Source organism: Cryptomeria japonica, chromosome 1, assembly GCF_030272615.1.
Source record: "Cryptomeria japonica chromosome 1, Sugi_1.0, whole genome shotgun sequence".
NCBI classification, from domain to species: Eukaryota; Viridiplantae; Streptophyta; class Pinopsida; order Cupressales; family Cupressaceae; genus Cryptomeria; species Cryptomeria japonica.
In genome coordinates, this window is record NC_081405.1 from 608,494,413 (window position 1) to 608,566,501 (window position 72,089).

Genomic DNA, 72,089 nt, shown 5'->3' on the forward strand with positions numbered 1-72,089 from the left:
CAATGTTACTTGCCAAAAAAAAGGCAATCCAACACCAAGTGGAATGGGACGTGTTGCTAGGGATGATAATATCAACGATTGCTAAAAAATCAATGGCCTTAGAGAAAACTACTAGTAAAAAGGTAGAATTTAGAGGAGCACTATGCGGAATATACATGGGGATGAATATTGCTACCTAGAGAACTCATCTAGAAGGTGACTCAATGCTAGTAATTAATGCTATTCAAAAGAATCAAACACCTAATTGGATGCTAGCGGGATGGTTATATTTGACCAAGGAATTTAGAGGTGAATTTAAAGAATTTAAAATTAGTCATATTTTTAGAGCGGAATGATTTGGTAGATAGGTGTAGCCAAGCGAGCAACTAAATTAGAAGGATAAAGTTAAAGGAAAATTTATAATCTTGGCCAAGGTAGTGGGATAAAGTAGACATATTTGGATGGTTGATAGGATTGGTTGTATTGGCATCAATCTAAGAAGGCAATGATGACAAGAATTTTCAATCACATTAATGATTCTGACAACAAGTGTCTCAATATATGAGATATGACATTTTAAGATCGATATCTTCATACTTACGTGTTATGACTTAATAGTGGAGGACGATTGAATATTTCAAAAACTAAGATCATTAATTGCTCATTGAGTCTGCTACATCCTTTGACAAAAGTGGTGGCAATAGATAATAATAATAAATAAATAAAATAAATGTGGGAAGGTGACAAATAGGCTAGCAAATAGAGATGGAAAAATAGTGGGTTAGGCATTATATATAGGTTGAGATTTTGGCTTAGGTGGTGCTCCCTAGACAACTCAACAAAGGGGCATACGTTTAAAATAATTATTTGTAAAAGTATGGATGAAACAGTATTGAGTTTGATTCTAGTAATTTTCTATGAGATATGATAGCAAGGATAGGACAATCATAAGATGGGTAATTAATTTTAGGTGATGTGAAAGGGTGGCCAAGGAGGAAATAATTCCTACATAAATTAAAATCAATTATTAAATATCAATCCCAATTCCTCAGGGGCAGTGTACTTCAAATAAATCAAATAGAATTAATGGACTTTAGAAAATATTAAAAATCTAAATTCTAATTTAGAAAAATCTCAAGATTTTTAGAAATAAGTTGAGTAAATTAGGAGGGCGAAGTATAGTTGTTGGGTCAACCATTGCAAATAAGAGAAATGGAGACCCCTATAAGACAAACTTCAACAAAAATAAAAATGGATTTTCTAGTCGAGATCAAGTAAAAATTGCTAAAAGTCCTTAGCCATCATGATCACCCATTAGTTCTTCATGCGGTGAGGGTCATTTTGGGTGATGAGTTTTTATAGTATATCATAAATATCGAGTCAAAACATATATATCTTCCATGTTTCTTGCAATTTCTATGGACCCGAGTGTTAGTAAAGAAAAGGAAAGACTATAATGTGAGAGGGTCTTTAAATGTTAGGTTCTAGAAGGTATTGAAGATGTATTGATGAATATATACACCCAAAAATGCATTCAAATGACAAAGACTTCTATGAAATGCATCTCAATTTCCCTAATTCCCCTTAGTCCTAATTTAATATGAGGAGACGTATCAAGATAATTGACATGTGACGAGAAAATAATTAGAGATTCTATTGAACTGGATGTAGGATAGAGACAGATGAAGATCCTAAGTGGATAAAATCATATGTCCGACTAGAGGGGCTTGAATGGGAAATGCAAGTAGATGATATTCTTTGTGGCAATGTGATTAATGTGACAAGTGGATGACTTCAAGGTTTTGTTAGAGGTCAGATAATATTTGTTATAGGCTGTTAGGTTTTTGTTTAAGATGTGATGGTTTCATATGTGAATATCTAGACAGAGTTAGGGTGATAATAGATCTAATTTTGTATTGTGGGAAACTCTTTTAGTTTTTTGAAGACTTATGTTATATGGACTTTTCTAACATTTTTGAATTACTATAATGGGAGCTAGCCCATCCAACAATTTATCTACCAAAAAAGTAATACATGCCCTTGAATTAGAATAATCATATCATGAATATTCTATAATGTTAGATACACTTTCTAGAAGTTTTTTTTATATTATATTAACCCTTTATAAAAAATTAATGGTTTTGTTGGAATATTACATTAAGGTTGCCTAATTTTTCCATTCTTTAAATGTCCTACACAACATTATACATTGTAATTTTTCTCTTGTATATATTGGACCTCATATAATATGATATTTATCACGAATTTACCCTAAGTTATAGAGAATTCCTTGTGTCTCATTTGGTATTAAAGTACCATAACAGTCTCTGTGTACATGATCTCTATAGTAGTTCATGGAGATTAATGTTGAATATTGTATGGATATCTGATAATGTACAAATGTGGCATTGAAGGATGATACCAACATTGCAGGAGGATTAAATTTTTTTTCCCTTATTTTTTTCTATTTTCTACTTCTTATCTCTTTTCAATTCATATAGTAAGAATTAATCTATAAGCCACCAAATTTTAAAAAAATAAAAAGATAGAATCATTGAAAATAAATGTCAAGAGAATGTGTTTCAAGAATTTGCATGTCACTTAAATGTTATAGGTTATCTTATCATATATTATTTAGTGCATTATAATTTTTTTACTAGAAAATAGAAGAAATTTTATATTTATAGAAGTGTAAAGGCTAGAATATAGTTTATAAATTTACATCATGAGAAAAATCATTCCTTGATTGTTGTTTGGTATTAAATATATCTAAAAAACAAATTGGCATGGGAAGAGTGAGTAAGGCTCACAAAACTTATGAAACAAGAAAGGGGGATTAAGAGATATAGCCCTATTCATCAATAATCTCCTCATGTTCCATTTTCCATGAGGATGAGGCACTAATCCTTATTACTCTTTCTTATCCATAATTCAATCTATTAGGACATTTCTTATTTCTCTTTTTCTAAATCTTGTTTTTCTACTATCATTACCTCCATAACTATTTCTTACATAAGATTTGTATTGACCATTAATAGGTCATCAATTTCACTCTCAAGGTATTTTTTCCATTCCCTATTTCTTTCACATCCTATGTAGTTGTGTCGGGCCTCTAACCTATTAACCTTGTCATTCAGGTCCTCGAATTATATGGCTAACGCATGCTAGTCTTTGAACTCTCTAGTAGAACACAAGAATTACACTCTTTTGTTTCATCACCCCCATAATTCTTAAATTTATTGATTCCTTAAAGTTCTTCATTAAATTTATTCCCTACCAAAGAGAAACAAGAGAAAAAAGCTTTAGGAACTAGGTTGATGATTTTATCTTTGGTTTCTTCACTATGCTCAACTTATTTGCATTTAACGTTGAATCTTTCGATAGATCTTCAGTTATACCTTTAATTGGGTCTTTACCTATAACCTCAAGAATATTAGTAATAGTGAAAATATTAGCCAAACTAGAAAACTTTTATTCTCTCAAGGAAGTGGTTGTTTACTCCTTGGCAAGCTTACTATAAAAAATATCAATAGTAGGGGAAAAAGAAACAATAGGGCTTCTTTCAAGAGACCTAATCAATCTTTTAAATTTACCCCACATAATCTTAGGGTCTGATCTATTGAGAGTAAAACTAGGTTTTTTTTCTCTCTCTAGGAGTCAATTTAGGACCAATCTCAAACGCAAGTAATCATGTGCCATAGCATAGGGTAAATTTTTAATTCTTAGGAGAACATATGATGAAAAATTTCATAGCAAAAAACCATGAGAGGAATATGGAGAAAGATATTTAAGGAAATTTTTCCTGTTTGATATGATAGGAGGAGGACTTTGGTCATGGTCCTTAAGAGAATTATGGGGTATAGTCGTATTGTGTTTGGGAGTATTATCTAGGCAATAATTATACATGGCACAAATCAATCCCGTAACAATGGGTAAACCCATCAAAATTAAATTTGTCAATGGATAGAAAAAATAAAAAAATAGATATTTAATAGGTTTATGATTCATTAAGTGATTAGGAAGGGGAAAATAGTACCAGTGGATAGTAGAAAATCAACTCTTCAACATGAAGTATTTTATCAGGTGATAGTTGATGGCTCACATGGTGGAAAAAATCTTCTCTACTAATTCTATTATAATATCATTTTGACCTCTCACCATCCCCTAGGAATGGTGTAATATTCTCCTCATAGGTCTTCTTTTGACTAATATGGGGAGACTTTTCACCATCCCACTTCAAACTAGTTACTTGTAAAACTAGCTCTTTTGAGATCTCTATTTTAACACGACCTTCTACCACTATCACATTATTCTATCTCCTCATAAACTAGGACAAGAGGTCTTCATCACTATCTATCATGATTCTAAAAGATGAGGTCATTCCTCCTTTATCAAATATGTCGCACACTTAGGTATTATTTTCTAGGGATACATATAATATGGGTTCAACACACATACATTGGCCCCCATGAATGAAATTTTCTCATAGCTAATACTGGACAACTCAAAGCTTCCATGACACAAATAGAAAAAATAGAAAATGACACAATTTATAAATCTTTCTGAAAAAAGATTAATATGCAATCTCATGGCCACCAAAAAAATTATTTTTCCTTTCTATATTAGATTTGTAAAGTGTAATTCATTTTCCTTTTTGGGTATGTGCGGGATCATGAGGGGCCAAAAAGTGACAATATTCTGACTAAAGTCCTAATTGATTGGATGATTGAAAAATATCTATAACTTTCAAATGATATCACATTTTTTGAATCTAAAATATGTGTCACATTTTGTGCTTCGTATACTATAGAATTAAAAAAAGAAAAATTGAATTTCATAAATTTTTTACCAAGTTATGATAGTCAGACATATGAGTTTTTATATTTTTAAAAAGGTAAAGTAAAAAATCATAATTAATTATTTATTTAAAAAAATACAGAAAAAAGTGTCACATCTATACACGAGTCTTCTACTTATATCTAAAATCTTATAAAAAAATATTAGGATTTGATTATGGTTAGGGTGGTCAGACAAACACCTGCTTCTTATCTTTTTCTTGAAATTTTAGTACTATTGCATTGAAATTTCAAGTTTTCATAAAATAGATTTTGTTTTTTCAAAAAACAATTAGTATCTTAGAAACTACTTTAAATTTTCTACAGATTCTATTCTTACAAATTTTTGAAATAATGTTTTTAAATTATTCAATTTTTTATGTCAAGTAGCCTAAGTCTATTTTTTTGATTTTCATTGCCACTTAAGGGCCTATTTGGCCCACTATGGTCCTACACATATCCTTTTTGATCTCTCACATTCTCATTCTTCCTTAAGTAGTAATAATTGTAGGAGGTCATTTTCAATGTTTTATCTCACTTATTCCCAATTTGGAGAGAAATAGTATGTATGAAGATCTCCTACAAATGAACTATAGTATCAATTCATTCATCAATATTCCACCCCTCTTTGTAATTTTTGTAACAAACATCAATTCACAAAGTCATTTTGTTCTTCATATTACACCTCTACTTCATAAATCTTATGATATTCGACACACACCACATGAATTATAATATCAAAATTTAAATTTCTCTGCATAGTTAATAAATCCATCTTGTCTATCATTGCAAAAACCATTTTTAATATGATATTGGATGTCTCCTTCATTAATCAATATTTCCAATATTTTAATTTTAATCTCTATTTTTCTAAAGCATACACAAATTTATCACCTTCCCTAAAGGAATGTATGACCTCTCAATTAGGTATTGAATTGAGGAGTTTTTTACTATTTTTAATATAGTTTTTAATCCACCAAGAAGTAGAAGTAGTTGACTTGATGAAGGGTGATCTCACGATACTAGGTTACATAGTTTGGCATTGATAAATACTAAGAGGAGGGGGTGAATTAGTATACCCAAAAACTTAACCAAACTCTTAAGCAGTTTAAGTGCAGTCCGGTATAGTAGACTAAATAATAAACCGGTTAAAACACAAACAAGCCAAATAAAAAATAAAGCATTCACCCACATAAGCACAATCACCATAACACAAGATGTTTTGACGTGGAAACCCAAATGGGAAAAAACACAGTGAATAAGACTCACAGGCCAAGTATCTGTAGAATAGTAACCAGACCAGTTAAGGTCAGACTGATTAAGGCCTTACATTGTTCTTCACCAGAATAGTTCTTGTTAGGAATCTAGATCTTTGTTAGGAGATAAGTCCTATTAAAGACTACCTTGTTAGAGGATTTTAGATCCACAACTATGAACCACCTTGTTAGAGGATTTACAATAGGCTTGGCTGGGCCTACCCAATTAAGGGTTTCAGACTTGTAGAAGATATCATTAATCAACAAGTGAATGATCTAGACAGTAGCACAAAATGCTTGATTAGATCCTTGGCAACTCCCTGTTAATGCATTCCAGTATTATTTCAGTCTTCTATATTTTCACACTCTCTATCTTTGTTATGTGAGACCTTTTCACTCACCGACCTTATCTTCGTTCGCACACTTCAACCCTTCTAAAACCCTAGACATGATGTCCTCATATAGGAACTTGATTTCATGTCGGTCCAATAAGATTAGACTACACTTTCCTAGGTACAGTGCATCTAGACATATTTGGTAACATGACACAGAAACATCGTCATAGTGATGGTGGATGATAACTCATCACACATTACAATTATACTGGTTAACAAAGTATACTGATTACTAGTTAACAAGTGAAGACTGGAAAATTGGAACATAGTGTTTTGATATCAAAAGATGTAACTATCGCTCAGGGTCTTCATTCCGCTTGAGATCTTCATACAACCTGGGGTCTTCAATCTTGCTTTGATCGGTAAGCATCTTCTGAAAAACACTAATAGTCTTCAATAAATAAAGACTACACATTTAATGATATACAATACCGGTTGGAACAACTATCGGTTGAGAATAACTCATACATCAAATAAGTGTGTGTCCATCAATGACAATCACAACTAAACATTATCAAAATACCAACAATCTCCCCTTTGGCATTGTTGGCAACACTTAGGAAAATTTTGACATCTGAGTGCTTACAAAACAAAAATAGATGCCATAATTAAAATTACTCCCCCTAAGGATATACACTACACCCTTTTGCAAAAATTACATGTGCATGAGAATTTCAATACTACATACTACTCCCAAAATTTTAATTGTACACTACTCCCCCTTTGCCAACAATGACAAAGTGATGCAAAATATACCCATTTTGCATAACATAAAAATAAAGGATATGTTTATGTTAATGAGTAAAACTTCTCAAAAAGAGATTTAAAGTTTTCCATAAAAGTCTTCATGTCTAAAGATCATGGCTCAAGAAGTGAGCCAACAATTTTACTCTCGGTCTTCATCTGGAAGGCTAATTCTTCCATTGCATCAATGGTGCTCATCTCCTGTGTTACAATAATAGCCTCCAAGTTCAAGAAAAACTTCTGAAGAACCTGTAATTTTGGCAATAGGAGCAACAAAAGTTCCTGCAGATCTTTAGTCTGATTGCAGACCTCAAAGTCAAGTTTTCCAATCTGATGTTGATAAGTATGAATAGTTTGTCCATAGGCTATGAACAGATCATAGGGCAGTTTGAAGTTGCTGATATACTTCTATAACTCCGATTGTAAGTGAGTGTAAAGAGGAAAATCGAACCCTAGGTGTTCCCCCGACTCCAAGGAGAGAGAAAGGAGGTCACTAGGATTGACGGTTTTCACTTAGGAGAGACTTTACATTCAAAAGAGGGGTTGAAACTCACAAGATCCAATCCCACACAATGCAAGATTGAATTCTAAATGAGTTTCAAGGGTTGAGACAGCAAGGATACCCTCTTTTGTAAAGAATGTAGATAGAAGGATTGAACTAGGAGTATATGTAAAGTAAGAAATATTAGCTTGTAGACGAAGATAGGGACACGGGATGAAGCTACAGACCTAAAGTTAGTAGTAAAATGTCGAGACGATGTTGTCCTGCAAGTTTGAGCGAAAGTTGACGGGATGATGGCACCCAGAGTGCACACGGTCCTCCGAAAAATCTGCGAAATGAAGGGGGATCTGTTCATCTTTGCACAAGGATTCCAGATCTTCAATTACAGCCACGTACCTGCAACCTACACACAGAAAAGAGAGGATGATTGGGGGGTTAGGGATTAGGGGTTTTCCTTCAGGTCAAACCCCGGTTTTGGAATTAACCAAGAAATGAGAATGTTGTAAATGTAAATGTTTGTAATGTAATCAAGTACTGATACCTTGTTGTAAGAATGTTTGTATTCTTACATGCAAAGGTGTAATGAATGTTGTATGTTGTAGGTGATCTCCTCTTCAATGGTTGAATCCTTGTCATGAATGAAACAACTAGCCTTGAATGGAGACCTAGAATGCTCAATTGCTTGAAGGAATGCTTGAATGCTTGAATGCTTGAATGTTTGAATGTTTTCCTATCGCTTCCGCCTCTTGCACATATATGTTTTTCCTTCTTTTTTTTTTTTTACTACCCTTTTCCGGGAGGAGAAATGTAGTTTATATACTTGTCAAGTAGGGTTAGGAGACTGATTTTTCCGACCTTAGGCTGACCTAGGAACATTATTTTCCAAATTGCAAACTTGAAGACCCGATGCCCAACAAGAGACCGGGCCCAAAATAGGGCCAGGGACCAGGGTGCTAGGTGCCATGTTCCTGAGGGACCAGGGCACTAGGGGCCATGGTCCTGAAGGACCAGGGTGTTGGGCACCATGGTCCCACCTCCCGGGACAGTAGGGTGCAAGGAGGATCAGGCCAAGGTGCATAAAGATGCAAGTTTTTGATGTCGTAAATAGGTTTCGGGGTCTCCATTCAGGTTCAACATTGTGCCGCCATCGTGAAGACCCAAATGCAGTCAAAATTGCAAGTGTCGCAATTTTACGACGCTACAGTGAGTCTTATGTTTCAAAGCATCTTCACAAAATAGGTGAGGTTGGCAGATTTTACTCAAGAGTAGGTTACCTTCACCCATAGCTGAACTTATATCACCTTTTTTCTTAAGTAGTTTTTCCCGGTCTTCATCCATTTGCTTTACTAAGGCAACTGTGAGTTCCTTTTCATGATTTTTCTTTGCAGTGGCCTAGGCAACATCTTCCAAACATTGTACCTCGTCATCCACTATTGTGCAAAGAAGTTTGAGCTTGGCTAGTGAGGAATCGGTACTGGGAAGGTTAGTATCGGGGATTAGATTGGAAAGAGTGTCAACAACAAACTAAATGACATCCTGCTCTTTCTTTTTCCTTAGTTCTTCCAATCTCTCCTATGCTAGTTGAATGCTTCGCAGTAGCTCAGTCCGATCAACCGATTGAGTCAGACAAGCAAGAGTCAAATCAGTGTGACTGGTGGAATCAATTTGCTTGGCTAGATCTCCAATTACCTTCGGAGTCTGTCCTCCTTCCTTTGCCTTGATCTCCACTTGTCTTTTCTTCTCCTCCTCTTCTTCTTGGGCTACCTTGGTAGCCTTCACCTTCTCCTCTTCCACTCTCCTCTTCTCCTCTTCTTTCTTCCGCTCTTCTTCTTTCTTTTTCTCCTCTTCCTTTTCCTTCTCTGCTTCTTTCTTCTTATCTTATTCCTTCTTCTTCTTCTCTTCTTTCTTATTCTTCTTCTCTTCCTCTTGTCTCGCTATCTCCGCTTGCTCTTTCTCTTATTTTTCTTTCTTAGTGTTCCCATTCGTTTCTTTATCCATTCTCTTCATTTCAGCTTTTTCCTTATCTGGAGTGATATCCTCTAATGCATCAACATCAATGGGTTCATTTTGTTCTGCCATGCTTTCACCTAGATTGTCAAAAAATTCATCCAGTTTGGTGGTGGATAGGTCAAGCTCTTGTTCAGCCAGTCGATTAGCTTTAGATACTTTTTGCATTTTGATAGCTATCTTAACCTATACATGGGTGTCTTTTTCCACTTCAGATGTTTTTCCTCTGAATAATTGAAGTCTTCTTCTTCTCATGAAGAATATGCCTTTGTACTTATCAATAATCTCAAACAATTCTAACTTAGAGGCATCTGGAAAATATTGAGCAAAGACTTTCTCCCTGATGTCTTGCTCTTTTTCAATGGCAATGCGCCATTTATTGTCCAAAGAATCATACAAAGATTTAGAAGTAACTGATTTAATTTCAGAAGGTGATCGATCATTAGTACATAAATATTTAATAAGTTCTTGTTCAACATCCTCCTTTTCACTATCATTGAAATCATCAAAATATTCTTTTAAATCATCAAGAACTTTTCTTCTAATATTATTTATGGTCCTTTGGCAATGTGTCATAGGTTTGTAAGAGGAAATATCTAAAATTATCGATGCAGAGGTTGCTAGTACATTACCGGTTGACGTCATCTTCTTGCTTGCTTGATTGCCTTGTCTTTTTCATTTCTACCTCTAGTTCAATGTCTTTTGAATCTAGTGAGTTATTCCTAGTTTTCCTTTTCCTTTCAAATACCTTTGGCAGAATAGCCTCCAGTATCTTTTTGGCTGGTGACCTCTTTTTCACTTTAGGATTGGCAGCAGATGTAATCGGTGCTGATACCGATGGCACTGCTTTACCCTTTTTCTGCTTTGGTACCTCAATAGGTTTGATCCTTTCTAAGTAAATACTAGTCATCTTCATCTTGGGATCCAATGGTGAAGCAAGTAGGGTCGAGGCATACCCTATCAGTGTATCATTTACCACTTTATAGCCCATAGGCTCAACTACATATTCTTTGTGTTTGACAACTTCCATTATGTAGTGATCTATTTTGATTATGAAACAGGTGTCATCTTCATATTTCTTAACTAGATCACCAGATATTCTCATTCTCTAGTTCATCTTTAGTCTTAACTCATCAAAATCTATGTTCACAGTCTCTAGATATGTAGTTCCCACTACTTGCAAACTTTCCTTTATTTGTCTGGAAACCGGTAGGTCACTTGACCATTGAACATCACCGATTCCAGGAAAATATCCTTGAAATTAGAAAAATAGACTGACAAATAGTTGACCAAACTTAAACCTCAGATTTTTGTCCAATTTGATAACCTTCATGTTATCTATGAGTTGTTTCTGCAAATAGGTACATAGGTCACAGTCTGCATTATCCTTGATCATTCTGTAAGCGGCATGTACCGGAGCTATAGGAATAGAATTCATTCTACTAGCATATAATATTCTATACCCAATTACCATACATGCATATTTCACCAAATCATCTTTAATGGTGTTGACAGTCATTGCCCATTGGTTGCTCATTGAACTGGTGAGGTCTGTCACTTTGGTTTTGGTGATCTTTCGAAGAACAGGGATTTCCCCAACATTATAGAATCCAGTCACGATATGAATTGCCTTGAGTGTAATATCATGGGTTCGCTCAAGGTACATCTTATCACCATGAACCCTACTAAGGATAATCCTGATGTGTTCTTTTGTAAATTTTTTGAGAAAATATACTGCATTATGGAATTTCTTTTTCTCTATTATGCTATATTCAGGTTTAATCTTCTTATCATCTCCACAAAATAGACTTAGCTAGGAGTGAATTACTAGGGACCCTAGGTCTTCTAGTTTGGAATCAATATATCCTGAAACATCACCTTCGGCAATTACTCCGATGAGAATTTGAGATAGGGTGTTATATTTCATCTTCTTTCTAAGAAACTCAGGTGCATCCTCAGGTTCAATAGAACTAGATGGGATTTTATATGTAGAAACCATATCTAGAAGATTCCAAATGATAAGAATGTTTCAACAAAAAATACCTTCACACTCTAAACTAGGGTTTGCCATTGGCGAGCACAACACACCTCTTCAAAAGTTTGTTTACCACTTTGACTTCCACACTGATAGCTTGAAGTGGATGCAAAATCTTGTGTAAGATTCCTTTCTAGATTCTTTCGAATGCAAGATGAATCGCTTTGGTTGCGTTGTTCAGACTAGAAAAATTCTTCTCTGAAAATAGGTAAGTAAAAATGATGACAAAAGTCACTTTTAAACATGCTCCCACCTACCATAATAAATGCATCACCATTAGGGCTCAAACAATAATTTTACCTTTTACTACTTCATTTCTTCTGTCGGTTGACAAGTAACAAATACCGATAAAGGTGCTTTACTGATATACTCTGGGGGTTCGAAACATTTTACCAATATGTTCCCCCTAATCTTTTCAAAGCTTAGTTTGTCTGTTTAAGGGCCTCCACACTGGGTATGGAAACTAGTGCATCTTGTGGCTTCTCTTCAAATTTCTTTTTCCAAGTTTTATCCATATCCACTTGAATAGTTTCAACATCAATATTCCCTTCTGGGTTGATCCATATGTCTTTCGATGGTCGATGTATTCTTTCTTAGTCTGCATGTTCTGGCAGTGTGTCCCTGTTTATTGTAATGATAACATACCATTCTAGGTGTTCTCCATGGTCTGATGTTCACATTTCCATTCTTCCTTTTGCATGTTGCATCAGTGTGACCGCTACCACGATAGATAAAACAGGTCGCTCTCCAACTAGTTTTCGCTTCATAACCATTTGACTGGTGGTCATAGGTTTTGTACCGGTTTGGGTTCTGGTTTTTAGGAAGTTCTGGGACAACTCCTTTACCTCTTGGTGGATAACTTCCAGAGTTGTTCATAACTGACTTGCACTCAAAAGCTCTATGCCCAAACTTGTTGCATGCATAACAGTGACCATTAAACGTACTAGATCTAGCCACAATGTTTTGAAAGTAAGGAAAGTTATTTATAAGCCTTTCTCCTACATACATTGGCAGAATGTCCTTCCTTAAGACAGTTAAAGAAAATAGGTCTAAAAAATTTCTTACCTTTACTCTCATTGTTGGTCTTAGGTGTCGATTACTTTATCAATGCATCACTCTTGGTTCTAGAGGTCTCACCTTCCTTGTATCCAGAGAAAACAAGTCCAGTGGTATCCTTTGATGGCTTTACCGATTCCAACTTTTGTTCTAACTTAGCAGAACTCTGGTTGAACTTAGCAAGTATCTCCTTTGTCTCAGCAAGTTTGTTGGAAAGAGCATCATTGGTCTTCATCAAGGTTTCATTCTAAGAAATCGCTGCATTAAGTTCAACTTGTATTTATTCTTTCTCTTCTTTATCCTCCTGCAAATAGGCGGTTATGGTACCAATTTCTTGTTTCAATTTAAAGATCTCATGCTCCTCGTCATTTACCAAATCTTCAACTTTTCTTCTATTTTCTAGCTCTTGACTCATCTTGATAGTCAGTCCTTCCAACTCCCTCCTTAGGTTACTTTTGGATTCATTTAGTTTCTCTACTTCTCCAACTAGGGCATCCATGTCTGCTTCATCAGAAGAGCTATTTTCAATAAATTCCATCAACTGCTCAACAAATTCTCTTCTCTTGGCTAAAGAGGCTTTAAACTTGATCTTGTGTTCACCATAGGCTCTCTCAGATTCAGCCAAATGGTGAGTGAGTTCCCTCATGTTGTATTCCCCCATATCTCCTTCCAAGTGGTTAGACTTATAGAATGGTTGGCTCTGATACCAATTGATGAATACTAAGAGGGGGGGTGAATTAGTATACCCCAAAACTTAACCAAACTCTTAAGCAGTTTAACTGCAGTCCAGTATAGCAAATTAAAAAATAAGCTAGTTAAAACACAAACAAGCCAAATAGCAAATAAAGCATTCACCCATTGAAGCACAATCACCATAACACAAGATGTTTTGATGTGGAAAACCAAATGGGAAAAACCATGGTGAGTAAGTCTCACAAGTCACTTATCTGCAGAATAGTAACCAGACTGGTTAAGGTCAGACAGATTAAGGCCTTACAATATTCTTCACCAAAACAGATCCTGTTAGGAATCTAGATCTCTGTTAGGAGATAAGTCCTGTTAAAGACTACCCAGTTAGAGGATTTCAGATCCACAATTGTGAACAACCTTGTTAGAGGATTTACAATAGGCTTGGCTGGGCCTACCCAGTTATGGGTTTCAGACTTGTCGAAGATATCAGTAATCAACAAGTCAATGATCTAGACAGTAGCACAAAATTCTTGATTAGATCCTTGGCAGCTCCCTATTAATGCATTCCAGCATTACTTTAGTCTTCTATAATTTCACAATCTCTATCTATGTTATGTGAGACCTTTTCACTCACAGACCTTATCTTCATTCACACACTTCAACTCTCCTAAAACCCTAGATATGATGTCCTCATATAGGAACCTGATTTCATGTCGGTCCAATCAGATTAGACTACACTTTCCTAGGTACAGTGCATCTAGACACATTTGGTAACACAACACAGAAACACCTTCATAGTGTTGGTGGATGATAACTCATCACACATTACAATTATACCGGTTAACAAGTGAAGACTAGAAAACTGGAACATAGTGTTTCAATATCAAAAGATGTAATTGTCGCTTGGGGTCTTTGTTTTGCTTGAGATCTTCATACCGCTTGGGGTCTTCAGTCATGGTTTGACCGATAAGCATCTTCTTAAAAACACCGATAGTCTTTAATAAATAAAGATTATACATTTAATGACATACAATACCGGTTGGAACAACCACCAGTTGAGAATAACTCATAAATCAAATAAGTGTGTGTCCATCAATGACAACCAATACTAAACATCATCAAAATAACAACAGGCATAACTTGACATTAAAATTAGTATTGTGCACAAGATATTCAATTTCTAACACTTATAGGAACCAAACCATTACTGGTTTAAAGATGAAGAAAACTATTAATTTATGAGGTTGTTCACATGGTTTCTAAATATATATTATTTTATAAATAATTATAAATAATTGTGCATATTTTTACATCTTATAATAATTTATTTTTTATAGTAATCAACTTTTTTTAGAAGTGATGTGTATAATGTCATGCATAGTATTTTTTATAGAAAGAATGAAATTTCAATTTTTAAAATATAGATTTATTACACCAATATATAGTGCATAGATACCTTTTCATAATTTTTTGTTTCATATATATTTTTTGGTTAATTTTTGAAGTCAAAGTAATTGTAATTTGGACAGAGGAATATAATGTCAAGCATTACTTTTTCATATGCATTTGAATTAACTTCTTTTTGTGCTAGAATGATGATATCAATACCTATGGAAAAGATATTTTTTACAAGTTCAAGAAAGAATGTCATGCCCAAAATTTAGGGCAAAAACGGAACAATTTTTTTTTTTAAATATACTAATTAACTAACAAGTTCACTCACACGACAAGCGTTAAAGAAATTTTCCATAATTATGTTCGAGCTAATTCTGAAACGAATCAAGCATCGATAATTTGTTTAATTCTACTTGCGGAAAACAAACTGGTTTAAATCTTATCTTCATGAGATACCTGGTCATTAAGTTTATTAAATCCATCATGCTAAAAGAATAGGAGAGGAAAAATTAATTCAATCTCCAATATGATTATAAAGTCAAAACAACCATTTTTAAATTTCTATTAATTACTTACTCCAAATTATAACCAGAATTATATATAAATATATATATATATATATATATAGATACATATATATTTACATATATTTTATATATTTTAATTCTTTTTCAAAAGCACAATAACTTTCTAAAATAATAATCAATATTTCTCCAACCCTATTTAGGGTTCTATTTTTTTTTTTATATATCTATTAACAATTCTAAATTATCATAATATTATTAAATTCATTTGCCCTAGCCCTACCCGGGCTAGGGTTTAATCCATTTTTTATTTTCGCTAAATTTTTCCACTGGGCCGAACAACGGCGGCGGCCATATTTTCATGCAGGTTACGAAGACGGTGTAGGGGAAGGGCCGCGGGCGCCACTGTGTGGGTGCCCAGTGGGCGCCGCGGCACCACTATGTGTCCACACAGTGGGCGCCGCTAGCGGCTCACACCACTGTGTGGGCACACAGTGGCGGCCGCGGCCGACCACTGTGTGTCCACACAGTGGGGAGCCAAGCGGCTCTCACTATGTGTTCACATTGTGGGCGCTGCGCGGCCCACACTGTGTGTACTCACAGTGGGGTCCGCGTGGAACCCAAAAAAAATTCTTTTTTTTTTAATTTTATTTTTTATTTTTTTTAAAATATATTATATATAAATATATATATTTATATTTATATAAATTTATATATATAAAAGTTTTATGGGTGAATATATATAAAAATATATATTTTTTTTAATAAGATTTACATACAAAATTTTAAACAAAATAACAAAGGGAAATCATAATGTAAATCAAAATTTCATGTGGACAAATAAATGAATATGTATTTTTATACATATATATATATATATATATATATATATTTATATATATATATATATATATATATATATATATATATTTATATATATATATATATATATATATTTATATATATATATATATATAAAACTGGCATATAAACTTAAACTCTTTTATTTATTTATTTTAATTGCTGATAAAAGAAATCGATGTAGATCTTTTGCGAAACTTTTATTCTAACACATTTTTTTTTAAAATACATCATATGATTCTGAATAAAACACGTTCATTGATTTTTCCACTAATAAAACAATTACTTAAAGCACCCTTATCCTTTTTAAATACTTAGGATCTTTCAGCAAAATAACTCACACTTTTCAACAAGTAGAATATAGATAAAATTTATTTGCAAACTAATTTTTTTTCCATAATACAAAAGAAGCTTTTACATGCAACTTAAGGAGGCTTTTCTTTTTACTGAAACAAAAACAGAAGTAGAAATAAAACAAGCTTTTACAACTCTAAGATATTCTGCATATTTACAGGATATTTCTTTGTTTAGCTATACAATAAATCTCAAGTCTAATTTCAAGAATTACAACTTGCTTCTCTTTCTAAGAATGAGGCATACTTCTATGACATATTTAAACAAATATTTGCAACTAGATTTAAGTATCTTCAACAATAATCTTCTGTGTCTTTTCATGGTTCCTATTCTCTTCTCCTGACTTTCCTGCATAATAGAAAACACAAATATGACCACGGAGTGCTCACCTCCTAGCCTAGGTTAACTGGTAGCCACCCCCGAGCTCGGAGAACCAATTCCTAGATGGGTAACAAACAGGCAAACACATAAAGGCAATACATACAGATTTTTCAGACACATTCCCAACTTGGCTTCACAGCACCACACTTTGGTGGTGAACTTTTTCAAAGGGTGGTAGTGGACCAATACCCTGAGGAGAACTGCAAGTATGAAATAAACAAGAAGCCACCTCATGGCACAATAATTATATCAAGAATCTCAACCCCTTATTCCTTATGCCCCCCAAAGGCATTCTAGCCTTATATCCCTCCTTATGACCCCCATTGCACAAACAGGCCATGTAGCAAGGGTCACCCAAAGATCCCTTGTGATTGCTCTCAAAAGAGAGTCTCTCGCTCGAGGGTTGTCACTGCTACCACCCACAAGATCCTCTTCTCTCCCAAGAGTAAGAGGTCTTGAGAAATCTCCCAAAACACAAACAAATCATAATGCAAAAATACCAAAAGATTTTCTAACAAAAACATTCAAGAACACAGATTTCTTACACCAACAAACTTCCAGACATAAGCAAGAAGAAGACATTATAATGAATAACAGAAACCAACCTTAATCTACCCAAAGGTATTATGATATTTGATGAAGAGCTGCCCAATCCACGAATCTTTTCCTTCTACCCTTAATCAATTTTTCTTTTCCATAACATTATTTTCTTTTCAAAATTTCTCCTGTCTCCAAAAATGGAGAGTGGGTGATTACCCTCCAATTCTCAAAAATATTCCTTAAGAAGCTCACTCTCTGAGTTCTCACAAGTTTCTAAAAACCAAAAAGGAAAGAAAGCAAAAATGCAAAAAGACTCTCATTCCAAAAGGAAAAATCTTGATTAGATTTAACTTCTAATTTTCAATTTTCGCACAACTCAAAAAAGCCAATTTTTAAAGCGTTAAAAAGATCATTATAAAGTAGAAACTTGCCTAAAATTACCCCTAACCCCTAGGTATACCTTATGGGCTTTAGGAAACCCTATTAAACTACCCCTAGGTGTTCATTTAACCCATTTTGAACCCCTCTGAAGTTTATTTTCGGGTCAAACATAAGTTGACCATCCCAAATATTATATTCCCAAAGTATTTATGACAACACATTATTTTATTTAAGAAGAACTATAATTAAACACTTTCCCACCAAGAGACAAAATAAAACATTTAAATTTAAATCCACACATGTGTCAAGTGACACAAATAAAACACTTTTACAAAAATAAAACATGAAATTGCCTCTTGTGGTTTTTACACAATAAATTTAAATAACACTTAACACTCATGCAGCATATACTATTACGAATAAAATACAACACAAACGGGGTGTTGTCTCTCCAAATAGACAACCCCTGGCTTACGAACATACATAAGTCTAGGTTTGGTTCTCCGTAATTTTCCATGGTCAAATGGTAAATTTCCTGCGCATCTCAATTTACACATTAGTACTTCCAAATATCCATATATAATATAATTCAATAATATAACAATACACATCATTACTTGCATACAATTTTCATCTGCACAGATTGAATACATCTTTTATCAAGCAAATTCACATAAGCAATTTCATCCCAATTCACATAAACTAAACATACATCATAGTTCTATATTCAGAGTAAAGTCCTGCAAATTCAATAACGACATCTATCATTGCAATATCACCCTATCTAACAATCATGTAGTGTTCTATCTCATAAAGCATGTAAGTAAATCATCAAATCATAACAATGTTATCCAAATCCTGAAATCATATAAGTTCTAAGTCTCAAAATGCATCAAAATAAAGTATCCATAATAGTCTAAAAATAAAATCCACTGAATGTCAGACTGAGTCAAGGTGAGGCCTCACATCCTCCCCCTCTAGGCATGAACTTCCTCCTGGAGTTCATCAAAGAGGTGGGGGTACTCTGATCTCATACGTGCTGCGTCCTCCCATGAAGCTGTAACCTCATCATAACAATCCCACTGGACCCTAACCTGGTCCAGCTCTCGACCTCGAAGGGACAATGTCCGGCGTGCCAAAATGCAAATGGGCTCCAAAGCTAGCTGCCCGTCTGACTCCACCTGCAAGGCATCCCAATCTAAAATGTGAGACTCATCATAGATATACTTTCTCAAAACTGAAACATGAAACAGATCGTGGATGCGTGATAGGCTAGGTGGCAAAGCTAAACGGTAGGCAACTGGGCCTATCCTCTCTAGAATCTCAAAAGGTCCTACAAAGCAAGGTGTGAGCTTAGAACCCTTTCCGTAACGGATTGGACTCTTATGCGGTCGCACTCTCAAGAAAACTCTGTCTCCAACCAAGTAACTACGATCTATTCTCTTTGCATCGGCATATTTCTTCTGTCTATCCTGAGCCTCTCTAAGGCGCTGCCTAATCAAGTCCACCTGCTGTTCCATATCCCGAACTATCTCAGGACAATTAGCAACTCTATCCTCTATGCGATCCCAACTCAAGGGCGTCCTGCAAGGCCTGCCGTATAGTGCCTGATAGGGTGGCATCCCCAAAGAAGTGTGATGCCCATTGTTATAGGCAAACTCCACTAAGGGAAGATACTCCTCCCACTGGGTCTGATGATCCATGATGTACATACGAAGCATATCCTCTAGCACCTGATTGACCCTCTCTGTCTGACCATCTGTCTCTGGGTGATAGGCTGTACTGAAATTGAGCTTAGTGCCCATAGCTACCTGTAATGACTTCCAAAAGGAAGAAGTGAAAAGAGAATCCCTGTCAGAAATAATCTTGCGGGGTACGCCATGAAGCCTAACAATGTCTTGAAAGAACACCTATGCTACTGCTGGAGCTGTGAATGTGGTACGAACTGGTGAAAAGTGAGCTACTTTGGTCAACTTGTCAACTGTCACCAAGATAGCATCATGGCGACGAGAAGACATAGGGAGACCAATGATGAAATCCATGGATATAGTATCCCACTTCCACTCTGGTATAGCATGAGACTGAAGCAACCCTCCTGGATGGCGGTGCTCCACCTTTACCCTCTGACACTTGAGGCATCGAGCTACTATCTCAGCAATGAGCTGCCGCATTCCCAGCCAATGATACAACTGCCTCAAGTCAGCATGCAACTTCTTAACCCTGAGATGCGCTGCATAAGGAGCTCTATGAGCTTCCGTGATAATGAACTCTCGCAACCCTCTGGAGGAAGGTACATAAATGTGCCCTCTGTGGCGTAACAGTCCATCGGACTCCAAAGAATAATCCACATATTTCCCTTCTAGAGTAACCTGAGAACGTAATACCTGACAAACCTCTGCATACCATCCATCCTTTGACAAGTGCCGAAGTATACGGTCTCTCAAGTCTGTGCCCATGGATATGGTGTAAACCTCGTGATGTCTCCTACTCAAGGCATCTGCAACTACATTTTCCTTTCCTTTGATGTAGTGAACGTCAAAATCATATTCGCACAAGAACTCCATCCATCTCCTCTGACGTGCATTAAGGTTCAGCTAAGAAAAGATGTACTGAAGACTCTGATGATTTGAATGCAACTCGAAGTGATGTCCTAAAAGGAAGTGTCTCCACCTCACAAATGCATGCACTACTGCTGCGAGCTCAAGGTCGTGAGTGGGATAATTAAGTTCATGACTCTTAAGTTTCCTAGACTCGAAAGCTATGGCTCTACCATCCTGCATAAGAACTGCCCCTAAACCTTCTAGGGAAGCATCTGTACAAACCATGAAGTCAGCTGAAGGATCTGGTACAACAAGGATAGGAGCGCTAGTAAGTGCCTTCTTGAGTTCCTGAAAGGCTTTCTCGCACTGCTCTGTCCACTCAAATTTCTTCCCTTTACGCTGAAGAGAAGTAATAGGGTGTGCGACTCTGGAGAAACCCTCGACAAAACGTCGGTAATACCCTGCTAAACCCATGAAACTCCTAACCTCTGTCACACTGGTAGGCACTGGCCAATCCATAATAGCCCTAATCTTTGATGGGTCGACTGAGATCCCATCACCGGAAATAACGTGCCCAAGGTACTTGACCTCAGATCGAAAGAAAGCACACTTCGATAGGCTGCCAAACAACTGGTTATCCCGCAAACACTGCAATACCTGTTTCAGGTGTTCCTCATGCTCCTTCTCATTCCGAGAATATATCAGTATATCATCGAGGAACACAATAACAAAATGGTCCAGAAAGGTATGGAACACCCCATTCATGAGGCTCATAAAAACTGCTGGGGCATTCGTAAGTCCGAAGGGGACTACGGTAAACTCATAGTGACCATATCTAGTGCGAAATGCAGTCTTGTGGATATCACTTTCCACTATTCTCAACTAATGGTATCCTGACTTCAGGTCTATTTTGGAAAAGACCTTAGCACCCTGAAGCTGGTCGAATAAATCATCAATTCTAGGCAATGGATATCGGTTCTTGATGGTTACTTTATTTAGCTGACGATAATCCACACACAATCGGAGAGATCCATTCTTCTTCTTAACGAAGATGACTGGTGCACCCCAAGGGGATACGCTAGGACGGATATGACCCTTCTCAAGAAGTTCCTCGAGCTGAATTTTAAGTTCATTAAGCTCATTTGTGGTCATTCTATAAGGTGCTCTGGAAACTAGCTCGGCTCCTGGTACTAGGTCTATATGAAAATCAATCTCTCTACGGGGAGGCATTCCTGGTAACTCTGAAGGAAATACATCTGAATATCCCTTAATGATAGGATGGTCATCGAGTGATGTTTCTTTTTCCTCCTCTTCCCCTCTGTCACTGATAGTGATAGCAAAAAGCTGACATCCCTTCCGCATGCTCCGCTTAAGCTGCATTGTGGATATCATACGAAGAGACACGGGCCTCTGAATCCCAATGATAACTATGGGCGAACCATGATCATCCTCACACTCGATCCTTTTCAGGCGGCAATCCATCTTGGCTCTGTGGGCATAAAGCCAATCTATGCCAAGTACGATTTCGTAAGATCCAAGTGGAGTCACTCTAAGGTCTACTAAAGTGGTGGTCTTGCCAATCTGCAGTTGACATGCCCTAACCTCTAATTCCACTGACACTCTAGCCCCTGAAGCTAATTCCACTTCCCAACTGACACCCTATCTAGTTGCCACTAGCCCGCAACGCTCCACAACCGATGGAGATATAAAGGAGTCAGTAGCTCCTGAATCAAACAAAATAGATACATTGTTACCTTTGATTATACCTGTAGATTTGATAACCGTGGCCTGATGCTCATCCTGGCGGTTGTCAACCGCTGCGAATACTCTATGGGACCTTCCCATATCACCAACTGTCAGCTCTGAAGCGGCCATCCGCTGACTCCCTGCTACCTGTCCCTGAGGGCAATCCCTCGCCATATGCCCCATGGCTCCACACGTAAAGCAAGCACCTTGTGCTTGGAACTGGGCACCCTGAGGCCTAGAGAATGCCTGACCTCCTGTCCTACTGGATCCACTATACCCACCCCTGGAGGATTGCTGAGTCCCCGCCAGCTGTGTGTACTGCCCCTGTGCTCTCTGATCACGTTTTTGTCCCTGAGCCTGCCACTGCTTGGGCTTGGAGCCCTGCTGATACTGTGGAGGCTTCTGCCTCTGGTTCTATGGTGTCTGTTGTGGAGGAGGGGGTTTGGAGAACCCCTAAGAATTTTGGTTGTTCCCTTTCCAATGTGGTTTCTGGAATCCATAAGTCTGAGGTGCGGGATTTCGGTTCTGAAACCGATCCCTATTGTCCTGTGGTCTAACCTAAATTTCCTCGGCAATCAGTGCCTTCTCTACAGCAACCCGAAGGTTCTCTAGGGTGGACATCCTAACAGGCCCGGCTATACCGGCATTTAATCCCCTGATGAAGCAGTTTACAAGAAGTTTCTCATCCTTTAGATAATCTACATATGGCAACAACTCAAAGAATTTACTCTCATACTGGGTTACTGACAAGCCTTTTTGTTGGAGATTGTGAAATTCGTCTATACGACGCTGCCTGAAGTGTTCTGATAGGTACCTCTCACAGAACCTTTCTGTGAATATCTCCCAAGTGAGTGTATCAGGAACTAATCCGCAATTGTAATCTTCCTGTCTCCACCAGGTGGAGGTTGTCCCTCTCAGAAGATGAACTGCAACATGTGCTTTCAAGTTGCTCTCATAAGAATGCAACGCAAAGCACCTCTCAAGACTCAAAATCCATGCCTCGGCCTCTACTCCATCTGTGGAACCTCCGAAGGATGGTGGTTGGAGGCGCATGACCTCCCTGATGAGATCCCCTGGATCTCGACGACCTCTCTCAAAATAAACTGGTTCCACCGCTGGAGGTGGTCCTGGCATATGCACTGACTCTGGCTCATTACCTCCCTAACTCTCTACAGGAATCGGAGCTGGGCTCCTACTTCATTCTCTATCAATAGATCTATGACTCCCAGAGTCATGACTCCTAACCTGAGGGTTCTCTGCTGGGATCCTTTCCTGAACAATGCCAATAAGATTTTGAATGGCTGCTAAGAGGTCTCGATTAGGTTCATTTGGCTGTTCGGGAGGTGCTTCTGGGTTCTCCTCTAGAACCGATGCCTCCCTCTCTACCTCATCACGTGCTATGAGCACACGTCTAGGACCCTGTCTGCGCTTGCGAGCTTGTCGCGTCGTCGGAGGCATCCTAAGAGGAAAACAAGGCAAAACGATTAATTTATTTCTTTTAGAATAAATTCAATTAAATTCAAAAATCAATTTAACCAAATAATTTTAAATATTCTAAGGCGAAACGTAATTGAGTAAGTTTCCTAGTGTGGAAACCTTGCTCACTTATGTTTCGCCTTAGAAATATATTGTCAATCTAAAAAGACAAATTGATGAAGGGAGTAAGACCATTTATGATCTTTAAACAAAGCTACATAGAAAATTTAGAGAGTGTACTAACTCCTAAGTCTGGACAAGAAGCGGTTATATTGAGGAAAGAATTGAAAGATGCAAAAGAATAAAGTGATAATACCTTGAAGCTCAAAGGTGGTAGTGATATGCTTAGTGAGATGTTAAGTGCTCAAAAATAATCTAAGGACAAATGAAGTATTGATTTCTGAGAAAGGAGAATGTTCTAAAACACCTTGCAAATATGACATAGGAATAGAAAAGGTGAAGGATCAATCTAAGAAGAAAAATGAAGTTCAAAATTGTTTCACTCAAGTTTCAAACAAGAAAAATTCAAAAGGCCTCCTCCTATTCAAACTAGCTATTATCCATCTTTCAATAGTAAATATTTTACATGAAACAAGTTTGGACATATAGCTAGTGGGTGTTCAAGTCATATTGGATCTCAATGTTCTAATGGACAATTCTATGTTTTTAATAAGTATGGACATAAGGAAAATGACTGAAGAAGTAGGATGGTATGGAATGGATATGTGAATGCAAACTATGGTAAAAAAAAATTGAGTCTTTAAATGGAATTATTATGAATGCAACGAATATGAGAACAAGCCTATTGAGTGTAGATATAATTTTACAAGGAATGAAAATGGTCAACAACAAGGTCTAGTTTATTATAACTACAATAAATCATGACACAATAACTACATTAACGAGAATATTTTAATACATGGGTGAAGAAATATAATGAGAATGTAGATGGAAAGATAGTGGATGGATCTATACCTAGGAATGGTGTAGATGCTACCATTGAAAACTTGATAAAATGCATTATTTGAGGGGGAAAATCATTGAAGACCCTAAGGACCCCTTATTGTGTGGATTTTGGATTGCCTTCAACATGGTAGATGTTAAGAAGCTATTTTTGGAACATTTCATGTGCTTGTGGTTATCTATAGAGCTATTTGTGATTATTGTTATAATAGAGTATCAAAATTTTAGTATGCATGGCGATCAAATGCATTTAAGGAAAAAAACCAAGTTGGTGGTGTTAATATATAAATTATGATTTTGGAATAATTTTTACCCCTTATGATCTTGTGAATTCAAGAGTTATTGTGTGTGAAAGATATTTTTGGTGTAAACCCTAGTGACTGTGCAATAGAGATATTTAATAGAGTTTTTTATTTCAATTTAGTTTGTATGATCAAGATAGATACATTGATTGTTGTTGACATATCATTAAATTTAGGACTATAGTTCAAACCCTTTCCTTTTGTAGTGACATAAAAATATAAAGAAGGTTCTTTGTCGTGTTGGGTATAGTATATATAGAGGATTATAGGGCTTGCATCCATGTGCTCCTAACAGAGGTTAGTCATGTAAAGTTTAATGATTTATGAAAGTAGTTGGTGGAAGATGACTTTAAAACATTCAAGCAATAATATAAGCACATTCTAGAGTTATGGTTGAACATTTGGAAGGAGTTCCGTAATTTCAACTATGAGTATGCATGAATTTGGTCAGTGAAATTAATGAAGATATTATATATTTGGATCACCCATATAAGATCATGAAGGATTCTATTAGGGATTTAGAAAGGTTGTGCATCACTATACACTTCTTGTAGTGAAATTGGCAAACAATGAATTTACAAACTTGAGTTATTACGCCTTGTTGTCACTGATGTCAACTTATCTTGTATTTATATGGAAGTAAGAATAGTATAGAAAATATTTATATATGCACAAAAGAGTATTTATGTACATCATTGAATGCTCTAGCATTGATGAAGATGTTGTTGTTTTTTAGAAAGATTGGTTTAGTGGAAGTTTCTATACGCAAGAGATAATATTTAATATCTCAATGGAAGAATGCCTTCTATTCCTATAGTTGTGAAGATCACATGTCATGGTTCTACATATAATGTCTATGATCTGTGTACATTGCACTATCTATTTTGTAAATTCTCTCTGGATCAGTTGGCTAAGCTAATTACTGTTGTTTTTTACAGTAAGGTTATCTGTTAGAACATGTCCAGAAAATTTTTTGTTGGCTTCAAGATATGTAGATTCATGTGTTGTGATTTAGAGGATTTGTTCATGTGATCTATTCACTATTCCAATTCAATTTTGAAGTGGCAACTTTATCAGTTGGTGATGTTATGATGTTTTGAGTTCTAGGTGTTAGCTATTCTAGTCTCGAACTGGCAATGATTTTGTATTATAATAAGATCATATTCTTTTTCTTTAGGTTTTGTTTGGAGGATGTGTATGGCTATTATTTTGGGTCTCACTGTGACATGTGTAGATTTATATTGAGTTTCATGTATTGGAGAATTTTTTTAGGCTAAATAGTTGGTGTGCTCCATTATTCATCTACATGTTTTATTTGATGTTGACCTTGGAGGATGTGATAGTGTGTGTGGTCCATTTGAATCATTTTGAAATATTGTATTTTAATTTTTTGGGGCTCTCTATATCTCTTGGAGTATTTTTCATTTAGTATTCTAGGTATGGGTGTCCAAATTCATGTAATAATGTATATTTTATCTATGGTTGACCTAGTTAAGGGTTTTGATAATTAACCTTGTATATAGAGGAGTTTGGATGTCTTGGTGAGTGTATGGAAGGGGTGTGAATTGATTTTTAAAAGATGTGAAAAACCTACAAGTAGAATTAGTATTAGAGATGTGTGAAAGACTATGGTGAAGATCTTTGATGATGATATTCTTTTTCGTTGCCTATATAAGAAGGCTATTGTAATATTTGTATTATCAAGAAGTCAAGTATTTCTCTTGCATCTCTCTCTTTAGTGGTTGGTTGTCTCCTAGTGATTCCTATTTATTTTTACAGATATTTTCCCTAAAAATTATAGTTGATAAAGGCAAAAATCCCACCAACACCCTTGGTAGCTCAAAAAGTAAGAACATGTGGAAAAGGTAAGTCTATTATTAAATCACTAGAGAACAACCTTGCTATCTGTCCTCAATATTTCCCTACAATTGACATATCTGATGGGGATTTTTATAATGATTAAATTTACCACTTCCTTTGGTGAAAGAAATTTAGTATGACTAGATAAACACATGGCTAGAAGCAATGTTGAAAAAGCCCCCTTAAAGAATTTGGTGAAGAACATTATGAGGACTCTTCCTTCAATGAGGAAAATATGGAGAGATATTTTTTAAAATTATGAGGCCTTGAATTTGATTCTTGAGGATCCCTACTGACACTTTCCACCTATTGAGACTCATTCTTAGGATGCTCTAGATGAAGTTAGCATCCTTAAAGACTATCGTGATAAAAAAGATGAAAAATGGATGTTGGTTGCAAAGCTTGAAGACCTAGAAGATTTGGTGGATAATTTGGGAACCCTTCAAAAATCCTTAGGGTGTAAGAAAAATTGGGAAATGATTATGTATCTAGAAAAAAATATTTGACAAATGAGTGAAGATCAATAGGAACATGATGCGAAGGGTTGTTAAGGGAGTAGTGACTGTGGGTTGGAAGATTGAAAGAAAGAATAATAAAAAAGACTGAATGAGGATGATTAAAAGTAAGGCCAACAGAGAAATGATTAATGCTTATTCTCAATAGAAAGATGCACTGGAGAAAATACTAGATAATTGAGGCTATATTTCCTAATGTCCCTTGTTTTTGTATTATATTATTTTATTTTTTGATGTTTGTTTCTTGTTGTTCTTTGGATTTTATTTTAATTACCCCTTGTATGTAGTATTTATAATCTATTTTGTTTAGAACTATTTTATGGGCTTCCTTTCCAAGCTTTTTTGATATGGATCTGTAATGGGTTGGGGCCCTTCTCCACTTAATATAATAAAAAAGAAAAATATTCTATTGGTTAATTAAAGGAAAACAATTTTAGAGGAAGATCCTAATAGATCACCTTATAGGATTAATCCTTTTCTAAGCTCATTGTGATGAAGCACCTAAGATACAATCTTAAGTGTCATCATTCTACCCACCAACCTAGAAAATGTCTAAAGAAGGGGCAATTCTTGAAGACTCTAGGACTCTCCCACACAATTTTTTTTATTAAGGATAAAGTGCAAGAGAATGCTTATATATTACTTTGAAATAAAAATATTACATCAAAGTAGTGACAACATAGATCTAGAATAGAGAGCAAATCTAAATTTGTATAAAGAAAAACCAACCTATTGCAAAGAGTTAAGCACAATCTATAGACCTAAACATTACTATACCCATATGAGCACAATCACATAACAACTATCTACCTAAAATAATGACAAAGAGTATGACTCAATTAGTTAATTCAAAATAAAAAGATTAATTTAATTATTAAATATTGAAAGATCATATGGATAATTTATAGGTCTATCTTGATATCTAGAATAATGTAATAAAATGGTTCCTACCCATCTTCAAAAAGTAGGATGTGAATCTAGGTGATGGATATGAAGGTGATCAACTAGACCAAATAACAAATTCAAACGTACGTGAATGAAGACATGTGGAAAATGTTTAAAATAAAAATCTAAGACTTCTTAAAATTGGGAAAACACAAAGTTAAAGATTTGAACCTTATAAAAAACATGAGAGTAATTAAATGAGAACTTAAAAAATTTGTAATACTTGTCAATTTATATTTCCAGTAGATGAAGGTACAAAACTAAGTGAATGACATTCATCCTCAAGACTAGTTTTAGGTGTAGATAGAGATTTGTTTATTTTTGTTAGTGATATCAATCTATAGTTACTATACATGCACGAATAAAGGTATAACATTCCTAGTTAGCTAATAAAAATGATAAATATATTATCATTTGAATGTACCACATATCGTGCATTCCTATAAGTAAAGTTTATAGTTCAATTAAAACTAGGTGGTAATACCCCCCAAAGAATGTATCCATAAACACCATAAAATAAATTTGTACACTATCTAGGCATCACAAGGGATTAAGTGTTAATGGTATTGGTCCATGTGTTAAGGTAAAACCACTAACATTGAGTGACCCTAGCCTTTCAATATCAAATCTTCTAAATGTGATCTATGATTTCTTTTGAAATTGGTAAAATTGAAATTGATTTTTATCTATTAAAAAAATAAATGTTCAAATCATCCATTTTCCATTAAATTTCATTTAGTGTAGATATTATCATATTAACCTTAATGATAAATGGTATTTTTTATTACATAACTTGAGCAATACTCAAATCATTAAGTTAGGATTTTTCTCTTTTGGTCAAATGCTTGTTACATATTCAATGGTATAAAATAAAGATCAAAGACAATAAATAATGATCTATAATTGTTAATGTCATTTTGATGTCATGTCCTTATAATAATTGAATGCTTATCAAATATTCTCTATTAATTTTATAAATTTTAAATCAAATCTTGCTAAAATATTTACATAATTAAATAATGTTGTTTTTAGTTATATCTCTAATCAATAAGTCCAACCTAAAAAAACATGTCCACAATGTTTACATCAAATCATTTTAGAATATTCCCATGACTAAGAATGTTATTTGAAAACATGTCCACAATGTTTGTGTCAACTCACTCAAAAATATTCACTTGAATCAGAATATTATCTTCAGCTATTTCCTTGCCGATAAAACTCATGTCTATTAATGAAAGTCAAACTAAAACAAATGACGATACTGTCTGATAATGTCCTCCAAAATATTTTAATGCATTCCTATCAATCAATGGAAGGGTAAAGAGTTCATTGAATCGGAGAGAAAAAGTCCATAGTATGACTCTGATGGCATAGAGATATCAAAAAAAAAATTGACAAAGTGTAGTCAAATCGGATCTCATAAGTTGTAAGTTGTGAATATGTTTATAGATAGAAGCCCACTTCTAACGTCTTTTCCAATAGAAGAGAAAATTTATACTCTCCAAATGTGGCTAAATTCTTTCACTTTCTTCTTTCGATCAACATAACTAGCAATTGCATCTTAGTGTGCAATGGGTACACCGAAAAAGTGTGGAAGGTCAATCATAAAAAAAAATTGGTGTTATTTTTACAACTAAGAGGGGGAGAGATAAGGGGATAAGGAGATAGAGATTGAGGATACAAATAGAGAGGAATATCGAGATCAAGATGGACATAGAGATAATGATAGGAGATAAGGAGAGAGACGAGATATAGATATAGATATAGATATAGATATAGATATAGATATAGATATGGATATGGAAGAGAGAAATATATAGATAGGGGGACAAAGGGAGAGATAGAAAAGATAAAGATAGAGATAAGAAGTGATATATAGAAAGAGATATCTAGAGAGATATCTATAGGGGTAGAGAGAGATGGATAGATAATAAGATAGAGATAGTAGAAGAGATTAATGAAGAAATATGGAGAGATAGAGATGGAGGGGTGAAGAGATATAGGAAGAGGGTGAGGAAGCGAGGGACAGATGGATGGATAGATAGAAGGAGTTACATTTACAAATAAAGAGAGACATAAGAAGATGGAGGTAGATAGGAAGAGGGCGGGAGAGAAATAGATAGAGAGATAGAGAGATAGAGAGAGCTAGAGGGAGAGATAAGGAGAGATAGGGATACATAGAGAACTAGGGGAAGGGAGAGATAGAGATAGATATATATGAGGAGATAGAGTGATGGAAAGATCGATATATAAGAAGATATAGAGGGGGAGGAGGAGGGGGAGTGGGAGAGATAGATCAATAGATAGAGAGGGAGTGACATAGATAGTGGAGATATAGAGAAATATAGGGGGTGATATATATAGGGAGATGGGGGAAATAGAGATAGATAAAGATATAGAAAGTGATATATAGAGAAATAGAAATAGGGATATATAGATAGAGAGGGAGAGTGAAATATAGGAAGATAGAGATAGAGGGGGCAATAGTGAAAGATAAAGGAGGTGATCTATAAATAAGTAATAGATAGAGTGAGAGATAGATATAGATAAATATAGGGAAGGAGAATCAATAAGTGAGTTAGAGTTACATAGATATAGATATAGGGAGGGAGAAACAAAGATTGTGTGTATGAGAGTGAGAGGGATAGAGAGGGAGGGAGATATATAAATAGATACATAGGGACAAAGAAGGAGGGAGAGAAGTTGAGAGAGGATAAAGAAGTATAGAGATATAACTATGGGGAGAGAGGAAGATATAGAAAAGAAAGAGATGGATATATATATATATATATATATATATTTATATAAATATATATATATATATGTATATGTATGTATATATATGTGTATGTATATATATATGTATGTATGTATATATATGTATATATATGTGTATGTATATATATATATGTATATATATGTATATATGTATATATATGTATATATCTATATATACATACACATATATACATACACACACACACACACACACACACACACACACACACACACACATATACATATATATATATGTATGTATGTATGTATATACATATATATGTATGTATATATGTATATATACATATATGTATATATAGATATATATGTATATATATATATAATATATATACAGAGAGAGAGAGTTCTTTTTTGTCTCAACATTATTTTAAATTATATAAAAATTTTCCAAATAAAGGTTAAAAACACAAAAGATCAACATTATTCTCAAAAAATTGTGATAAAAACACAATGCATCTAAGCCCTTCCTTATCTAACTTAAACTTATGTGCCATTAAAATTTAGAAATGTAAACAAAATATTAAATCCATGAAAGAGCCTAAGCAAGTCCAACAATTGAAGAGTAAGTTATATAAATTATCCAAATTAGTATTAAAATAAATTGTGCGTTATATTGCATATAATATGTAATAATAAATATAATGTTATTATATCTTTCAATAAATTTAGTAATATATTTGAAAGATAAATACTAAAAATATAATATATTTAATATTTTATTTAATATTGTATGTAGAAATTATATTTTATATCAACTTTATATTATATTATAATAAAAATAATATATTTAATATTTTAAATACTAGTAAACCAGCTTTTTTCAGCATGGAGCGAGCGGGGCGTTTGTTTTACTAAGGAAACCAGACTAAAAATAGGAGCAAGGTCCCAGTGGACTAAAATTCAGAGTGTGTTTCATGAGCGACTCTCTGGGTAGATACCAACGGCATTCTTCAACGGAGAATCTTTCCTTGTTGGATCTTTCCCTCAGTTCCCGTACAAGAGTGCCCCCCAAATCATCCACCTTGGCAGTTGGGTCCATAGTCCAACCCTTGGACTACCCTCGGTCTTCATTTTCCCTGGCTAGATAGTAGGGGCGGTAGGGCCCCCGGGGGCCCAGGGCGCCCTATCCAAACTATCCCCTCTCCTCCTCCCACCCACAATTAAATATTATATTAAATTTATATATAAGAATGTACAATTTATAAAAACATTAAATTTATAATATTAAACTTAAAAATATTTAAATCTAACATAATTTGAGTTATATTCAAACTATAATCATTTAGAAAACACAATCATTTAAGCAAGCACATACTCAACTTAAATATTGAATTGTGCAATTGTAATTAATGTCAATTTTATATTTTACTCAAATTTACAAACAATCAAATTTATTAATTTTATAAAGATATAGTAAAAATAATATTAAAATAAATTTCAAACTTAATATTATATTAAAAATTAAAATATTTAAATTAAATACTAAATTTGACTATATCAAAATTCAGTAATAATAATAACAATTCAAAAAAACAACCACACATAAAACTTATTAAGTTAATTAATAATTATATAAGAAGATAAAAGTAATTCTTTAATTTATTAAAAATGAAATATTGAGAAAATAAATACTTAAAAAATTATTATAAAAAATAAATTAAGTTTAAAAATTATTATAAAAAAATTAACTCAAAAAAGATAAAATCGTACTTTAAATAAAATATTACAAATAAAAATAAATTATAAAAAAATTGATTGAAGTTAAAAAAAAATTAATATTTATATAAGAAATCAAGTTAAAGACAAACCTAAAGAGTTAAAATTAAAATAAAATATTTTTAAAAAAATAATATATATATATTTATTTATTTATTTTGAATTGGCTTGCAAACAAATGGCACATGGATTGTAGTGAAGGCGGGGAATGTGGCATATTTACAAGGTTGTTGGAAGGCTTAATTAGAAGGCACGTTTGTATGTAGGTGGTTGCTTGAATGCTAGGTAGGGAAAATGGAGAGCTAGAACCAATATAGCTTTTCATGTTTATTTCTTATTTCTAATTGTTGCTTGTAATATGACTCATTTGTAGGCAATGCACATTGCAAAACTCATGAAGGGATGATTGGTAATGCCTGTACAAAATAATCCCAGACAACACAAATAAAGTTTCAAGTTGAGCTATTTCATTTTTAATTTTTTTTCCCTAGATTTTTAAGTTTCCAACCATTCTAAGTATTGATTTTTTACGTTGGAATAAGTATGTCAACTATATTTCATAGAACTGTAAATTATTACTTAATATTAAATTCTAATTTGTTACTATTAAATCCACAACCCAACTCTATATTATTAAATGAGATCTAGTTCCAGGATTTATTTTGGGTTTCATTGAAGATTTGGGGTTTTATAGCTGACCAAATTGATACTCTTTTTTTAATGGCATATTATTCGTTTTCAATTGCATTTTGTTGTCCATGATTGAATTTTGAACATTGAAGCAACATCTCATGAATCCATTCAACTATTATGAAATCTTACATATAATGAAGTTATTTTAAACATCATAAATCTAAAAATTCACATTACAAAGAATAAAAATAGGTTCATAATTTACTTGTTACAAAGTCAAATTCTTGGTAGTCACTGCCTATAAATGGGAATGTATAAGTTGGAGCAGTGTTTTCATCTGTTGAAATTGATAATAATAGAGCACTGAAACTATTTCAGAATATAATTTATTTCCTTACTATTTTGGAAATGGCTTGTGTAATTTTTTTAGATTACTTTTCCATCTGTGATCGTAATTATATCAGCCAGCTCATTCATTTCATAGAATACGATGTAATTATATCATTTATATTAAATGGGTTCAAACTACACGGGACATAGTGAATTGAATTTATATGAAATGAGTGGACCTATCACATCTTGTTACGTTTTATACTCTTCGAAATACACATTGGAAGTCCCATGTTTGTTACGCGTGTTAATATGTGCAGAGGAATATGGGTGGCATTGATTACATCGAGAGAAAATATGACTGGAGCCCATGGTTCGAATTAAAAAAAAAAGGGAAAGCAATTTCAAAAAAATCAACAGTTGCAGATGTTTCAATGGTTTTGCACATCTAAGAGAAAGTGTCCACCGTAGATTTTAAATATCAGATCATCCATCTCAAATAAAGAAATGCCTTCAGTGTAATTATCATATATGAACATAATATCATATACCTTTTCTAGTCAAATGTACTTTCACGGGTTTACATATTTCTAACAAGTATAATTTAACACATTTACAGATTCTTCCAAAATGTCAACATATGTACAAATCTTTTCATTTGATTCATGTAGATTTAATTATTCAAAGATGATTGTGGAAAGTTTTCTTTGAATAATTCATAGTATATGACTTGCATAGATTTCATTATTTAAAGTCGATTGTGGAATGTTTGCTTTGAATAATTTAGAATATATTGGTCAAAAAATAAATAATAGTTTTACACATCATCGGTTTAGCTCTCTTACTATCATGGAAATAATCAATGCCATGTCCATGCATTCTTACAATGATCCAACATGTTTTCTTCCCACCTCTCTTTGTCCTCCACCCATGGAAAGTAATCAGCCCTGTGAGCGTGCTTACAATAACCCTAAATGTGTTGTTCTTGTCATAGCTAAAAATAATGTGTGTCTGCATTTTTCGTGGGTTCCAAATTATGACATATTTCTTAATCATCGTGGTGCAAATGTGAAAACATGCCCACAATGTTTACATCAAATCATTATTAGAATATTCCCATGACTCAGACTGTTATTTGAAAGCATGTCCACAATGTTTGTGTTAAATCATTCAAAAATATTTGTAGACACTTAAAAATGTTTCATCGTTCATTAAGTTAATTAATCTTATTCTTTGAATTCTTCATATTTCTTCATCATTTTACTAATTATTCCAATTTCTATTCCATTCTTAATCAATTAATTATTTAACCATTTTCAAATATAAATTAAATATTTATTATTAAATTAATTATGATTTAAATCCTTTAATTGAATAATCTTTATTATTTAATTAAATTTAATTTCTAAACAATTAAATAGTTTCTTTAAATTATTTAATTAGTTAATCTGTTCTTCTAATTCAAATTCAATTATAGATCCCTAAATTCTAATTTTGTCTAATTTCAATATTTCTCTAATTCAAAATCAAATTCAAATTCGAGTTTCCCCAAATTCGAATTTCAATTAATTGTAATTGCATGTTCATTTCAATTTCATGATTTTGAAAACCAAATTCAAAGACATGCAAAAATCAAATTAAATATCTAAATCAAGTTTGCATGAATTAAAAGATCAAATTGCATTTAAAATAAATTCAATAATAAATTATCATGGAAAAATTAAATTGAAAATCTAAATCAAGTTTAAATTGCATGCGAATGGAATTGAATTTCAAATAAAAATCCTACAGATCATGCTAAATTTATAATTAATTGATCAATTCAATTAATTAATTAATTAAATCATTTCTTTAATTATCTCCCAATCATTCTTTTTTAATCTTCCAATTAGCTTTTTTCTGAAAAAACATTCAATCAGTTAACTCAATCATTCTTCTTCTATCTTCCAATCAGCTTTTTTCTAACATGTCATCAATTAATTAACTCATATAACTATTCAATATATTTTGTACCACCTCCAAATAAGTAGTTCAACTATCTATTAACATGTGAGATCACTTGAGTTCCACCTCTCAATCAATCCTCTTCTAATTTCTATAAATTCAGCATCAATTCTCCATTTTCAATGACCTCTTTTGGAGACTTGGCACAATGACTTGAAGCAGTTAAAGTTATATTTTGGAGATGCATTTTCTAAGATGGCATTGTAAAACACTTTGAAATTTTATATCTATATATGATAATGCAAATTTTGATGTATATTGCATTTATCTTTCATGTATTTGCTTACCTTTGCCATTCTTGTCAAAGGGAGAGTAGTAGTGAAGTCAAAATTTTGAATTGTCATGGGGAGTAGTAGTATATATGTTTGTAAATTTTGTAATAGCATGCAATTGCTAAGGGGGAGTATGTGTCATGAGTTGAGTCAATTTTTGTATTTCACACTTAGACAAAAAATTTTCGAAGTGTTTCCATCAATGCCAAAGGGGGAGATTGTTGGCTTGATGATGATGTTTTGATGTAATAGGTTGATTGGTGACTTTTTTTATGTTGTCATTAATGAAAACTATGTTTTGATAGTCATGTAAGTCTTTTAGGCCAACTGGTAAAGCATAACAAATAGAGGAGATATTTTATCAGTGAACCGACAAATAGGACTTCAACCTGTAAACAAGAATAGAGTTGTATTCAAAGAAACTGGTATGAGTGATCAATGAAGAGTTATGTGATGCGATTTTGCAATAGTGTTAAAGATTGTATCAGGTAACTATGTTTCATACCATGGCAACATATTCAATAGGATAAGCAAGTTATGTTGTACAGAGTAGTTAATCATGAAGAACGACTAACTTGTAGAACAAAGTCACTAATATCGGTAAACAGGTACACATAATGTTTTATTTTTGAGTTGTTATGTTGGTGGCTGACATAAGTAAAGCATGTCATGCAATATTGTCCAGATTCATCGAACCTAAGAAATTGTCCCAAGGTTAGTAGCCAACTAAGTTGATTTTTATAAAAAGTATGATGAGTTATGAGATGTTGTATGAGATTGTGAGCGAATATTGAGAGTTTTATTGTGTGGTAATCTTACAAGCTCTATATTAATGTCTTGTTAATGTATTGAGAAGAACCGAAGCGGATCTTATGAGGCACAGAGGTGCTACATGCAAATCATTTTACTATTGTTTTCCTAACAGTTGCAACAGTCAAATCCCCTAGTTGGGTAGGTCCTAATAGGCCTAAAATTGTAAATCCCCTAATAGGGTAGCTCATTAACCTAAGTTTATATCCTCTTGTGAGGTTGCTCCTAATAGGGCAAATATTTTAACAGGACTGAGGTAAATCCCTTAATTCGGTGACTCCTAATAGGGTCTTCTCATAACGGGGCATATTTGTAAGACCTTAACCGATCAAAGATTTCTATTCTGAAGATAGTGAATCTTGTGGGTATTAACTCCCACCATGGTTTTTCCCTTTTGGGTTTCCACGTATAAATCTTTGTGTTATGTGGAGCTTGATATATTGGGTGTTTGCTTATTTGGTGATATTTCTTTTATGTTTATTAAGCTTCAAGTTATTTAAAGTGGTGATCAGATTCGTGTTATTGTTTTTGCTTGCATTGATTCACCCTCCCCTCTTAGTGCCTTATAAGTTTATTGCCACCAACTTAGAAACCATTCTAATGAAGGGACAATTCTTTAAGACTTTAGGGCTCTCCCACACAACCCTTTTTTGTTTTTTAGGGAAAAGTCCAAGTGCATACTTATATATTACTTAGAAATATTAATATTACATCATAGAAGGAGTGACAAAATAGTTCAAGAATAAAGAAAAGAACTCAATCTATATGAAGCAATACCAACCTACTACAAAGAGTTGAGCTCAATCTATAGACCTAAATCTTACTATCCACATAGCAGAAAAATCATATAACAAGTATCTAGCTAAAATATTGACAAAGAGTAGGACTCAATCTATTTATTCAAAAAGTTGAGGATTAACTTAATTGAAAAATATTGAAAGATCATATGGACAATTTATAGGTCTGTCTCGATATCTAAAAAAATTTATTAAAATGGTTTGTTTCCCATCTTCAAAAAGTAGGGTTTGAATCTAGGTAATAGATATGAAGGTGCTCAACTAGACCAGGGAACAAATTTAAACCTATGTGAATAAAGACATATGGAAAAGTTTTGAAATAAAAATTCTACTACATTTTAAAACTGGGAGAACCCAAAGTTGAAGATTTGCACCTTATGAATGACATGAAAGGAATTGATTAGGAACTTATAAATTTTATAATCCTTGTCAATTTATATTCCCAATACATGAAGGTACAAAACTACGTGAATGGCATTCATCCTCAAGACTAGTTTTAGGTTTAGATATAGAATGCATTTATTTTGTTAGTGATATCAATATATATTTAATAGACAAGGATGAACAAAAGTATCACATCCCTAGTTAGCTAATAAAAATGATAAATATTATTGTTTGCACATACCACATATCACACATTCTTATAAGTTTATAGTTCAATAAAAAATAGACGGTAATGCCCCCAAAGCATGCATCCATAAACACCATAAAATAAATTTGTACACTAACTATCTAGGTATCACAAGGGATTGAGTGTTAATGGTATTGGTCCAAGTGCTAGGGTAAAACCACTAACATTGAGTGACTTTTAGCCAGGTTTCAATATAAAATATTCTAAATGTGACCTATGATTTCTATTTAGATTGGTGGGATTGATATTGATTTTATCTGTAAAAAAAAAAATGTTCGAATAATTCATTATCCATTAAATTTATTTTAGTGTAGATATTATCATATTTGACTTTAATGAGAAATGATAATTTTTATTGCATAACTTGAGTGTTGGAAAATCATTAGGTTAGTATTGTTCTCCTTTGCTCAAATGGCTGTTACATATTCAATAATATAGAATAAAGATCAAAGACAATAAACAATGGTATATAATTGTTAATGTCATGTTGATGTCATGCTGTTATCATGATTTAATGTTTATCAAATCTTTTATATTAAATTTATAAATTTTAAATCAAATCTTTCTAAAACATTGAGATAATTAAATAATGTTATTTTCAGTTATATCTCTAATCAATAAGATCAACCTAAGAAAACATTTCCACAATGTTTACATCAAATCATTTTAGAATATCCCCGTGAGTAAGAATGTTATTTGAAAACATGTCCACAATGTTTGTGTCAAATCATTAAAAAAATTTCACTTGAATCAGAATACTATCTTCAGCTATTTCCTTGCTGGTAAAACTCATGTCTATTAATGAAAGTCAAACTAAAACAAATGACAATACCGTCTGATAATGTCCTCCAAAATATTTTAAAGCACAAGCATTCCTATCAATCAATGGAAGGGTAAAGAGTTCATTGAATCGGAGAGCGAAAGTCCATAGTTTGACTCTGGCAGCATAGAAATATCATAATTTTTTGACAAAGTGTAGTCAAATCCTGTGTTTACAGACTCAATGTTCCTATCAATCAATGGAAGGGTAAAGAGTTCATTGAATCGGAGAGCGAAAGTCCATATTATGAGTCTGACGGCATAGAAATATCAAATTTCTTTTTGACAAAGTGTAGTCAAATCGGATCTCGTAACTTGTAAGTCGTGAACGTGCTTACAGAAAGGAGCCCACTTCTGACGTCTTTTCCAACAGAAGAGCAAATTTATACTCTGCAAATGCGGCTAAACTCTTTCACTTTCTTCTTTCGATCAACGTAATTATCATATAAGTACATAATATCATATACCTTTGCTAGTCAAACGTACTTTCACGCGTTTACATATTTCTAACAAGTATAATTTAACGCGTTTGCATATTTTTCCAAAATGTCAATATACGTACTACATGAGGAAGGCACTCGATGAGGTTTCATATATTAAGGGCTATATTTTTAAGGGGTAAAATTATTTCTTACTACATGCTCGTGTCACGAGATTAATTGATGAATTTGAATTTAAGTTCTTAATCTATATCCTGTTTATTTTTCAGTAAATAACCATCGCTTTGCTTATAATTCATATTGGATATAGTAAATTGAATAAAAGAAAGGTAATTTTGAACGACTGTTGTTGTGTAAATTGCAGAGACCAAGGAGAGCAATCTCAGCCAAAGCGGGAAAACAATGGAAATTGTCGCACCAGTCATATGATTTGATTGTAAGAAATCGCTCCATTTTCTAGAGCGAATATCAGTCCATGCCCTTGTAAATATATAATGAAGTTGTAGGTATAGTTATGTAAACGACATAGAAGTTGCCATAAATGTCTGGAACCTTGTTGCTCTAGATTTTCTTAGCAAGATAAGTACAGTTTTTACATAAGGATTTAGGAATAATGAGCTGAGATTTTCAGGAACGGTAGAGATTCTAAATTTCTGACATATGTGGTTAGGTTTTGTTCACTTGTAAATTTCACCTTCAAACTTTGTAGAACTTGCTCTCTTGTTATTTTCATTTGAGAGCCTTGTGGTGGTCTTTGAAAGTGTATTTTCAGCCTTGTTACTAGCAAAGCGAAGAGCGATGACCGATTTATAATATTTCAATCTTCTTGTCAACATAACAAGATCGTAAACACATTCAATAAATAATATTGATCTGATTGTTTGATATTAATGCCGAAACTAATGTATGACTATGACTCAGCGAATGTGAAGGGTATGTCCTAACAATTAATATCTTATACTGTTAAGATGATTTATTAAGATGATGTCTTACAAATCTAATTACTAGATGCACAATTTATGACTATTGGAGCATAAGTCAATCCATAATAAGCATAGACTACGACTATCTTCTTTTAATCATAAAAATGATTTACTTGAATAATATCTAGAAATGTAATTACTAGACACAAAAGTCATGAGCCAATCGATAACAAGCATACTTCAAGAAAGTTAATGTGAGAAGGAAGGTGTTTGTATTTTAAACCAGAGAATTACATTGTGTCTAATTATATCTCTTAATAGAATTCTATTAATTCACCTAGTCTAAGAGGCAAACCTGTAAATCATTGTTCTTATTCCATAATATTAGATTTAGCTTAACAGAAAACATAAAAGGGTCCCACGCTCAAGGGAAAGGGGTGGTAACTCAACATTGAATGTTTATTATTTATTTTTAATTGTATAATTTATGAGGTAGAAATTTAGAATAATAATTTATGTTTATAGAAGCAATTTATCGATCATTAAATTGAATGTAAGTTATAAATATAAATTTAAAATCTAAAAAATAATAAATTATGATATATCTGCTTCAATAATTTAACACTTTAATTAAAATTAAAATTTATATTGAATGTAATAGGGAAGAGGGACTAGTAGTAGTGAGGGCTAACTTCATCAATATGTAGCCATCACATGGTATATCATAAGACCACCTTTTTTTTCAGAAATGTAAAATGGAGACTTAGCTATCTACAAGTAAGGTTTGATGACGTGATTCATCACACAACTCTTCAAAATAATGTGTTTAGTGTGAAGTGTCCAAAAAATAAATTTTTACAGATTCGATCAAAACTTAATCCAAAAATCTCTAAGAGTTTCAAACAAAAAAATATCACTTGTAATTAATACAATATCACATTTTTATGTAAAATATAACATATAAAATTTAGAAGGTACTCAAGCGAGAGAAGCGGGAGAAGCGGGAGAAGGGAGAAGCGTTTCATTTGAACTCAGGGCAGTGCGGGAAACCTTGCAATGGACAGGCAAACTAGGGGGAGAATGGAAAGAACAATTCTCGGGACTGCTTGGTTTCCTCTGAGTCGAGTGGAAAGGACCCGACGGATGGGGACCCACAAGCAAAAGACAAGCCTATTGATCCTGATGGAGAAAATGGTGAATCACGTGCTAAAGACACTCCTAGGCATGAATCTATTCGAAGGGACAGTAGTTGGTCTTGGACTTCTCTATTCGGTGTCAAACCGAGTGGAAAGTCCATGTTCCCTCCAGTTCATAATGTCTCAGACCCAAAAAAGAGAAGATTCGCTATTGATATTATAGACCCTTTTATTGATCATAACATTAACCTTATGGCAATGACACTGGTTAGAAAATTTTTGGGCTTGAGGCCAAATATTGATATTGTTAGGGTATTTGCTAAATGCAAATGGGTGCTTAAAGGTCAAGTTGAGATCACCGCTATGTCCAAAGGGGAGCTGTCTTTAGCTTTGTCTTGCAAGGAAGACCTGTCAAGAGTGCTTTATGATGGCCCTTGGCTAATTGGTAAATCAAGGCTAGCTTTGCAAAAATGGGTCCCTAAGATGGACCTTAATGAATCCTTCTTTGTTCAGGCTCCAGTTTGGGTTAGACTATCAGTCCTTCCCTTAGATTTTTGGGTGGAAGATGTGTTTAAAGGAATTGCTAGCTCTTTCAAGGAACTCCTCTCTATGGACCCTATAACAACAGCTAGAAGAAGACTTACCCTTGCCAAGAATATGCAAGGCATAGATATGCCCTTATCCATTGAGATCAATTCTAGATTGGGAAAATGGAACCAACCTTTGGAATATGAAAGTGTCCCTTTCGCTTTATTTCACTACAAAAAAGAGGGACATACAGCAAGGAAATACCCACTTCAGGTTGTCAAAGAAAAAGAAAAGAAAGAAAAGGCAATGCAATGGAGAGCAAAAAACCCTGTTAAGCAACCTGAGGGCTTTGAAAAAGATAAAAGAATCAAAGAGGCCTAGAGTGTCATCACCCTTGACATGGTATAGCAATAAATGAATGTTAATATGGAAAACCTTGAAATACCCTTGCTTGGTGAAGGTAAAAATGATCAAACAGGCAAAGACAATAGAGAACAACAAGATACCAATCAGGAGGATCAAAGAAGTGATAACCTGGAAGAAGGAGAAATATAGGTGGTGTTACAGGTCAATGAGGAAGAAGATTCAAATCACATTACAGAAAACACCAATAGAGATGACCTTAGTAGCAATTATGAAGAAGCCCAGAAGTGTTTCATCCTTGGAGGAATCTCGTTGTCGGGATCACAACAATTTGTAGAGATGGTGAAATTCACCATCCAACAATCATCAACAACTTCACTTCTTAATGCTAAGTGGGCTGAGGGCGAAGATATTGACCATAAGATAACCACCCAGAATACTCAAGAGGAATATTGTAATACAAATGAAGTTGTAGAGCGAGAGAGAGGGGGTAAAAAAGGGCCTAAATCTATCCCTCACGCTAATTTAGTCAAGACAAGAAACTAGACCAAAGCTGACATGGGTTTCAACCCATCTCCTCCTCGAAGGAAAAAAGCAAGCCAGATCAGAGATCAAGAGGCAAGCAAGAATATAGTAGATGGTACTCAAATGACCATCCATGAGGTATGTTCCCTAGTTACAAAATGAAAATAATTTCATGGAATATACGCGGACTGAATAGTCCACATAAACAGGATGTTCTTAGAAATTTAGTTAGAGAACATAAACCGGACATTGTTATTATCTAAGAAACTAAAATGACTAAAGAGAAAGTAGAAAATATTAAGTTTTTTAAGGATGGGAAATTTTTCAGTGGAATCTCTGATGGTGCTTCTAGGGGAATTGCTATTTTCTGGAACCTAGGGCGCGTTTCTGGGGAGCCAGTCAAGACGGATAGCAATATGTCTTTTATCAGGCTTCATCACACTGGGGATGACACCTCTTTACTACTTACAAATATTTATGCCCCTAATAATAGATTTGGTAGAAGCAAATTTTGGAAAAAGTTGGAAGCTATTAGGGTTCTTTACAAGGAGGATATGTGGAATGTTATGGGGGATTTCAACACCACCATCCAAGATAATGAGAAATTTGGAGGTTTTCCTTCACACCTAAAAAGTAGAATGGATCTTTGGAACTTTATCAACAACCAGGGTCTCCATGATATTGAGCTCCAAAGAGCCAAGTTTACCTGGATGAATAGGAGGATGAGAGATGATCTTATTCAAGTCAGACTTGATAGATCCCTCATTTCTAACAAGTGGTTTAACCATTATCAGTGCTCCCTCTCTGCTATCTATAGGATTGGTTCTGATCATTTTCTTGTCATTCTTGTTGCTGATAACACCATTGTTAAAAGAAATTTCTCATTCAGATTTGAAAGGATGTGGCTAGACCATCCTAACCTTGTGTAGGTCATTGAGAAGTGATGGTCTATTGATGTCAAAGGTATTGATATGTATAGAATTGCGAAAAAATTAAGATATGTGAAGGACGATATTAAAAAATGGAATAAGGAGGTTTTCGAAGATCTCTTTGCTGCCAAGACCAAAACCCAGATGGAACTCAAGGGAATGCAAGATAAAACCCAAATGAGTGGATACAATGAAGTATCAATCAGGGAGGAAAATGAAGTGCTAGTGAAGTACCACAAGATTATCATAAGAGAGGAAGAATTCTGGAAACAAAGGTCTAGATCCCTATGGCTTAAAGCCGGGGATAGAAATACTAGATTCTTCCATATGACCGTGATGAAATACAAGGTTGTTAATAGAACCTCAAAGCTGAAAATTGGGGGAACTGAAATGAGGAAGGATGATGAGATTGGGAAGGAAGCCATAAACTTCTTTACTTCACTTCTTTCAGTGGACTTTGGTCTGGATGGTCATTCTCAGAGTGACATCCTTGAGAATATCCCTTCAACTATTAATGAGGATCATAACAAGGCCTTGGCAGCCATCCCTTCTGAGGAGAAAGTTAAAAAAGAGGTTTTTTCTTTTGATGGTAACAAAGCCCCAGGCCCGGATGGATTTCTATTGTTCTTCTTTCAAATCTTCTAGGACATCCTCAAAGCTGATGTAGTTAAAGGTGTGCAAGAGTTTTTTGGGGCTAGAATGATGTTAAAAGAACTTAATACAACTTTCTTAGTTCTGATACCCAAATGCTTGGGGGTAGACTCTATGAATAAGTTCTGGTCGATAAGCTTATGCGACCTGATATATAAAATTATTTCTAAGGTGGTAACAAGTAGGATGCTAAGGATTCTTCCTCTGATCAGTTCTCCCCAACATAGTGGATTTGTTCCCAACAGATAAATCCTTGACTCTATCATTTCTATCCAGGAAAACATTCATTTCCTGGTGGATTCAAAAAAGAAATGATTCTTATGAAGCTGGATTTGTCTAAAGCCTATGACCATGTGGACTGGAGTTTCATGGGTAAGGTGCTTGGAGATTTTGGTTTTGGAGTGAGATTTATTAAGATGATTGATCAACTCATCTCGACCCCTTCTTTTTCTATCATTGTCAATGGGGTGCCTTCTCCATTCTTCAAAACTTCTAGGGGTATCAGGTAGGGGGATCCCATATTCCCTATACTCTTCATCAATTTGGTTGAATGTCTAGGTAGATTTATTAGCAAATATGTTTCTTTGGGGCTCCTGTGTGGTAAACGCCCTCATCTGGCTTTAGAGAATGTACTCATCAGCAATTTGTTGATGATACCATTTTAATGGGATCATCCACTATCAAAGAAGCGTCCAATCTTAAGAGTCTTCTCAACACTTATAGTATGGCCTCGGGTCAAACCATCAATTGGGAGAAAAACTTTATTTTCTTCTTCAACACCCCAGAGGATAGACAAATCAGAATGGCTTGGATCCTTGGATGCCAAATTGGTAAGCCTCCTGCTATCTACCTTGGCCTCCCCTTGGGATTGAAACCCTCAGAGATATTTTGGAATAGTCTTGTTGATAGATTCAGTAGAAAGCTAGTTGGTTGGAAAGGGACCCTTCTTAGTCAAGATGGAAAAGTCTAGCTCTTAAAATCTTCCCTCTAGAGTCTTTCGGTGTATGCTTTAAGCCTTCTTAAAATCCCTGGAAAATTTGTTGATGCCATTGAGAAAATCCAAAAAGCCTTCCTGTGGTCTGGGGTTGAGAAGAAGAAGAGAATGGCTCTCATAGCTTGGGAAAATGTGTGTAAACCCAAAAAGAAGGGGAGTCTGGACTTAAGGAATATCAAAAATTTGAACAAAACTCTTCTTGTAAAATATATTTGTAGAACTTATTAGGGAAAAGGAGAATGGAGTGATCTCTGGAAGGTTAAGCACTTAAGGAAAGTTCCCACCACTGAGGATTTCCTGGTCTCAAATCATATACCAAGCGGTTCTTTCATTTGGAATAGTATTATTCGGGATAAAGGTATTGCTAGTCTTGGCAAGTTCTGGGCCATAGGTGATGGTAGGAAGGTGGAATTTTGGGATGATGCTTGCATTGGTGGAGCCCCTTTTAATAAGAAGGCCTCTTAGATGCTCATCCAAAATTGTAAGGAGAAGATAGGTGCCAAAGTGGCTGATTATTGGAAAGATCAAAAGTGGGTGGACCTCAAATTTATTGATCCCAAACTCAAGCAAGTAAATTTAATGATCAACCATATTGTCTTAAATACTAGAAGGGAAGACCACATGGTGTGGTGTGAGAATTCCTCAAGGACTTATTCGGTCTCTTCTGCTGTCCTTTTACTAGCTCAATCCCAAGATCCTACTCCTTGCTGGGCTAAGGATTGATATCCAGGTTTGATTCCTAAAATCAATATTTTTTTGTGGATCCTTTTGAGAAATAAGATTCTAACTTCTGATAATTTGAGAAAGAGGAGCTTTTATTTCCCAAACATATGCTATCTCTGTCCTAATAATGAGGAATTTGTGAACCACATCTTGTTAGACTGTCCTTTTACCACTCCTATTTGGGGGATGTTTTTTCAAATGTGGGGGTTGAATTGGGTTTTCCCAGAGGAGATACAAGATTATTTCAAAAGCTAGCATTATTCTACCAATAATATCACAATAAGAAATTTGTGGAAGTTCTCTTTTTCCCATATCCTTTGGGGGGTATGGAATGAGAGAAATAATAGAATATTTTGGAATGATATTAACACCTCTAAAGTGGTGTGGGTCAAGAAAAAAATTAAATGTGTTGAGAATGTGATGGCTAGGGGGGTGCATTGTTGTAGCAATAAGGAGGACTTTGACATTCTCAAAAGATGAAATATCCCAACCTTTTTGGGCTCCAACATCAACCAAATAAATAGAAGATTATGTTGCTGGTCCTTTCCCCTCAATGATTGGTTTAAGGCCAACTTTGATGGCACGGCGAAAGGAAAACCGGGACCTGCTGGTTGCAGTGGTGTTATCCGAAATGGGGCTGGCTTTTGCACTGGGGTGGTTGCCTATCCCTTAGGAATTTAGACCAATCATATGGCGGAAGCTATGGGCGCCCTTCAATCAATTAAATTAGTTTATAATTTAGGGGTCAAAATATCATGGTTGGAAGGCAAGTCTAAAAACATTATTAATTGCCTGTTAGGTAAACATCAACCTTCATGAACTATCAAAAACATCATTGAGTTTGCCAGGGAGTTCCTTCAGGGGTTTAAAAAATGCCACAATTTCAATGTTTAGAGAGAGGCTAATAGGAGCATTGACTGGGCTGCTAATGAGGCAATATTAAGCAAGCTAAATATTACTTGGAATGGTGAAGGGGAGCTACCATGTGTGGCACGTGATATCTTAACTTATGAAAGATTGCATGGTAATAAGGGTCAGATTTGAAATCATTTCTCGAGGTGTAAGGAGAAGTCATGGTAGCAGGAGTTGGTTTTGTAGGCAGCCAAGAAGGAGGTACAGTAATCATTACAAGTTCACTTTGCATGCTTTATGGGCATTTTTATCCCTCTTGAACAATAGCATCAGAAACTCCTTTAGATTTCGAGCCAGTTCTCATAGAAAGTTTGTTGCAAAGAAAATAATCAGCTGAGAATTACAGACAATTGACATCAATAGCAGCATGGGTGGAAAATGAAAGATAACAGAGGCAACCACCATTGATAAATGGAAGAGTCTTACATAGGTCTGGGTGGTTCTTGAAGCTGCCAAAAGGACAGATTTCATGGAACACATGCAGGAGAAACAACCCAAAATTATGAGAATCTTCAAGAAGGGCTGGAATAAAGGCACGTTAACCATAAGAAATAGGAAGGTCAAGGCGATTGCAACTATGATTACGGAGGCAATGGGTCTTCTGATGGAGGGCATCAAATTTTACAGAGATAGAAAGATTTCAGACACTACTGTGAAGAAATTTCTGAAGAATGTGGAGGAGAAAGCTAGACTGGTGAAGGGCAACCATACCTACTTCTCGCCAAAGGCAATTAAATTAATTTGGCGAAGGGTTTTGCTTGCTATAATGGAATTTATCACACTTGATGGTAGATACACTAGGGTTTATAGCTACCATTTTGTCTTACTTAATCACTTTAGGTATAAAGATAAAATTTGTATTCCATATTATCTTTTTTGTGCCCTTAATGATGGGATCAAGGATGCCATATCCAACCTTAGTATCAACCTTGCAATGCAAAAAGGTTTAATGGTGATTCTGTATAATCACATCAAGAAGACAACCGTCCAGTTGAATATAGCTGGGGTCTTCGAGTCGGAAGAGGATTTTGATGAATCTGATGATAAGGAAGATGAAGGCTATGAAATGGAAGCTGAGATAGAGGACGACCCCCAAATTCTTGGGTCGAGCAGAAAAAATAGAAAAATAGAGAAGGAGAAACAAAACAAAGGGTCGGTAGAGGGGAGGACGAGGATAGCTTGTATGAGGAGGATTATGAGACTGACAACGACATGGATACTGGAAGTGAGGAGGTCCAAACCCTCATGAGATAGAAGCAGAAAAAGAAGACTCCTAAAAATAAGGAGGTGGGTACCAAGGACCGGTCACCTCTCATTCTTGAGTCTAAGGATAAGGGCCTGATGAGGGATGATAAATCCATGAAAGAAGCTCAGATCTCTCATGTTAGGGAGGTAGGAATGGAAGTGAAGCTTGAAACTGTTGGTGACAAGACCTAGGAAGAGAATCACTTGGATATTGACCTCTGCATCAATAATGGCATGGATAGCTTCAAACTGGTGCTCCTTTGGATGCATAAGGAAATTGCTGGCATTAAAACCAAGCAGGCCTAGGAAGCTGGATTTACAAGCTTTAGGCTTGGAAAAGTTCAATTGCCTCCCAGATTATCTCAGTGAGCGTAACAAAGCTATTGGTAACACAGAGGATATTATCAACGCTAATCGCAATAGCTTTCTTAGCCTAGAGAACAAAGTAGGTGCCACTAAAAAGAGACTTGATGGAGTTGAGAATGCACTCAAAAAAATAAGTGAGCAAAGTCAAAAGATTCTTAAGGCTGCCTTGGCCAGTATGGAGGCCCTTATCAGTAAGATGGAGAATGACCATGGGGATAAGGCCGCAACAGGCATTATTGATGTTAGGGACAATACCCGAAATGATAAGGAAACAGGGCTTGGGAGAAGAACGTGGGTGAGCACTAAAAAGATGCAAAGCCACAGCAATGAAATTGAGGATATCAAGCGGGTAGCTGATAATATGGAACAACTAGAGCTGGAAGTTGTGGAAATGCTTCAGAACTTAACCTAAACCTGGGCTTCTGACAGACCTTTTTGGTTTTTGACTTTCCGTCTCTTGTTTGCTAGCGTTTTGTTTGTTAGTTGTCTTTCTTAGCATGTTGTCTTTTATGTTTTGTTGCGCTTTGATGTAAATCTTTTGATCTTTTGGCTGTAATGGGTTTCAGGGGCCCATCAAAACTTGTTTTCTCCTATCCAAAAACTTATATGAAATTTACATAGACCAAATGCCTATTAGTAATCGTAAGTATTTGTTATCTCTAATTTTTATGTCCAACATAAATGACTAATTTTTTAACACAAAAATTTATTTGTTGTTATAAAAACAACATAATATTATATAAAATACAATCTATATTGAACACAAAGGGAGCAATTTTTGAACACTAAAACCTTTGGAAAATCCATAACATTTCTCGGAAAAAAAAGGTATTTATTGTTTTCACCTTTATATTTGTGATAAGACAATTTATTAATATGAAATACTCCAATGCATATACATTTCTACCCCAATAGTTGTACACACAAGAATAATTTTTTTTCACTATGATAACAATACTTGTTTAAGTGAGTATCTTATTTTAAAAATGAGACACTTATAGTGGATAGCTATGATATTTAATTTAAAAAATATATTATTTACTACTTGTTAATGAATGTATTTATGCCCTTTTTATATAACATTTATAGGTTCTCTTGTGTTCAAGTATTGGTCCATTTTGACCAACATTTGGTAATTTTTCTATTTACATGTGGATAATTTACTTACAATGTATAGTGTAAATATGTGGCAAGATTGGATATTATAAGAACAATTTCTATAATGACTATTGGACCCTATACAACTACTGGCCCCTCTACATATTCAAAATTAACAAGTTCTACATGTGGCTAATAATAATGTCTTGTTCCTTATTCAAATTCTTTTTTATTTATGAAATATTGCATTCATAAATGTGGTTTTAAAAGTTTTCAATGAATTAATCGTTAATTTACTTACATTGTGATTTCATTAAAATGTCCCTTTGATGAGAATAAGATACTTATTTCTTAGTGGTGATCCCACAATAGCGTGTTGCACATTATGGTCAAAGTGAGGCATCAAAAGTAACAAGTTGAGAAAATTGATATTTTAAAAATATAACATAAATTGGGGAGATCATAATTATGCTTGAATTGAAGACAATTATGCTTGAATAGAAGAAAGATACTTCTAAAAGCAATAAATGTGTTGTAAACCATAGAAGGAAGCCATATAGTTCTATTCACAAACAAAAGAAAATTAAAGCAAGAATTTCTAAAATTAAGCGTAAAAAATAATGTGATATTCCAAACTAACTTCATAATTGAAAGCATAGACTATTCAAACAAATAGCCTCCAACATCAATTTTGAAATTAAATTTAAAGAAAAAAAATATTCTTAAGCACCAAACTAGACATTATATTAATCATTATTGTGTCTTTTGAGGATTACAATTATAACCAAATAATTAAAAAATCTAGGTTGGAAACTACATTAGTGTGGTATACGTACCTCACCTTCCATTAATGACACACAAAGGAGTGAAAGGAAGAAATCTCAACTCAAATAGTAAAAAATTAATTGAATAAATGAAATAAAATATAGTAGAAGCCACAAACAAGACACCACGACTACTAGAAAGGCATATGATAAAAAAAAAATAGGATGCACCACTACAAAACCCCTAAACCCCTTGGAAAAATATAAGAAATATACATAAAAAAATTAAGAAGAAACTAGTGAAGCACAACTTTCATTTAAAATGAGATGTATGTATAGAAAAGGAAGAGTGAAATAAAAACCTAAAGTAGCTTCCATTCATGGTGATGAGAACACCCAAAATACAGAACTACACATGCATTGTCTCCTCTAAGAAGGTTAATTCCCTTTACGACGGCACTAAGAAATCTAATGAAAACCATGGTTGAATGAGAGAAGAAGTGAACAAGTCCTGGTACCACACCAAAAGTTCTTTGTACAAGAAGAGGGTCGATAATGAAATGACAATGGGAGATTAATGCTACAATATACAACAGTGAAGAGCGTATGACTCCAATAATTGGCAACATCCCAAACACTAATATCTTGAAGCAAGTGAACTTAATGTAGTGGGTTGGTAGTAGACTATGAGGTGGTGGGGGATAAATGTTACCATGGAAATGTGTACATTATTTTATGATCCCACAACAATGAACAATGATATACATGTATTAGCACGATCATCAACTACCACCGGAAATCTTTGTAATTGACTTTCGTTCAACCTTTAGGATGATAGAATAACTCAGAGCATCCTCTTTTCATCATCCTCTCGACGATAGCTCACTTTAACACCCCTAAAAAATATGAATTCTCAACACCTCATTACATGCATATGAAAAAAGATCTTCATCTCACATAATACTCCCATGAACTCCAAAAGATACGGCAAAATGACTATCCAGTCAACAGAGTACATTGCCAAGCTCCGCTATGACCCCTCTGTTGGAAGTGGAAACACTCTGAGAGGGGGGGGGTGAATCAGAGTGTGACAAATTTTAACAAGATATACTTTTATGAACCTGACAATTTTAATTCACAGTATGCACAGATGACTGAGACTTAACACCTTGATGAAATACATTAATGAAACATGAAATATACCATAGAACCAACTAAAACACTTGATTCAGATTTTTTTTCTTTTAAAAATGGTATTAAATCTTTTACACAAACTTGAAACATCTAAATGAGTACTTCAAATATTGCACTACATAAACCCAACAAATCAGAGTATGAAATAAAGAGAGCTAAAATATGACGTATCAGAGCATAAACTAGTAAAACAGAATGAAACAAGACAATACACATAACACCATAGTTTTCATGAGTGGAAAACCCTCTTGGGGTAGAAAAACCACTTGGAAGATCCCTTATATTAATTCAAAAAGAGCACCAACTCAGTTCACAAGTTTTAGAAACCACAAGGCCTCAAGGAGCACCAACCCCTCTTCTTATCAATAAATATTTCAACTCGAGCTATAGCCACTGGTGATTTTATGCATGCATTTAAATCTTGCAGTCACAAAACCATCAGGGATTGGAGTGAGAATATTTTACCAGTTTGTACATATGAAAAAAAATTTTGCAACAATATTCTTCAAGGATAAAATCAACACTATCCAATCTCTGAACAATATAGTTTCAAATCAATAAAGCCTCATATACTCTGTAACAAAAAAATAGAGTATTGATTCTCAAGAAACCCCTCGACTATCTCTGGTAAACTACAACACTTCTTTTTACAAATGCTATCACTTTATTCACACTCTTCTCGCTGTATTTCTCTGTTTTTTTCTCACTTCAACTGTTCTGAAAACAAACTGTTTTATACCCAAACAAAACACCACATTTTCTTTTCGAATAACCCTCATATAGGGTTACAAATAACTTATAGGATTTGTAAACTGAAAAATCAAATAACTGTTTTTAACTGTGCAACGGAAAGAGAAGAAACTGAAGATGTTTGATTTCCCAGTCATGAAAAACGAAAATGAAGCATGAACATTTCCTTATTTTCATTTTGCATAACTGAAAAAGACTTGATTCAAACAAAAAATCTGAATCTTTTAAATCATGTGATCAAGAAACATACCTGTTAAACGCAAACTAATCAAACAAACTAACTAGTCAACCATTAAGCTCTCGGTTAAAAACATTTTTGCTTCATTCTCTGTAACTGAACAAACTGATTCGAGCTCTGTAGCTCCAGCGGCGCTGCGACTCTCATGGCGTTAGGGTTTGACGGACTCCAATCAAGTTCAAAAACCAAATGAAACACAAAACCATCTTCCAAAAAAAACTTTTAACTTGTCTGACACAAGGAGTATCCTGAGGAATATGCCCTTTAGTCCGTAGACATATTAAATCAAAGATGTCATTAAATTAATGCAAAATCAGAGCTATTCACTTATCCGTGTCACCAGCATGGCTCGAAAGAAAGATGTTTTAAACACATAACACGTCAGCCAAGTCAATATGTCCGTGTCACTAAACTGGCCCATGAGAAGGATATAACCACATGCTTATTAAAATATGTAACTTAACCAACACAACATCCTCTTTTTTTTTACTTTCTTGTCATCGAGGACAAAAGTACCAAAGAGCAACAAACTCCCCCTTTGTCCTTGATGGCAAAAAAAGAAAAAAAAACTTAAACAATCATTGCCACGAAATATGTCATCATCTGAAAGGACCAAAATCAATGCAAGAAATTCCACTGTCAACAAATGCAATATATACAATCAACACTGAACCTTGTCATATGCAAACCTGTAAGGAAAAACAACATCCTTTGAACCTGCAATTCTGTAAAGAATAAATACTGTTAGAATAATGAACTCCCAATCTGATCTGAATCAAACAAGAATACCAAACTAAAATACCCAAATAAAAATGCCTATGCCACTGTAATGAAATTCCAATGCCTGAAAAGTCAATTGTCACTGTAATATCACTGTAATGCCAATGCCAATGAAATGCCAATAAAATGCCAAGTCTGTAATGCCAATGAAATGCCAAGTCTGAAAAATCTGTAATGCCAATCAAAATGAATACCAATATGTGAAATGCCAATATCTGTGAAATGCCAATATCCAATGTCACTGTCATGTCACTGTCAAAAATGAAATAATGCCAATCAAAATGAATACCAATATGTGAAATGCCAATATCTGTGAAATGCCAATACCCAATGTCACTGTCATGTCACTGTCAAAAATGAAATACCAAAATCACAAATACAAATCTGTCACTGTTCACTGTTGCACTAAATGTACTGAATACTAATATGAAACTGAATACCAATTTCTCCCCCTTTTTTTAACTTTTTTTTTACAACACAAGGACAAAAGGAAAGAAAAAATCAACAGAGCAACACTCCCCCTCAAAGTATGCTTTAGGTGAAGACAAGAGCAGATTGAGAAAATACTCCCAATCTATCCCTTAACCGTTCAAAGACTTCTTTAGACAAGGCTTTTGTAAAAATATCAGCAACTTGGGCTTGTGAAGGAACAAACACTAATTGAAACTCATTAGCCAACACCTGATCTCGTAAAAAATGGAGTTTAATGGCAACATGTTTAGTACGAGAGTGCATAATAGGATTTTTTGAAAGATCAATTGCACTAGTATTGTCACAATAGATTGAAATGGTCTTAATAGTAGAAATGCCCATATCAGTAATTTGATGAGACATCCATATCAGTTGTGTACAACATGCAGTGGCTCCTATATATTCTGACTCTGCGGTGGACAGAGTGACACAATCTTGCTTTTTACTGTGCCAAGCAACAAGACAATCGCCAAGAAAGAAGGCAGCTCCACTGGTGCTTTTACAATCATCTAGACAACCGGCCCAATCAGAATCAGTGAAGCCAACAAGAGTGAAGTCATTATTACGGGGATACCAAAGACCACAATCTAGTGTGCCTTGAACATATCTAAAGATTCGTTTTACAGCATTCAAATGAGATTGTTTAGGCGCAGATTGAAAGCGAAAGACTAGACATACTGCAAACATTAAATCTGGTCGAGATGTAGTTAAATATAATAGACTTCCTATCATTGACCTGTACTCAGATTGATTTACTGCAGGTGAGTCATCAGATTTGGTCAATTTACAGCCTGTTTCCATTGGAGTGCTGACTGGTTTACAATCTGCCATATTAAATTTTCTAATCATCTCTTTGGCATATTTGGTTTGTGACAAGAAGATACCTTGCTGAAGTTGTAACACTTGAAGACCAAGAAAGAAATTCAGTTCCCCAAACATGGACATTTCAAACTCAGATTCCGTGATTTTAGAGAGCTTTTTGGATAAAGAGGCATTGTTACAGCGAAAAATGATATCATCTACATATATCACAACCACTAGGACATCATTACCTTCAAGTTTAACATATAAGTTGCTATCTACAACACCTCTAGTGAATCCATTTGCTCTAAGATGATTATCCAGTCTAGAGTACCAAGCTCTTGGAGCCTGTTTAAGGCCATAGAGTGCTTTCTTTAATCTGTATACACAATCAGATTTGCCTGCAACTTCAAAACCTTTCGGCTGTTCCATATAAACTTCTTCATCAAGATAACCATTCAGAAAGGCAGTTTTGACATCCATCTGATAAACTTTAAATTTTTTATAGCAAGAGTATGCAAGAAAAATTCTGATTGATTCTAATCTAGCTACTGGTGCGAATGTTTCTCCAAAATCTATTCCTTCCTGCTGAGCATAACCTTTACAAACAAAATGAGCTTTATTTCTAACAACCTTCCCAGATTCATCAAGATTATTTCTAAAGATCCATTTGCCTCCTATCACATTCTTATCATCTGGCCTAGGTACTAATTCCCAAGTTTGGTTTTTCTCTATTTGACTGATTTCATCTTTCATTGCATTTAACCAACATTCATCAGATAAAGCATCAGAAACATTTTTGGGTTCGAAATCAGTTACCAAACAAAAATGTTCAGCCAGTTGAGCTTGTTCAGTTGTTTTTGCCCTTCTTCTAGTCAAAATACCTGCATCTATATTGCCAATAACTTGACTTTGAGGATGTCTCTTTGTTATAACTTTTGAGGGTGTATAATGGAGAATACCTGTCTCTGCATTTGAATTCTCTGTATTTTCTTCATCAGAACTTGATGAACATATTTCATTTTTCTTTTCTGTTTCTGCAGGTTTAGGAACTTGATCAACCTTTGTTAAAGTAATTTCCTCTTCCTCAATATCCTGAAAATCATTACTTAACAAAAATTGTTCATCAAACCTTACATTTATTGTTTCAACAATTTTATTCAGTCTATTATTGAAACATCTATAGGCTTTGCTATGAGTAGAGTATCCAAGAAAGATACCCTCATCAGTTTTAGCCTCAAAATTTCCTAGATTTTCTTCATCTCTTTTTAGATAACATTTGGCACCAAAAATTTTGAAATATTTGATAGAAGCAGCTTTTCCATACCAAAGTTCATAAGGAGTAAAGGTAGATTTTACCCTGATTTGTACACGATTCAAAATGTAAACAGCTGTGTGTACAGCTTCTTTCCAATACCTGTCTGGTAGATTTGCCTCATTAAGCATTGTGCGAGCCATTTCTTTGACTGTTCTATTTTTTCTCTTAACTACTCCATTTTGTTGAGGTGTACGAGTAGCAGCATATTGTCTCTTAATACCATGTCTTTCACAATAATCAATGAATTCTTGTGAAGTGAATTCACCACCCTTGTCTGATCTTAAGCATTTCAATTTTAGATCAGATTCTCATTCAACCATTTTTCTGAAAATCTTAAATCTATCAAATGCTTCGGATTTGTGTTTAAGGAAAGTGACCCATACCATTCTGGTATAGTCATCAACAAAAAGCATAAAATATTTTTCACCATTTATTGACTGTGTCCTTGTAGGACCACATAAGTCTGTGTGTACAAGTTGTAATGGTCTAGTAGACGAATGTTCTTTAGATTTGAAAGACACTTTTGTTTGCTTTCCTTTCAAACACACTTTACAAACTGAATTGAATGGTTTATTCAAAATAGGCAAACCTCTAACATTCTGATTTTTACTGATTCTAACCAGATTGTCAAAATTTATATGTCCTAGGCGTTTATGCCATAACCAATTTTCTTCTATTTGACCCATAAGACAAATGCCTTCATTATTCTTATAGTCAGTGGAATCAAGCAGACTGTAGACATTGCCAATTGTTCTCAAACCAGCAGCAACAGTTTTACCAGATTTATTTTTGATAGTACAATCTTGAGAGCTAAAAAATACACTGTAACCACTATCACAAATTTGACTGACACTCAATAAATTGTGCTTTAACCCTTCAACAAAGTACACATCATGAATAGGAGTATCATCATTTAGCAATAATGTACCTTTACCTCGTACATAAGCTCCTGAATTATCCCCAAAGCGTACAAAGCCACCATTAAAGTCTTCAAGATGCAGAAATTTATTTCTATCTCCTGTCATATGGTGTGAACAGCCACTGTCCAACACCCATAAAGATTTCTTATTTGAGAAAAGTGCAGTTTGCACTATCATTGATTGCTCAATACCAGATACAAACTTAGGTTTCCATATTTTATTAGGACTTGCCTTTGTTTTGCACTGTATAGTAGTATGCCCAAAAGTGTTACACTTATTACACTTTACTGTGTTTGGAAAGTCATATCCTTGATTGTAACCAAACATAGGAGATCTTTGTTGCAGAAATCTGCAAGTATTAACCTTATGACCAAACCTATTGCAATAGAAACAGTATCCATGAAAAAAACCAAACCTAAAAGGTTTTGTTCTGTTATAAGTCTGAAATGATTTTCTAGTTGCAGGCTTAGCGTTCTGTCTTGATGACTCAGCTTTATCAAACCCTAAACCAGCCAAATCTTTATGCAACTTTTGCTTGCTCAAGATATCATTTAGATGTATTGTACTTTCATACTGTTCAATTTGTTTTTGAAGTTTTGTGGACTGTTGTTCTAATGTTTCAATTTTCTTTTCTCTTTCTTCAAGAAGGGACTTCAAGTTTGAAGTCACTAAATTTGCATCATTCAACTCGACTTGTAAAATCTGATTTGAATTTTCATGTGAAGCTACAAGTTTCTTTAACCTCTTTATTTCTTTTAAAGCACAAAGCAATTCTCCTTCAAGATCAATTTCTCCTTGATCTAAATCTTCAAATTCATTTTTTTGCTAGTTACATCTTCTAATTCTGCCATAAATAGAGTTTCATCACCTTCACAAGGTGAATCATCTGATTCATTTCCAGAGTCTTCTTTTGTAAAAAGACTCTTCTTTTTCTTGAAGGTATTAAATCTCCTTTTAGGATTCCACATTTTCTTTTTGTAGAATTTTTCTGGTTTTTCCTCTTCACTGTTTTGATCACTTAGAGGACATTGAGCAGCAAAGTGTCCAGCTTTGCCACAATTAAAGCACTTAAAAGGTAATTTGCCCTTATATTTCTTTTTTAGTTTTCTAACAAAAAGGGCTTCTATAGCATCTGAAAGTTCAGATTCACTATCAAGTTCTTCTTTCTTTTCTACTTTAAAAGCTGTTTCTTTTGAAGAAGAAGGATTATTACCTATCCTCATCTCATAGGCAGTAAGAATGCTTTGAAGGTTATCAAGTGTCATGGTAGAAAAACTTTTCTTTTCTTCTAAGGTTGAAACCTTAGTTTCAAACTTGGGTAACAAGGTTCTAATCACTTTATTGACAACTTCCTTTTCTTCAACCTCTTCACCAAGACCCTTTCTCGAATTTACTATTTCATCAACTCTAAGAAAATAGCTTGCTACTGTTTCATCTTCTTTCATCTTTAAAGATTCAAACTAATTTTTGAGTGTAAGAATTTTAGACTCCTTAACCTTAGCATCCCCTTGATAAATGGTTTCACATTTTTTCCAAATATCATAAGCAGAAGAACAATGCATGACTTTAACAAAAACATCTTTAGTGAGACCACATAAGAGAGCATGCTTAGCTCTGGCATTTAACTCATACTTGGTTTTATCATCAGGATCAGTAGGAATAATGGAAGGAACTGTATATTTTGTGATCACAATATTCCACACATTAAGATCAACTGAAATGAGATAAGTTTCCATCCTAATCTTCCAGAACACATAATCAGTTCCATCAAAAAGAGGAGCTCTTGAAAGTGAAGCACCTTCCTGAGTTTGAGCCATAAAAAAAACTTCCAAGTAACCAGGAACAATCCCTAGGACAGACCTATATGAGGGACCCTATGCTCTGATACCACTTGTTGGAAGTGGAAACACTCTGAGAGGGGGGGGGGGGTGAATCAGAGTGTGACAAATTTTAACAAGATATACTTTTATGAACCTGACAATTTTAATTCACAGTATGCACAGATGACTGAGACTTAACACCTTGATGAAATACATTAATGAAACATGAAATATACCATCGAACCAACTAAAACACTTGATTCAGATTTTTTTTTTTTAAAAATGGTATTAAATCTTTTACACAAACTTGAAACATCTAAATGAGTACTTCAAATATTGCATTACATAAACCCAACAAATCAGAGTATGAAATAAAGAGAGCTAAAATATGACGTATCAAAGCATAAACTAGTAAAACAGAATGAAACAAGACAATACACATAACACCATAGTTTTCATGAGTGGAAAACCCTCTTGGGGTAGAAAAACCACTCGGAAGATCCCTTATATTAATTCAAAAAGAGCACCAACTCAGTTCACAATTTTTAGAAACCACAAGGCCTCAAGGAGCACCAACCCCTCTTCTTATCAATAAATATTTCAACTCGAGCTATAGCCACTGGTGATTTTATGCATGCATTTAAATCTTGCAGTCACAAAACCATCAGGGATTGGAGCGAGAATATTTTACCAGTTTGTACATATGAAAATTTTTTTTGCAACAATATTCTTCAAGGATAAAATCAACACTATCCAATCTCTGAACAATATAGTTTCAAATCAATAAAGCCTCATATACTCTGTAACAAAAAAATAGAGTATTGATTCTCAAGAAACCCCTCGACTATCTCTGGTAAACTACAACACTTCTTTTTACAAATGCTATCACTTTATTCACACTCTTCTCGCTGTATTTCTCTGTTTTTTTCTCACTTCAACTGTTCTGAAAACAAACTGTTTTATACCCAAACAAAACACCACATTTTCTTTTCGAATAACCCTCATATAGGGTTACAAATAACTTACAGGATTTGTAAACTGAAAAATCAAATAACTATTTTTAACTGTGCAACGGAAAGAGAAGAAACTGAAGATGTTTGATTTCCCAGTCATGAAAAACAAAAATGAAGCATGAACATTTCCTTATTTTCATTTTGCATAACTGAAAAAGACTTGATTCGAACAAAAAATCTGAATCTTTTAAATCATGTGATCAAGAAACATACCTGTTAAACGCAAACTAATCAAACAAACTAACCAGTCAACCGTTAAGCTCTCGGTTAAAAACATTTTTGCTTCATTCTCTGTAACTGAACAAACTGATTCGAGCTCTGTAGCTCCAGCGGCGCTGCGACTCTCATGGCGTTAGGGTTTGACGGACTCCAATCAAGTTCAAAAACCAAATGAAACACAAAACCATCTTCCAAAAAAAACTTTTAACTTGTCCGACACAAGGAGTATCCTGAGGAATATGCCGTTTTGTCCGTAGACATATTAAATCAAAGATGTCATTAAATTAATGCAAAATCAGAGCTATTCACTTATCCGTGTCACCAGCATGGCTCGAAAGAAAGATGTTTTAAACACATAACACGTCAGCCAAGTCAATATGTCCGTGTTACTAAACTGGCCCATGAGAAGGATATAACCACATGCTTATTAAAATATGTAACTTAACCAACACAACATCCTCTTTTTTTTTACTTTCTTGTCATCGAGGACAAAAGTACCAAAGAGCAACAAACTCCCCCTTTGTCCTTGATGGCAAAAAAAGAAAAAAAACTTAAACAATCATTGCCACGAAATATGTCATCATCTGAAAGGACCAAAATCAATGCAAGAAATTCCACTGTCAACAAATGCAATATATACAATCAACACTGAACCTTGTCATATGCAAACCTGTAAGGAAAAACAACGTCCTCTGAACCTACAATTCTGTAAAGAATAAATACTGTCAGAATAATGAACTCCCAATCTGATCTGAATCAAACAAGAATACCAAACTGAAATACCCAAATAAAAATGCCTATGCCACTGTAATGAAATTCCAATGCCTAAAAAGTCAATTGTCACTATAATATCACTGTAATGCCAATGCCAATGAAATGCCAATAAAATGCCAAGTCTGTAATGCCAATGCCAATGCCAATGAAATGCCAAGTCTGAAAAATCTGTAATGCCAATCAAAATGAATACCAATATGTGAAATGCCAATATCTGTGAAATGCCAATATCCAATGTCACTGTCATGTCACTGTCAAAAATGAAATAATGCCAATCAAAATGAATACCAATATGTGAAATGCCAATATCTGTGAAATGCCAATATCTGTGAAATGCCAATATCCAATGTCACTGTCATGTCACTGTCAAAAATGAAATACCAAAATCACAAATACCAAGCTGTCACTGTTCACTGTTGCACTGAATGTACTGAATACTAATATGAAACTGAATACCAATTTCTCCCCCTTTTTTTTACTTTTTTTTTACAACACAAGGACAAAAGGAAAGAAAAAATCAACAGAGCAACACTCCCCCTCAAAGTATGCTTTAGGTGAAGACAAGAGCAGATTGAGAAAATACTCCCAATCTATCCCTTAACCGTTCAAAGACTTCTTTAGATAAGGCTTTTGTAAAAATATCAGCAACTTGGGCTTGTGAAGGAACAAACACTAATTGAAACTCATTAGCCAACACCTGATCTCATAAAAAATGGAGTTTAATGGCAACATGTTTAGTATGAGAGTGCATAATAGGATTTTTTGAAAGATCAATTGCACTAGTATTGTCACAATAGATTGAAATGGTCTTAATAGTAGAAATGCCCATATCAGTAATTTGATGAGACATCCATATCAGTTGTGTGCAACATGCAGTGGCTGCTATATATTCTGACTCTGCGGTGGACAGAGTGACACAATCTTGCTTTTTACTGTGCCAAGCAACAAGACAATCACCAAGAAAGAAGGTAGCTCCACTGGTGCTTTTACGATCATCTAGACAATCGGCCCAATCAGAATCAGTGAAGCCAACAAGAGTGAAGTCATTATTACGGGGATACCAAAGACCATAATCTAGTGTGCCTTGAACATATCTAAAGATTCGTTTTACAGCATTCAAATGAGATTGTTTAGGTGCAGATTGAAAGCGAGAGACTAGACATACTGCAAACATTAAATCTGGTCGAGATGCAGTTAAATATAATAGACTTCCTATCATTGACCTGTACTCAGATTGATTTACTGCAGGTGAGTCATCAGATTTGGTCAATTTACAGCCTGTTTCCATTGGAGTGCTGACTGGTTTACAATCTGCCATATTAAATTTTCTAATCATCTCTTTGGCATATTTGGTTTGTGACAAGAAGATACCTTGCTAAAGTTGTAACACTTGAAGACCAAGAAAGAAATTCAGTTCCCCAAACATAGACATTTCAAACTCAAATTCCATGATTTTAGAGAACTTTTTGGATAAAGAGTCATTATTACAGCCAAAAATGATATCATCTACATATATCACAACCACTAGGACATCATTACCTTCGAGTTTAACATATAAGTTGCTATCTACAGCACCTCTAGTGAATCCATTTGCTCTAAGATGATTATCCAGTCTAGAGTACCAAGCTCTTGGACCATTATTGTATCGAAAGGGGATTGCAGCCATGTATATCACACAATTAGTAGTAGAAGTTTTATACCTCATCTTCATTAAGCATGGTGAATAGTTATCTTTTATCTTTGATTATCGTACTGGTTAAACTTTCAAATTTCATAAGGCATCTTCGTGTGATTTACTCTGAATTGTACCCTAACAAGAAGGAAAACAATATCGAAAACTTGTTTCTAGTATACATTAGGTAGGTCAGCATTCTTCAACATAGTTCTTACCATCTCAATAACGGTCCTACTTTTTCTTTCAACTGTACATCATTCTATGAGAATTACTCAAAGCAATAAAATGCCTCCTAATACCATGTTATTCATAAAAATTTATAAATTCATTTGATGTAAACTCTCCTCCTGTATTAGATAATAAACATTTAATTGTACCATATATATTTGTTTCTCAACTAAATTGACTTAAATACTTTAAACCTATCTTAATTCATGGAGTAGTGTAACCCTTCTTAATTCTCTCCCAAATTTCAACCAATGTAGTTGCCAAATGATATTCTACACTTTCTCTCTAATAAGCATGCTTGTGCCATCAAACTTTGGAGCCATGAAGGTTTAGTGCTATGCCATCGTAGACCTTACTGAAGCGGTTAACCTTCTTAAGAGGAACATAAGTCTTGCAACCATCACGAAGAAAACACAGGTGCATGCATATATATAGACCGAAAACTAATGATATTGCTAAAATTAATAGACATGTCTCGTACATTATTATTTATTATCAAACATATTTTGAGTGTAGAGATAGGGAAATGATAGGTTTGACCAAATCAGCCCAGCCCATACCAAGCCCAAGAGCCGAACTTTGACCCTGTTGGCTGCAGTGGTAGTACTTTGACATCCACGCTAGGTATACTACTTAGTGGGTATTTTTCCTGCTTCCATATCCATGCCTCATCCCTTATAATTAATAGCTCATCACAAACATTGTAGTGGGGACCTCAGTTTGTCCAATCTAAGTCCAACAACAACACAAGAGTTGAAAAGATATGAAAGGGAAAATTGTTGAACTATGAAACACATCCACCACACTCATGGTTTCAATTGCTAAAAGGGATAGTAGTTTAAAATTTAATCTTTTGTTTATGACTTATTAATTATCTACAACAATTGAACAAAGATCGATTAAATGATAAAGATACGACTGCCGGGAGAAACTACTTCAAGTGAAAGGGAATAACGATTCAAGGTTGACCATTCAAACAAATACTAAGGACTGGTTATGAGAGAACATCAAGCACGGAAGATTTCATCATATTATTAATCTAATCTGAAGTACTCAGTTGAGGAGAATAAATACCAAGACATGGACACATGAGGAAATGATGATTAGGGGGCATTAGAGATTTGTCTTGTATACTAAGAGCAGTGATAAAGACAAAGTGAAATGATACGATTCATGGAAAGATTTGAACTAAAAGGCGTGGACATAAAAGGCAGTGATTTATTCATGGAAAAGTGGTGCTTACAACAACGGTCATTAAGGCCTAACATAGAGTTGATTGAATATATACCAATTGAGTGAAGAAGGAGAGCAGTGATCATCTAACAAGTTATCACCCCTCAGCAATGACAAGTGATCTTCCTCCAATGATCGTTGGATGATAGCGACCAATGGAGATATCCACCGACCAATAAAAAAGAAGAGTGGACAAGACATATCCAACGATCATGAAGGAAAAAGAATTCATCATATGAACAGTGCTTATGAATAATCCAAGACAAGTCAAAGTCAATAGATGATACAAGTCAGCATTACACAGGTTGCCACATCAAATAGGAATGGGAATTAACAAATGATATGATCCAAGAGGATATGCTGCATCAAAATAGTTCAAAATTCCACATGGCCCCCACATAACGGTTAATTCTGAACACAACCGTTTTTTATTGTATTGGTCCAAAATGTTAGTTACCACTCAACCTCCGACATTCCCTCATTACCATTGCACCACGAGATTCACGCTAGTCTAATTGGGGCAGCAGTTTTAGTTAAACAAATCCATGGTTCAATATGGGCCAAAAGGGGAGGCTGACAGTTCGACCCACCAACCTCCCCACTCCATGTTCCACTCCTAAACGGTACCGTAAGCAGAATCTCTGGGCCTAAAATTGACTTTTTGGCTTTTGTTGAATGGTAAGCAGAGAGTTTAGAGATCGAGCCGAACTCGATTCATCCCCCATTTGCTAATTCAAACCAAAATCAAATAAACATAAAGTGCCTAATCCGATAAAGTTTGAATTACGAGATTTTTCAAGGATTATTAGGGGATTTTAAATGACATTGTAAAGCCCGAAATTATAAGGGAAATTATTTTAAAAGGGGTAGGTTTATTAGAAGATTTATATGTTGTAAATGGTAGATATTGCTGATTCCCAAAATTATTTGGTTTTAAGCCAAATTGGGCAAAAATTGTGTATAAAAGGGGGTAGCTTAGGAGTTTGAGTTAGTGGTGAGTTGTGAGAGAATTTTCTTGAAGAGTTTGAGTGTTCAACTCTGTGCATCAAAGGATATTCATACCGTTGCACTTGAAAGAGAAGAACTTTGTACCTCTTGTAATCGGGAGACTTGGAACTTTGTCTAGTTGAAGGCCTTGTGACCACTTTTGGAGCATAATTAACAATCGATCACTCTAGTGGAGAGGGACCTGGAGACGTAGCCATATTGGTGAGCTTCGTTATCAACTCGTGTTCTTGTCTTCTCTCTTCTTTCTCTCTTTTGTTAATTCATTGCTTTATTATTGTTGTATTTCTTTAAGCATTTCAATTATACTTTAAAATCCTTCAAGTTAATCGTTGTATAAGTTAACATTACACATGCAACTATCATAGATCCTAACATAATCAGATCAAGTGGTATTAGAGCTTTTTGTGACTAGTGTTTTCAAAGGTGAATGATAACGAGATCTAAGAGCCAACGAGGTGAAGGCACACTCGTGGAATACAACCCAGAGATCGGGAAAAGAAGGATTTTCCCACATTTAGAGATGGCAGCTGAAGAAGGCCAAACCGAGTTCAATGGGAAAGCCTTACATAAGGCATTTCTTGATATGAAGTTGATGGCTAAAGTTCTTTTTGAAGAAAGACAAGACTGGTAGAAACAGGAGAAAGGAGGCAAATCGAAACTAGAGAATAAATGCAAAAGACTGGGAGATGGTGATTCCCCAAGAAAAACTCCTCCTTATCCTCATTCTTCTCCTTCTCCCTCTACTTCTCCATCTTCTTTAATTAATCCTTTTAAGGGAACATATAAGCCTGTAATCAAACTTGATGTAAAATTTGAATTACCTAAATATAGTGGGGAACTAAGTGTTGAAAAACTTGACGACTAGATACAACAAGTAGAGGTTTACTGTAGGATACAGGGCTTACCAGAAGATGCCTCTAGGATAGAGTTGTATACTCTCTGTTTAGGAGGTACTTCTCTCACCTAGTGGGAGAGTAGGACCCAAGAGGAGCTTGCCCATCAGGGTAGAGTTAGGATGTCATGGATGGAGTTTGTTGTCACTCTAAAGAGCAATTCTATCCTTTAGGACACAAGCAACAACTAACTATTAGTTGGAAAACCTTTATGCAAGCAAAAAGCCAAATAGTGTAGGATTACACCCACGATTTTAGAAAAAGGGAAATAGCATTGAATGTACCTTTGTATACTCAAGATACCCTGCTTAAATATATAGGTAGTTTACATTCCTACCTCCGACATAGTATCCTCATGTTGAATTCTAGTAATTTGGATTAGGTATGTCTCCAAGCTACTTGTATTGAGTCTAGTGGTAAGAACAGTTCTAGTGAACACTTTGCTAAGAAATCATCCAAGAAACCACCAAAGGGAAAATTAAAGGATAAAGGTAAAGGAAGAAGACAACTAAAGTAAACAAAGAGGATGTTAAGCCTACATGCTCTCATTGTAAGAAAGAAGGGAATGAAGATTCTAGGTGTTGGAAGTTGCATCTGGAAGTAAGGCTAAAGCAATACGGAGGTAACAAAGGTCCAAAGAAGACTACTGCATTGATCCACCAATATCTTGGATATAATTCTGGATATGAAACTCAGATAGTTGCTACCATGATCCAAGGTAAAGTGAAAGGTAAAACTCTCTCATTAAATGCAGATATTTTTGATGCAAGTACAAGCAAAGCAAATTCTCTTCCTAATGTGGATAAACAAAGAAATAAACTTTTTCACATTTGTGTGGTAACTAAACACACTAAGATTGATACTCTATTTGATACTGGTTCACAAGTGAACTTCATTTATGAAGAGGTTGTGAATAAATTGAATCTAACTACTACTACTCATCCTAAGCCCTATCCACTTGGATGGGTATGTAATGATTCATAATTGCAGGTGACAAAATAATGCAAACTACGTTTTGCCATTATTGCTAATTTCATTGATGAAGTAGAAGTAGATGTTCTAACTTTGGATATTAGTGCGCTTGTGTTAGGAAGTCCATATATTATTTATATACAAGCAATATTTTGCAGGGGGGAGAATAAGTATCATTTCTTCAAAGATGGTAAAGAGTACATAGTTAGATAACATAAAGTCAAAACTAATCTTGCATTAGTAAATGCTGATCAAATGAAAAGATTAGTAAATGCTAGTAAAAACTTTGTTGTTATGCTTGTAAAATCCAAGGATGGGGATAAATCCAAGGTATTTAAGGAGTCTAAACAAGGATATAAGACCTAGTTGGTCAAAATTGTATCTACATATGATGACCTTTTTCAAGAACCAAAGGGGTTTCCCCCTAAGAGAGAGATCCAGCATGAGATAAATTTGCAGTAAGACGTGCCTCTTCCTAATATTGGCATGTATCGCTTATCTATTCTACAAAATGAAGAGATCAAGAAACAGGTTCCAGAGTTGGTCAAGAATGGAATGATTCAACCAAGTACATCTCCTTGTGGCTCACCAATTGTACTAGTGCCAAAGAAGGATGGGTCTTAGAGGATGTGTATAGACTACCAAGCCCTAAATAAGATCATAGTAAAGAATAGGTATCCTCTTCCTTGTATTGATGATTTACTTGATCAACTAAAGCATGCAGTTTATTTTACTAAGCTGGATTTGCAAAGTGGTTATCATCAGATTAGGATTGTAGAAAATGACATTTGAAAAACTGCATTCAAGACTAAGGAAGGACTATACGAATGGTTGGTAGTTCCTTTTGGGTTGTGCAATGCACTAGCCACTTTCATGCGTGTAATGAATGATGTATTTCGTCCTTTCATTGACGAATTTGTAATAGTCTACCTAGACAATATCCTTGTATTCAGTAAGTCTTGGGATGATCATGTAAGTCATGTAAAGAAAGTTTTTGATGTTTAAAGAAATTTTTTGATGTTTTGAGAAAAGAAAAATTCTATGTAAATATGTCAAAATAAGAGTTCGCAAATACATCTCTAGTGTACTTAGTCTATGTCGTAGAAAATGGTCAGTTGAAAGTCCACCCTACGAAGGTCGAGGTAATTTGAAAATTGCCTAAGCCAAGTACAATAACTGAAGTCAGAAGTTTCTTAGGTGTTGTTCAGTACTGGAAAAAGTTCATTTATAACTTCTCCTATATAGTATCGTTGTTGCATGCATTGAGAATTACAAAGACAACTTTCAAGTGAGGAGGACCTCAGCAGAAGGCTTTCAACACTTTGAAGGAGAAGTTGAGCACCGCACCTATTCTGACATTGCCAAATCTACAGAAACCATTCGAGATCAAAACTGATGCAAGTGGGTTAGCCATGGGAGCATTTCTAATGCATAGAGGTAAGTCGATATGTTATCAATCTGAAACTTTCACATCTACAGTGAGTAACTATCCTACTTATGATAAGGAACTCTATGCACTAGTTCAGAGTGTTAAAAAATAGAAGCACTATCTAATGGGAAAAGAAACAATCATCCACACTGATCACGAACCACTACAATATTTGCATTCACAATCATAATTGGAGCAAAGTAGGCACTTTAGGTGGATGGGATTCCTTCAACAATTTCACTTAGTAATTAAGTACAAGAAGGGTGTCCATAATAAGTTAGAATATATGCTTTCCAGGCCTACTATCATGACTGCTTTGGTTATACTTCAGGGGAGTTCCATGGTTCCTAAAAGTTTCCAAGAAAAATATGCCATGGATGAAAACTTTAAGGATATCTATACAGCTCTAATCATAAAAAAACAAGTAGATGAAAAGAACTACTATGTGAAAGATAAAATATTGTATCATTTAGGAAATTTATGTATTCCTAAAGGTGAACTAGCACAAATAGTTAGAGAAGCTCACACACCATTGATTCCTGGACACTTTGGCATTAGCAAGACAACGACTCAGTTCCAAAAATACTGTTATTGGCCTGACGTGCAGGAAACTGTAACTAAATATATCAAAGGATGTATAATGTGTGCAAACCAGTAAACCTAGTAACAGGAAGTTGGGGTTGTACACACCTCTTCTTGTTCTATGTCCACCTTGGGAAAGTATTTCGATCAGTTTTATTGGAGGACTTACCATATCTAAAAAGGGACATGACTATCTGTTTGTAGTAGTTGATAGATTCAACAAAATGTGTGTTTTAATGCCTTGTAAGAAACAAATCACAACTGAAATGACAACTCATTTGTACTTCCAATATGTATGGGTCCATTTTGGGCTTCCTACTTCCATTGTATCAAATCGAGATTCTCGATTCCTAGGAGAATTATTGTCTGCATTGTCGGATCTCATGGACACAAAGCTAAAGAAAATTATAGCTTTCCATCCTCAGACCAATGGACAAATAGAAGTGGTAAATAGAATAGTTGTACACTTGCTTCAAGGCTACTGCAACAAACATCCCAAGCTATGGGATGAGAGTTTACACTATGTGCAACATGCCTACAATCATGCAACACATTCTTCTACAAAAAGGTTTCCAATTGAGACATGTTTTGGATATCTACTGCAAACTCCGATGGAATTCACCTTTGAAAAAGATGATGTTGAAGACAAGTGTCATGATGCAAAGAATTTTTTGAAGTTCATTCAAAAAGCTCAAGCTATTCATTAGGCAGTAGAAGCTCAGTTGGAGAAGAGCCAAGCCAAATACAAGGCTCAACATGACAAGCACTGCATAGCTCATCATTTTTAGGCTGGCAATCGTGTTTGGTTACATGTCAGCAAGGAAAGAATGGAAGGTGAAGGTAAAAAGCATAAGCATATAAGATATGGTCCCTTTGAGATCTTGGAAAAGATCAGTACCAATGCCTTTTGGCTGAATCTTCCTCCATATATGAAAATTTACTCAGTTGTAAATGTAGAAAATCTGAAGTTGTATGAGCCTCCAATGATTCTGGATGAAGAGGTTGATGTTCAAGCCCCATCAGTAGATGACCTTTCACTTGAGTATATGTTAGAGCTGCCAAAGGATGTCATTATTGATAGAATATCTCCAATGAGGAGGATTGATCAAGGAGGATATGCTCCATCAAAATAGTTCAAAATTCCACATGGCACCCACATAGTGGTTAATTCCAAACACAACAGTTTCTGATTATATTGGTCCAAAATGTTGGTTTGGATATTCAAATGCCACACCACTCAACCTCCACCATTCCCTCATTACCATTGAACCACGAGATTCATGCTAGTCTAATTGGGGCAGAAGTTCCAGCTAAACAAAGCCATGGTTCAATATGGGCCAAAAGGGGAGGCCGACGGTTCGACCCAGCAACCTCCCCACTCCATGTTCCACTCCTAACCGCTACCGTAAGTAGGATCTTTGGGCCTAAATTGACTTTTGGGTTTTGTTAAATGGTAAACTGAGAGTTTATGGATCGAGCCCAACCCAATTCATCCCCCATTTGCTAATTCAAACCAAAATAAAATAAACATAAAGTTCCTAATATGATAAAGTTTGAATTACGATATTTTTAAAGGATTATAAGGGGAATTTTAATGGCATTGTAAAGCCTGAAGTTATTGTAAGGATGTTAAGTAGCGGAAACAACTTCCTACACTAACCTTGAGAGGAGGGTAATGCAAAACTTTTTCAGATCATTACAACAGTTACAGAAAATAGAAATAGATATAAAAGCATTCATACCACAACACAGTGATTTACGTGGGGAAAACCCTTTCGGGAGAAAAACCCCACCCTCCAAAAGCAGCTCAATATTTTATTCAGTAATCAAAACAGATTACAACATACTTGCAGAGCAAGCTCTTCGTAGGAGTACCACTAATCAGAGATTCAAAGGCAACTCAATAGCCATAAGACTCTTACACACAACCTCTATCTCTCACACCTCATAAATAGGAGATACAATACAAGAAACCGTCAAACGGTATTACAAAACCATGGGCTAAAACCACCCAATAAGGTGTAGCCGACCTTATCTCCCTTCTAGATGCCCTATGACATGTTAAAGAACACATCAACACGTGTCGCTCCCTTTTTACAGCTCATTTATGTATTCGATACAAATTATTTTTCCTATTTCAGGAGTACAAACTTCCGGAGGCCATAACTTGAGAACCGGATGTCCGATTGACGAACCGTTTGAAGCGCCGGAAAGCTCGCGAAGTGCTCTATCACCTCATAATCCACTTTGCCAGTTACGGAAACTTTTCAGGGCGTTTCGGAGCCTCTAAAGTCCCCAAAATTAAGTTTAAACATTTTATTGCACCCCTCCAAGATGAAAACTTTAATATCTTCAAAACTAGCTGTGACCTTCCGACGCAACTTTACCGGAATGCTTATCTAGCCAACCAGAAGCTTCAGGGAGAGTTTCGCACCATTTCGTGCTCAAATAAAAACTTACTATAAATAGTAACCTCGCATAAATGAAAGGTTGAGACACCATTTTTCCCAACAAATCTCCCACTTGTCGAACACCTTGCAAGAGCGGAAGGGAATGTCAACACAATGAATCAATTGCTAGGGGCCATAAGGCCCATAGACTCTAAACACCATCTGAACTTCTCTGTGCTCACAGCCTTAGTTAAAGCATCTGCAACATTCATCAAAGTTTCCACCTTAACCAGCTTCACCCTACCATCTTCGACCATATCTCTAACAAAATGATACTGAACATCAATATGTTTGGTCCGGGCATGAAATGTCGGGTTCTTAGCTAGGCTAATTGCACTCTGACTGTCACAGTAAACTGTCACTGTACCTTGTTTTATTCCAATATCTGAGCACAGTCTCTTAAGCCAAATGGCCTCTTTACAAGAATGAGTAGCTGCCATATACTCTACTTCAGTAGTGGATAGAGCAACCACAGCCTGTCGCTTACTCATCCAACTAATTGCACCACCAAACAAAGTAAACACATAAGCACTAGTGGATCTTCTGCTATCAATATCACCTGCCCAATCTGAATCCACATAACCATGGATATCAAGGGAAGTCATGTCTCCAACTGAATTACCATGATAAC